The following is a 72,089-nucleotide window of genomic DNA, read 5'->3' as shown; positions in this document are numbered from 1 at the left end:
TGAAATCCAAATCTGAAAAGGCTAAGGTTGAGAAGTCAAAGGCTCTTCAAGCTGAAGAAGAAGAATCTGAAGAAGCATCAGAAGATTCTGATGAAGATGAGCTGACTCTGATCTCCAAGAGACTCAACCGCATCTGGAAGCACAGGCAGAGCAAGTTCAAAGGCTCTGGAAAGGCAAAAGGCAAGTATGAGTCCTCAGGCCAGAAGAAGTCTTCAATCAAGGAAGTCACATGTTTTGAGTGCAAAGAATCTGGGCACTACAAAAGTGATTGTCCAAAGTTGAAGAAAGACAAGAAGCCAAAGAAGCACTTCAAGACCAAGAAGAGTCTGATGGTGACATTCGATGAATCAGAGTCAGAGGATGTTGACTCTGATGGTGAAGTCCAAGGACTCATGGCCATTGTCAAAGACAAAGGAGCAGAGTCAAAGGAAGCTGTTGACTCTGACTCAGAATCAGAAGGAGATCCTAACTCAGACGATGAAAATGAGGTATTCGCTTCCTTCTCTACCTCTGAACTGAAACATGCTTTGTCTGATATCATGGATAAGTATAACTCTTTATTGTCTAAGCATAAAAAGTTGAAAAAGAACTTATCTGCTGTCTCTAAGACTCCTTCTGAACATGAGAAAATTATTTCTGATTTGAAAAATGAAAATCATGCTTTGGTAAATTCTAACTCTGTGCTTAAGAACCAGATTGCTAAGTTAGAAGAAATTGTTGCCTGTGATGCCTCTGATTGTAGAAATGAATCTAAGTATGAAAAGTCTTTTCAAAGATTCCTAGCTAAAAGCGTGGATAGAAGCTTAATGGCTTCAATGATCTATGGCGTAAGCAGAAATGGAATGCATGGCATTGGCTATTCTAAACCAATTAGAAATGAGCCTTCTGTGTCTAAAGCTAAATCCTTGTATGAATGCTTTGTTCCCTCTGGTACCATATTGCCTGATCCTGTACCTGCTAAAATTGCTAAAAACCCTCTTAAAAAGGGATCTTTCTCTATGACTAAATATCATGCAAATATTCCTTTAAAATATTATGTTGAGACACCCAAGGTGATCAGAACCTCTGGGGTAACTAACAAAAGAGGACCCAGAAAGTGGGTACCTAAGGACAAGATTATCTATGTTGCAGATATCCTTGATAGCTCCACTGAAACACCAATCATGGTATCTGGACAGTGGATGCTCGCGTCACATGACGGGAGAAAAGCGTATGTTCCGAGAGCTGAAACTTAAGCCTGGAGGCGAAGTTGGCTTCGGAGGAAATGAAAAGGGTAAAATTGTTGGTACTGGTACTATTTGTGTAGATAGTAGTCCATGCATTGATAATGTTTTATTGGTAGACGGCTTAACACATAACTTATTGTCTATAAGTCAATTAGCTGACAAGGGTTATGATGTTATATTCAATCAAAAGTCCTGCCGGGCTGTAAGTCAGATCGATGGCTCTGTTCTGTTTAACAGCAAGAGGAAGAACAACATTTATAAGATCAGATTATCTGAGTTGGAGGCTCAGAATGTGAAGTGCCTTCTGTCTGTTAATGAAGAGCAGTGGGTATGGCATAGACGGTTAGGGCATGCCAGTATGAGAAAGATTTCTCAGCTGAGCAAGCTAAACCTTGTCAGGGGCTTACCCAATCTGAAGTTCGCTTCAGACGCTCTTTGTGAAGCATGTCAGAAAGGCAAATTCACAAAAGTCCCTTTCAAGGCAAAGAATGTTGTCTCAACCTCAAGGCCGTTGGAACTTCTGCATATCGACCTTTTTGGACCAGTGAAAACTGAGTCTATAGGTGGCAAGAGATATGGGATGGTTATCGTTGATGACTATAGCCGCTGGACATGGGTAAAGTTTCTAACCCGCAAGGATGAGTCTCATGCTGTGTTCTCTACCTTCATTGCTCAAGTACAAAACGAGAAGGCTTGTAGGATTGTGCGTGTCAGAAGTGACCATGGTGGAGAGTTTGAGAATGACAAGTTTGAGAGTCTGTTTGATTCCTATGGAATTGCACATGATTTCTCTTGTCCCAGAACTCCTCAACAAAATGGTGTTGTTGAGAGGAAGAACAGAACTCTTCAGGAGATGGCTAGGACCATGCTCCAAGAAACCGGCATGGCTAAGCACTTTTGGGCAGAGGCAGTAAATACAGCATGTTACATTCAGAACAGAATCTCTGTGAGACCAATTCTGAATAAGACTCCTTATGAATTGTGGAAGAACATAAAACCCAACATTTCTTATTTTCATCCTTTTGGCTGTGTTTGTTATGTTCTCAATACTAAGGATAGATTGCATAAATTTGATGCTAAGTCTTCTAAGTGTCTATTACTTGGTTATTCTGATAGATCTAAAGGTTTTAGATTTTATAATACTGATGCTAAGACTATTGAAGAATCTATTCATGTTAGATTTGATGATGAGCTTGACTCTGACCAGTCAAAGCTAGTTGAAAAGTTTGCAGATTTAAGCATTAATGTTTCTGACAAAGGCAAAGCTCCAGAGGAAGTTGAGCCAGAGGAAGATGAACCAGAGGAAGAAGCTGGTCCCTCTAACTCACAAACTCTGAAGAAGAGCAGAATCACTGCAGCTCACCCTAAGGAATTGATTCTGGGCAACAAAGACGAACCAGTCAGAACCAGATCTGCCTTCAGACCCTCTGAAGAGACCTTGCTGAGTCTGAAAGGATTGGTGTCCTTAATTGAACCCAAGTCCATAGATGAAGCTCTTCAGGACAAGGATTGGATTCTGGCCATGGAAGAAGAACTGAATCAATTTTCCAAGAACGATGTTTGGAGCTTAGTGAAGAAGCCTGAGAATGTTCATGTTATTGGAACGAAATGGGTATTCAGAAACAAGCTAAATGAGAAAGGAAAAGTAGTCAGAAACAAGGCAAGGCTAGTTGCTCAAGGCTACAGCCAGCAGGAAGGAATAGACTACACTGAAACATTTGCTCCGGTAGCAAGACTGGAGGCAATTAGACTGTTGATCTCCTTCTCAGTAAATCACAACATAGTTCTACATCAGATGGACGTAAAGAGTGCCTTCCTAAATGGTTATATCTCATAGGAAGTCTATGTTCATCAACCCCCAGGTTTTGAAGATGAAAAGAAACCAGACCATGTGTTCAAATTAAAGAAATCACTCTACGGTCTGAAGCAAGCTCCCAGAGCATGGTATGAGAGACTTAGCTCATTCCTTCTGGAGAATGAGTTTGTAAGGGGTAAAGTAGATACAACTCTTTTTTGCAAGACTTATAAAGATGATATCTTAATTGTGCAAATTTATGTGGATGATATTATATTTGGTTCTGCTAATCAATCTCTATGCAAAGAATTTTCTGAGATGATGCAGGCTGAATTTGAGATGAGTATGATGGGAGAATTAAAGTACTTTCTGGGAATACAAGTTGATCAAACACCAGAAGGAACATATATCCATCAGAGCAAGTACACTAAAGAACTTCTGAAGAAGTTCAATATGCTGGAATCTACAGTGGCCAAGACTCCAATGCATCCTACATGCATTTTGGAGAAAGAAGATAAAAGTGGTAAAGTATGTCAGAAGCTCTATCGTGGAATGATAGGTTCACTTCTATACTTAACTGCATCTAGGCCAGACATATTATTTAGTGTTCACTTATGTGCTCGTTTCCAATCAGATCCAAGGGAAACCCACTTAACTGCTGTTAAGAGGATCCTAAGGTATCTGAAAGGCACCACTAACCTTGGCTTGATGTATAAGAAAACATCAGAGTATAAGCTTTCAGGTTATTGTGATGCTGATTATGCTGGAGATAGAACAGAGAGAAAAAGTACTTCTGGAAATTGTCAATTTTTGGGAAGCAATCTAGTCTCATGGGCAAGCAAGAGGCAATCAACCATTGCACTATCAACTGCAGAGGCAGAATATATCTCAGCAGCAATATGCAGCACTCAGATGCTCTGGATGAAACATCAGCTGGAGGATTATCAGATCCTTGAGAGCAATATCCCAATTTATTGTGATAACACTGCTGCAATCTCGTTGAGCAAGAATCCTATCTTGCATTCAAGGGCAAAGCACATTGAGGTAAAGTATCACTTCATTAGAGATTATGTGCAGAAGGGCGTACTTCTTCTGAAGTTTGTTGATACTGACCATCAATGGGCAGATATCTTTACAAAGCCCTTAGCAGAGGATAGATTTAATTTTATTCTGAAAAATCTAAACATGGACTTTTGTCCAGAGTGAAGATGGATCAGAACCTCTGACTATGATACTTCTTGATCAGAAGATGTCTAGTCCAGAAGGTAACTCAATCAGAGTGTGTGTGCCCACTGGTACTGACTCTGAAGCTGAGACAACAACACGTGTGTCAGAATTTCTGATGCATAATTCCTCGTGCCCGTGTGACAGTCTGTTATGATTGCGTGTAGATATGCTTATCTCCTGTGTGTGATTGTGTATTTTACTGTTACTATCTATCTTTAATTTTCAACCGTTGATCTTAAAGTGCTTTTTGAATCAACAACGGTTATTTGATAAAACCCACTATACACACACGTTCTCGTTCACTTCCGGTTTTCACTCTCGCACTCTCCGCTTTTCAAAACCGCCTCCTTCTTGATTTCTCTCTCGATCTCTCTTCATCCTTCAAACTTCATCTTCTACCTCAAACCTTCAACCTCTTCAAAATGGTGAGACAAACCAGAAGATCTACTGCAGATGCACCTCAGTTCCCTCACATGGAAGTTGGTTTGGCAACGGGTCAAAGGGGCTCTGAGAACCCGGCACAAGAACAAGTTCAAGTTCAAGAGCAGATTGGTCCAATTGCAGAACGGGGCTATGCCGTTCACTGCGTATTTGCTCCTGAGGAACTCCAAGTCCTGGCAGAATGGAGATTCAACCTCGATAACTTGGCTGCAAATGGGTATGATCTTCGTCCTGAAGTCCAAGCTCAAGGTTGGGGAAACTATTTCAATCGACTTCGAGGACCGGTGTATGAGAAATTGGTAAAGGAATTCTGGAAGCACGCAGACTGCGATGACACTCAGGTGGTCTCTCACATTCTTGGCAGGAAGATCATTATCACTGAGAAGTCATTCGTGAATCTGCTAGGTGCAGATACTGCTTATGGGTATCGTTTCCAACTGACGGAATCGAAGCTGAAACCCAGCACCAAGGACATAGTCAACCAGGCTCTGTACACCACCTTCAAACCGGGCAAGACGAGTTACAAAGTGATGGATCTTCACCCCAAACTCAGAATCTGGCACAAGATCCTGCTCAACTGCATAAACCAGAGACCAAAGGGCAGTTCTCCAAACTACATCAACTTCAACCAGAAGGCGATGCTGTTCTTCATTCAAGACAAGGAGAAGATCTGCCTTCCCTACTTCCTGTTCTCCTACTTAAAGGAATGCATCCGGAAGTCTCGCACCACCGCCTCCATCAAGTCTGCAATCAAATATATCCCTTTTGGGAGGCTGCTCTCAGACTTTCTCATTGAAAGCAACTTGGTGCAAGATTTGATCGATGCTGGTTGCACAGCGGATTTGAGCACAATTGTCAGTGATGTCTTCACTGCAAACTCCTTGAAGAAGATGGGCTTAATCCAGAAGAAGATTGCTCCTGCTCATGAAGACACATCTTCTGAGATCAGAGGAAGAAGAATGCCTCTGAATGACTACCCTCTGTGGACTCAAGCAGACCATCCTGAAGCCATCAGATGCTATGTTGAAGACCTCAGGGCTCAAGGTTTCGAAATTGACCTTGATGATTTCGTCAGCAGACTACCGCCAGCTCCAGAGTTTCCTTCTCCTCCCAAGAGGAAAGCTCAGAGGAAGATGGTTCTGGAAGAATCCTCTGAAGACTCTGATGTCCCTCTGGTCAAGAAGACGAAGAGAAAGCCTGATGATGGTGATGATGATGATAGTGAGGATGGTCCTCCAAAGAAGAAGCAGAAGAAGGTCAGAATCGTGGTGAAGCCTACTCGGGTGGAACCAGCTGCTGAAGTGGTCAGAAGGACTGAACCTCCTGCCAGAGTGACTCGATCATCAGCACATACAAGTAAGCCTGCACTTGCTTCTGATGATGATTTGAATTTATTTGATGCACTCCCTATTTCTGCTTTGCTCCAACACTCCTCAAATCCCCTCACTTCTATTCCTGAATCCCAGCCAGCCGCACAAACCACCTCTCCACCACATTCCCCAAGATCTTCCTTCTTTCAACCTTCTCCTACTGAAGCATCACTCTGGAATCTGCTTCAGAACCCAACCTCTAGGTCAGAAGAACCAACATCTCTCCTTACCATTCCATACGACCCATTATCTTCTGAACCAATCATCCAAGACCAACCTGAGCCCAACCAAACAGAACCACAACCCAGAACGTCTGATCACTCTGCTCCCAGAGCATCAGCACGTCCTGCTGTCAGAACCACGGATATAGACTCTTCAACCGCCTTTACACCTGTATCCTTCCCAACCAATGTTATTGACTCTCCTCCCTCCAATACCTCTGAATCAATTAGAAAATTCATGGAGGTTAGAAAAGAAAAGGTATCTGCCTTGGAAGAGTATTACCTTACCTGTCCAAGCCCTAGGAGATATCCTGGCCCTAGACCTGAACGTCTAGTTGACCCAGATGAACCTATCTTGGCCAATCCTATCCAAGAGGCAGACCCCTTAGTTCAACAAGCTCACCCTGTCCCTGACCAACAAGAGCCCATTCAACCAGACCCTGAACCTGAACAATCAGTGTCTAACCAATCCTCGGTTAGATCACCTCACCCTCTGGTTGAAACTTCAGACCCTCACCTTGAAACCTCTGAACCCAATGCTCCCATGATTAACATTGGTTCTCCACAAGGTGCCTCTGAAGCTCATAGCAGCAATCATCCAGCCTCTCCTGAACCCAATCTCTCCATAATTCCCTATACTCACCTTCAACCCACATCTCTCTCTGAGTGCATCAATATCTTCTATTTATTTTCGCCTAACTCTGATTCTTACATCGTTTTCATTTTCTTTTAAACTTAGACCTTCTCTAAGGGGGAGTACCTTGTACTTCAAGCTAAGTTTTTCACACCCCAAGCTTTTTGCTTATGACAAAAAGGGGGAGTAAACCCAGTTTTTGATGTGTAAGATGTGTTAGTGTGACTTATTTTTCTTTTGGAGATTTTAAGAGTTCCACTTTCATGACCATAGATGTGTCACTGGGCAAATACAAGGAATACATTTCACTTCTTCTGAAGTGATTATAAGTTGACTCTGATACCCAAGACTCTGATACCCAAGACTCTGATACCTTGTCCCTGACTCTGATCACTTATGCGCTCTGATTATTCGTTTTTCATCTATGTCATAAGCTTTTCACTCTGAACTCTTATATTTTTTTAGCTCAGAATCTAGACTTTACTAACGTTTTCATCAAGTATTAGATTCAGGGGGAGCTAAGCTCAGAATCAAGCAGTGACTTGAATTCAGAATGAGCAAGATAAACTATTCACATCAGGATAAGTATTATTCTATATCTCTAAACTCTGAGTGAATTCAGTTTAATGGTTAAGAATTGTTCATCAAAAATCTTAGTTTTGTCATCATCAAAAAGGGGGAGATTGTAAGATCAAGTTTTGATCTAGTAGTACAACTCTATGTTTTGATGATTACAAGTTAACCTTTTGATATGAACAATTGTGGTACTCTAACGTGTTTTTCTGAGTGTGCTATTTACAGGCTCTGACCTCAACTCAATCTCACACAAATCAGAAGCACTGTGTATAAAGAGTGACCCAAGCAACGCTTTCGCATTCACCATGTTCAGTATGAACAGTGGAAAAGCTTCAGAAGTTCTGAAGCTATACAAACTCTGATGTGGACTCAGTCGCTAGAAGCTCTGAAGATCCAGAAGTTCTGATAACCAAGAAACACTGAAGGTTCAGATGTTCTGATGGTGTAGAAGACTCTGAAGATCCAGAAGCTGAATAGTGGAAACTCTGAAGTCCAGAAGCAAGAAACTCTGAAGGCCATGTTCTTCCCTCTGAGTTCAGAATCAGAAGATACAATGGTCAGAGGATCTGTGCTTTCCCTCTGACTCTGATCAACCGGCTTCACAAGTTCCAATATGAAGTATTCCCCTGATCAGAAGTCTCCTAGGTTAAAAGGTCAAGTCGCTATCCAAGTACAAAAGCAAGTGTACCTTCCTGACGACCTACCTAACGTTCTCAGCCACAGCAGAAGCTGGATTTTCTAGAACTGCCCTCCAACGGTAGCATTTCCCATGCAACGCTCAACCCTAATCCTTGGAGTATATATAGAGGCTGAAGATTGAAAGAAGCGGCTAAGAAACTAAGTAGAAGCAATACATACGCGCAAGACATATTCAAAATATTCTAAGCTTTCTTTGTGTGGACTATTAGCTTTTTAGAAGCAAATCTCTTGTAAACATTTCTTTGATAAACAGTTTGTTTAGTTCCTTTAGGAGATCAAGGTTGATCGGATCCTAGAGAAGACTAAGAGAGTGAATCTTAGTGTGAGCTAAGTCAGTGTAATTGTTAGTCACTTGTAGGTTTCAAGTGCAGTTGTAACTCTTACCTGATTAGTGGATTGCCTTCATTCTAAGAAGGAAGAAATCACCTTAACGGGTGGACTGGAGTAGCTTGAGTGATTTATCAAGTGAACCAGGATAAAATCCTTGTGTGCTTTTCTATCTCTTATCTTTAGCACTTAAGTTCTCGAAAGATTTGTCAAAATCTTTAAGGTGGAAGTTTTGTTCTGAAAACGTTATTCAAACCCCCCCCCCCTTTCTACCGTTTTTCATACCTTCAAGCTCTGCTTTGGTCAGACCTGGGTACCATTCCCTCTCTGTATTTTGTCCACTGTCATTAATAAGCAATCTATTTCCTTCTACATTTCTCTGTTTACTCTTTTCTGTAGTGTGTGTGGTTGGTGGTTCCCAACATATACCCAATTTAAGCTCTTTAGGTGTTGATAATAATCTAGGTTCATCACAGATTAAAGATCTATGGTTAAAATGAAAAAGTCTCGTTTCTTTAATTTATTTTTTACTTTGCTAATTAAAGAAAAAAACACATCCATTTTGTCCTTTCACTTCTATTTTATTTTCTAGATAAAACTAGTATTAACTAATCTGTTCGGGTATAGATGCAGTCACTTATTTCTCAATGAATTCAAAAATCAATGCTTTTAGTTTGAATGAATGATGCAGAGCACTCATGAATTTTATGTTGAAATGTTGTTATTCTTCTAGTTTTGAGATTGATCGGTTCTTCTAATTTCTGATGGTGGTCTGTGACCTTGATTGACTTGGTTTGATGACAAAGCCGCGTCGATATGACAAGAGTGTACTTGTAGAAGACACTCCGACGCTCAAGTTAGTGAGAGAGCAAAATAAGAATCTCATAGTCTAAAAAGAACTCTAAGGTCTGCATAATGAGCAAAGAGGAATGTTAATAAATGACTACATCTCTATTTATATGCCAAAAATATACTTTAGTTGTCTCATGTAATTCGTTTGGAAGCCTTTTAGATGGCCTTTTGAGAGCAAGGTTACCCTTGGTGACCTTGCTTGCTTGCTGTCAAACATGTCGTCGTGCAAACGATCGAGCTTAGCTGGGACAAAGTGTTCCTTAAGTAATTCACCTAGTCCGCTCGTACGATACTCACTTAGTTGCAAAAATTGTGGGTCATATGAGATGCTTTCAAGCCTTTTGGGCATGTCGGAACAAGACCTCCCTTCTTGGCATGTCAAGTTCATGTATCAAGCTTCATGAATTCTAGCGAGCAACACTTGCTTGGAGAGTGTTCTTTACCAAGATTGCTATTCTAGGCCGTTTTCTTATTGTTTCTCGGATTCTTCAATTCATTTTGTTGCTATCTTACGTCCTTGCTCCTTTTAAACAATATGTGATATTTTCTTGGATTCTTATGGACTTTGGCAAAGCATATCGATTATATGTAACCACTTGTGAATTGTGCCCCCATGGTCTATAATCCCTATCAACCTAATACAAATATCATCAATCTTGACCAGGATTCTCCTCGAAAATCCTCACGAGAACCTTAAGGGGAAAATGATGGAGACTTTATAACTTGTAGGGGAAATCGGGCCAATAATTTTAAGGCCCACTGACCCAATAGCTTAGGGTTTCAAACCATCCTCACTATAAAAGGGAGGTCATTCATTGTATTATGGATCTTTTTGCTCATTTACGACACAATAGCTTTTATTCATATCCTTTACTAGTTTGTGCTCTGCTAGGGTTTCCTAGAAAGGTCTCTGGTCTTGATTAGGTCAAGCTACAAAACAAAAATCCTTCGTTCCACCTTCAATTGAAAGCTATCTCTCTCTCTCTCTCTCTCTCTCTCTCTCACACACACACACACACACACACACACAAAAGATTCTCAGTTTTCCATCATGTGGATTTCACTTAGATTGAGAAATTGTAGTCTTCTACTTGCAATCTTTGAGTGTAGAAAAGGTTGAAGATTTGATGGTCGAGGAAGGTTTTAACTATGGTCATGTAATTAAGTACCATTGTCCTTCCTCTCTATGAGTAGAAAATCCCCTAGGGCGATAAAATCAACCAAATTTGTGAATTAAATACACATAGATTAAGAGATAGCCTTGTTGCTGCTTCCCAAGAAAATAAAGAACTTATGCATGAAATGAAATCCCTTAAATTACTTAATGAATCCCTTAATCGAGACTTTTCTCATATGAAAAACAGATGCGTCAATGCCTAGGAAGTTGCAGAAACTTCTTCCTTTCGGGTAGAAGAGCATAAACAGAAACTTGTCACCCTCAAAGAGAAAATTAATTTGCATGAGCAGAAGAACAAGATCTTAATAAGTGAAAAAGAAAAGCTCATCAGTTTTTAAGTGGTTGAAGAATAAGAGAATTGAAAGCTCTATAGCAGTGAAAAATAAATTGATCAAGAAATTTTCTTATGCTCTATCTATCAGGTTGAAAATTGTCTTTGAAAATGTTGTTGGCCAATTTTCCATCCTTAAACCTTGTCTAAGAATCCAAGGTTCTGCACTAGATCAAATTTCTCAATTAGGGAAGATTTGCCCTCATGAGGATAAGATCTATACAATCGAAAATAAGGTTGCTCGGTTTTCCTTGTCTTCAGTTGTGGTGTGTGGCCTTGATTAACTTCGCTTGTATGATGGAACTGCGTCAACATGGCAGGGATGTACCTGCATAATACACTATGATACTCAAGTTAGTGAGAGAGAAAAGTGAAAATGTTGGAGTCTAAGAAGAACTCAGAGAATACAAGAATTGATTGATTTATCATTGTCCACAAAGCCGACGCTAAATTTGACTAGTTTGAGTCTGCTAAACCGACACAAAAATCAAAATAAAACTTGACTTAAATTTGGCAATGGCTCAACTGATGCTAATTAGCGTTGAAATTTCATCATTTAGTGCCAGTTGTGATAGACGTTAAAATCACCGACCAACTTAGCATCTGCTCGTATACAAATAACGACGGGTACATGCCGATTACATTGACTTACCATATGAGTGTTGGCCAGAACCTACGTTAACTCTGTATGAGTACGAACTACTTTGTGGCGACAAAGTAACTATCGACCATGTTGGAGCTAATAATCGTAAATTTCTTCGCCAAAACTTTCTTGTAAGACTCTCTCTACAACATTTTACCAAAGCCCTATTCTCTTTCACTTTCCTTCACCCCTCTCCCTGGTCCGCATACCTTTGTCACCTCTTTTCCTGGGATTTCCATGCCTCCTCGTCACCCTCCTCCACTGCCCCTCGCCCCTCGCTCTCTTCCGCCCTTCACCCATCACGTTGCTCTTCTGCCTGTTCCCCCCACTTACCTTCGATTCCCCTCCCTTTCACCCACTTATGATGCCATCTCCACTTACCTTCTGCCTCTCATCACCATCCGTCTCCTTCGCCCCTCAATATCACCATCACCCTCAATACCTCCTCTCCCCTACACCTTCCTCCATTGTTACGAGTTGACCTCATCCCTCCTATGTCGCCATTGTCACCCTCACTCTGTGGCGCTTGCCCTTTCTCTGGAAAATCTACCTACTTTTCCATCTCCACACTCTCACCCTCTCCCTCAGACACAAAATCCGCCTTTATTTGTGTGTTTTATTTGTTGAAGATGAGTTTTGTTTTGCTGAACTTATGCGAATTAAAATATTTTGGTAGATTTTTTTTGTCAATGATATATATATGGAATGGAATATGTTATGAATCGGTTTTCCAAAGTGGAATTCTAGATAAAAAGCAATGACAAGGGCGAAATGGCAAAGATATTTATTTTTCGAAAGCAAAATGTATATATAATTGGAGAGGTAAATTTCATGAGAACAACCTTCTCATAAATATGACAAATCAACAAAACCCAACCAAACAAAACCACCCCAAAGACTACACCTAATGAACGTGTCTCGTTAAAACCTTTATAGGTAAAACTTATTGACAAAAAAACAAAATGGCAAAGATACATTTGCTATTTTAAATTGATTTGTTAGCTTTAGTTTGCTTAAAATATTTTGAATGCTAATTTGTTTGAGTTTTATTTTGCTTCATTGTCTCTATGTTATGACTTGGTTATCCAAAGTGTAACCAAAGATAAACCTTGTACTTAGCAACAACAAAACGAGCTTCCAAAGAGAAATGTACCTGCACTATATGAAAGAGACGTTACCAAATCATAGGGAAATGGACAACACGCAATATATGGCAAGTGACAGTCTCAAAGCTGATAAATAATAATGAAATAAGTTAGCTATGTGTTGCTCATTTACTATTTTTTAGGTCGGGATTGCTTACAAAAGTAGGAAGCACTATATAGGAATATTTTTTGTATGTAAAAACATACTTTCATTTTTTTTTAGCTGAATAACTATTATAAGTATGTGAATGAATTAATATAATAAAAAAAGAACCATACCATATAATTAACACGAATGGATTGAAACTTAGGGCTCGTTTGGTGATCAGGACAAGATATGGTAGGATATGATACGTGAACAGGATACCGAGGTGCACATGATAAAGACATGATATGATCAGGAAAAATGTATCAAATTTATATTTGAATAAAAAGTACATTTAAAAATTGACCACTCTATTAAATTTAATTTTTTATACTTTTTCATGAATGAGCCTATATTTTAAAATAATTTAAATTAATTTAAATTTTATTGATTCTCCTATTTTATTGTTTTGAAGATATCCTATATTTTAAATAAAATGATGCAATTAACCAATTGGTTTTCACTTAGTTGTGACACATGATAATTAACAATAAAAGTTAACTAAATTAAGAATATTATCATTTCAAAAGTACTTTATATTTAAATTATAAATTATTATATAAATAGATAAATAATTTTAAATAATAGGAGATGAAAATAAAAAATTAGTCTATTACTATTAAAAAATAAATATTTGTAACCAACTGATTTTCACTTATTTGTGACACGTGATAAATAAGAAAAGTTAACTAAATTAAAAATATTATTATTTCAAAAGTAATTTATATTTAAATTATAATATAAGTAGATAAATAAAATTTAAATAATAGGAGATGAAAATATTAAATTAGTCTATTACTATTAATAAATCAATATTTGTAAGTGAGTAGTCTATTTTACTATTATGAATAATAATTCTATTTATTTTTTATTTTAGTTAAATTAATATTTTTATATTTATTAATTAATATTACTATAAATTATAAATTATATAATATTAAAATAAATTAATTTGGAGTTAGGATACTGAAAGAATATATAATTGGTATCCTATGCTGTTCTATCCTAGCTCCCCCCTCAGGATAATTTTTGCACATGATGGACATGATATAATAGGAGACAGGATAGTGTTATCCTATCCTGCTGGCGCAACAAACAACAGATAACAACAGGATATGATTATTATCCTGTCATATTCTATTATGTCTTGACCACCAAACGTGCCTTTAATGTATTGATCTAGAAGTAAGGAATAGAAAAAGATTCTCAAAATGGTATCAAATACATCTTCAGGGAAGACAAACTTTGACAACAACATCCTTGAAAATGGAATTGATACTATTATAAGATTACTTTTTATATTTTGATCCATGTAGATCATTTTGTTAAGTTTTTCAATGTGTAAGTTTTAAATTATGTTGTGCAATTATTTCAATTTTTTACAATTATTTCCTCGTTAGTGTTGGTTGTACCCAATAGTATCTCATAAAGTATAGAGTCAATTTATACGACCAACGCTAACGAAATTACGGTAGCATAAAAAACTTGTGAAATGTGTAGTGTAACATCCCGCACTCTCATCAATGAGATAACGAATTTACACTCAAGGATTTAATGCTAGTTTCAGGAATTTGCTAAGTATATATGTGTGTGCACGCGTGTGGTGTGTCATGTGTGTGCATGTTAGGCATCGAATTGCGCGTAGTTGAGTGGAAGGTGATCCAATAAGGGAACAATAGACAATAAGTACCAAGGACATTATCATCACAAACCCATTAGGAACCTAGAACCTGAAATAGAAGTAATCTTATCAACTCTCTTGACAATGAGAAGCACTGACTCAGAGTGATCGTAACTTAAGCTGAGTCGGAAGACTAAGAACCTGAAGACTAATATCACATGGTCCTGACCATTGAGAGGAGAAATACAGTCTGATAACTCCGCACTATGCTTGATTAATTGCGCAAAGTGACATGTCTGTTCCATTCTGAAGACGTAATTAAAGTCGATTTGAATGTACGACCAACCGACGCGACTTGTCATTATGCCTGATTGATTAAGTCAATATTCATCAATAGTAACTAACCCTAACCAACCTTAAACCCACTCTTATCACCTCTGCAGCATACCAACTCGTGGTTCTCCATCCCATCATCCTTAATCACCAAGCTAAACTCCATGCAAGAAACTCCATTGGTGATGCATTAAGCTTAAGAGGAAAGATTATTTTGAGAATTAATACAACTTCAGGCTATAAAATGTCACCCTCTGAAGCCCTTGGATACTCATAACCTAAGCTAGAAGGTGAAGAGTAATAGAGGCAGAGAGGAGAGCCCTTAATTCTCTCAAACCCGAGCCACCATCATCACAACTTCACTTCTTCGATTCTTCTTTTTCCTTTGGTGTTTGTGCTTAATTTTTCCATTGAGTCCCTGGGAGGTAGAGGAAGCTATCCGGGACACTTTGGTGAAGATCTAGGAAAGAAAATCTTGAAAATGATGAAGATTTGATGATTTCGGTGAGTCTGCCCACAATCAGGTGAGAAGATTGATCTGCAACTGGTTTTTTCGGCCACCTCATACCACTTCAGTACCACCCGCCACCATTATTCTCTTCCTCTCAGGAGAAGAGGGCCTAATACTCAGGAGCACTTTGGCGAGCCAACAACCATGAGCGTCGTAGAAACTTCATCTTCTCTTGCGAGCCTTCAACTGTACAAGTCTAAAACTTGCTTTTTTTCTCGTTTTTTGATTCTAAAATCTATCCTTAAGCTTATTAAGAGGATTTTAGGATGGATTACGGTAGTTTTAAGCCGTGGAAGCTTCAAAACCGAGAGTCACAAGATTAAGTTTTCTCACTCAGGTTTCCTCTCGAGATGGAACTCTAGTTGGGCTATTGGAAAATACTGTCACTACCACTAGAGGAGAGTGGGAATACAGAGACACCAATGATGGTCTTGTTCAGAGACGAATATACCCGAGATGTATAATGTAGTACATCTCTCATGTCAGTTCCGGTAGAATCCCTAAGGTCGCGGTTGACATGAAGTTTAAGGCAAAGTGTTGAGTCGTGTATTTCTGTCAGAAAGCTAATGAGTGATCATGTTTGGTAAAGAGTAGACTGTCAATAATTTCCATGTTCCCGAGATGACTTTTCAAAGAATGTGAAGCTCAGGCTTCGGCCCCTAAAACACAAATTGCATATATTGACTTTAAAAGGTCGGACAAGGGTCCCTCTTCTTCAGTGAAGCAATGGGGGGAATGTATGAATGACAGTCGGAGTAATAAGGCGGTAAACACTCATAATGCATCATTTCCCATGTGTTTGTTAACATATTTGTGATGATGGTATGTTGGTTTGATTTTTAACGTATGACTTGTGTGTTATGTATTGGGTGCAAAGTTGTGTTTGACTCACCCTTGCACCTTCTTTTACACATAGGAGATTGCATGAACCGAGATGGAACATCCTCCGGTAGTCACCATTCACACTGACTTCCGGGCGGGTTCGGGCTAGCATTTTGATCCTGCCTCTGGTTTCTGTTTGTACACTGGCCTCACTATTTTCTGGTATCGAGTATCTGTTGCAGAACATTTGGGACATCTAGTGACTATCCCCATGATGTTCTCTCTACTAGCCCTGGTAAGCTTGACGTGTACAGTCGTCATCATCACGAGCATCGCCTCCACTTGCACCATCTCGAGGCTCAGATCGTGGTTATGATTGGGAGCCAAATCCGGAAATTCCTATCCATGTGATTGGTCCTCTTCGTCAGGCTACAAAGGAGCTAAAGTTTTGTGATTCGATAGGATTTCCTCCCCCACGGAGGTCAGGTTTGTGCTTCTGGGCCACAGCAAGGAAGAAGGTTAGGCCACCCAACTATTCACGTCGAGTTAGCTAGTGGCAGTTCCAAGCCCGGAAGGGAGGAGAACGATGAGATGGAAGAAGAACCTGAGGAGGAGGAGACAAACCTTTGAGAAAGAATGATATCGTAGACAGTCTGATGTAGCTATGTGATATTTCTTTTATGTTTATGTAACTCTTTATTTTCCGCTGTGTTTAAGTTTGTTGTGACTTACATGCACTTCTGATGACTAGGGAGGGCAATCAACCCTCATGTTTAATTATTTCTTGTGAACAATGTGTACCACGATGTGTATAACGTTTGTGCTTGTATAATAAGATGTGATCTTTTCCTTCGTTGATGAGTCATAATCTTTAGACGTAAGGTCTTCTGGTAAAGGGATGGTAGGGAACTTTGATGCAATTTTCTGCTAAAGAGGACCCTATGGTTGGCTGAGAGATAGTGAGAGTGAAAAAAAGGGTCTGCGTCACCCACTTGCTGAGATGATAGGAGATGGGTACAGTCGTCACTCACGAGAGGGTGATGCGACAGTGGTGTTATGGTCCGCGTTACCCACTTCCTGAGGTGACAGGAGTTGGGTGCAGTCGTCACTGACGAGAGGATCATGCGACGCTAACACAAAGTGGCAACCTCCAGCCCAGCTCTACGATTTAGCTTCGACCTTTTTAACGTTTGTCATGACGCTCAAAAGCGACGCTAAAATGGCCATTGCATCGATTTTTTGCTCATTAGTGTTAGTTTTCGATCGACACAAATGAGTGTTTTTCTTGTAGTTAGAGTAGTGTATAATGAGAAAAAAAATATGTTAACAAATGAGTTTACTTGTTTTTCAGCCTCAGAGTCGATCATAACCTATAAAAAATATGTCAAAATCGACCAATTTTTCAGTCAAAATTACTATGGAATATATAGACCACTTTTAATATTTATACAATATTTTTTTACAACAAATAAACAGCTCAGATTGAGAATAAATTTACTACAAAACTGAACACTTAATAGATATATGTAGTAAAGCCCAAAAATCACTGGATTAAAATCCTCTATTTTAAATGTTGTTTCATTTTCTATTCCATCAATGAAATTGTGTCACGTCAATTAAAGACAACCACGTCAATTAAAAACACTCATGTAAAGATATAAAACCAGTGCCAACATCCTCCTCCTCCTCGAGTTCGTCCTTGCCTTTCAAGTTGTGGAAGGTGTTTTGGAAAATTAGTGCTCTCCCGCGTTGCAAGAAGTTAGCTTGGAGAGTTTGTTCCTGGTTTCTTCCAGTGAGGGATGCGCTTGCACGATGTGGTATTGATGTTGAAGCATCTTTGGATGGAGTGTTCGGTCAGCCGTGCCTTCTGGTTTGCTCACCCTTTGTCCCTGAGGCTTGAGACTTATGCTTCACTTTCATATTTCCTGCACCAGTTCCTCCTTGTTGCAGATGTTGTGGTTGTGGGCTATGACAAACAAGTTCTTATGTTTTATGGGAGGCCTGCAACAAGGTGGTGTTCGATAGAAGACGGTTCTCCTATGAGGCTGCCCTCCAACTTACTGCTATGTTGGAGCTTGTTAGGGATTCAGTGGGTACACCTACTTGTCCTGTAGCAAAGCTGTGCTAGCGGTGGAAGAGGTCGTCGATGGAGTAGTCAAGCGAAATTCCAATGCCTCCCTTGGATCGCGGAATGAGTTTGGCTCAGGTATGGTTGCCCGAGATCACGAGGGGCTTCCGCTAGCTTGTGCTTCAGATTTTTTAGGTTTAGCACCTGTGCCAGTTGTGGCGGATGCTTTGGAATATCGATGGGAGATTATGTTGACCACAAAACTTGGTTTTCACACCATTTGCTTTGAGACGAATTGCCTTCAATTGTTCCAGCGTTGGAAGAAACCCCTGATGGTGGTTCTTATTTGTCTTCTATTATTAGCAATTGTACTTTGTTGTGTCGTTGTTTTGATTCGATGTCTTTTAGCTTTGTGCGTCGTTCATGCAAACTATTGTATATTATTTTGCCAGGAATGCCCCCTCTTTCGCCGAGTTAGTGTGGATAGAGTAGATACCCCCTCAAGCTGTTTCTGTTGTAACTGCGGACATTTTGACTTTTGTCTCGTTCATGCTTAATAGTTAGTATAATGCAGATTTCCTTTTAAAAAGAAAAAGAAATAAATGTCATATTCATGCATTCTTTAATTGACTTGACACAATTTCATTGATTGAAACAGGAAATGAGACATGATTTAGTGACAGACAATTTTAATCCAAAATCACCCACCATCACTCCACATTTGTAACCCTACTCCCTCAGACTATGAACACTTCCAGTTAATTGCCCTTATGTTATTTCAGGAATTTAATTTTAGGAGTGATTCCTTGGAGAGTGATTAGTCTCGCAGTTTGGTGCGTTAACAAGGCCATTTTTGTTTTTCAGTTTGAGCACCTCAATGTGGGTTTGGGTTGTGTTGAACAATGTGCCACTATATTTGGATGAATTCAACCCACATTCACCTTAACTCACTTTGTGTCAAAAACCCACTTTCACTCAACTCTACTCAATCATCACTTTTACATTAGATGAAAGTTGGTTGGTACATTGTTATTAAACTTTTATAGTAATTATACACATATGAAAGTGTTTTTGATCAATATTATCCAAACAAGATTAATTTATCAAACTTACATTTAAAATAAAAGTATCCAAACATAAATCACATTACAACAAACTCACATTCATCAAAACTCTGTTTGGCAAACCACATTAACTCAACAAATTTTGTTTAACAAACTGAAATTCAAACACACACTTCAACGATAGGCTATGTAAACTAATCAATCTTTTAAATAGCATTGGTAGGATTAGAAAGAAGATTAAGTGCTGTAATATCCATTACATTTTTTTGGGAGGAAATGCTTTTGCTGATAGTTTAGGAAAGTAATGTTATAGTAGGGTGGTACCGTTATGGGCAGTTTTTGGACTTTTGCATAGATACCTCCCAGTGTAATTCTCATTTTCAATGGATGAATTCTGGCTGTTTCCAAAACGAATATTGCCTGTGTCTAAAATAAATACGGTGTTTCACTTGATATTATCATCTAATATGTGATAATTATATCAGAATATCGTTTGTATGATTATGGTCCCCCACACGTCACAACCTAAGCTAATGTAGAAACAAAAGCAAACCATGTGATAACGGTACCACTGTGCTTAGTTTCCACACCGCAAAGTATAAAATCCCATGAGGAAGACAAAACGAAGTAGAAAGAAACAGAGAAGCAAAAGTCGTCACTCATCAGACATTGGCATTTCTCCCAGCACACGCTGTCTGTGTCACCTTCTCTCCTCTTTTGACATGTGTGATGAACTCCTAGCCAAATCCTTAACCACTTTCAGTGGCTAACATTAGGCCAGTTAAGCTTTGGGTTAGATTCCTTATGGGAATGACTAGCACTTGAGCTTCAAGACCCATCACAACTTGGACCCGATGCTTTTGGGACCATTTTTATGTTTTATCATGTCTTAATTTCACCGGCAACAGAATGAACCTTTAAAGTGAAGTTAAACACAAAGGGATTACCTATACAACTTAGACCTTTCCAATGCCATCAGCTTGTAGAATACTAAAGTGGCATCCATGAGCATTTTCATACAATGGATAACTTTTTTGACTGAAGAGCCTATTACTATATCAGTAACAATGATCTTTTAAGCAGTTTCTGAATGTATTTCAAAGTGCCAACATCTTCCTTTTACATAGACTAGTTTGTGTTTGATAGTAGATATATGTTTATAAGCTGCCTGTCTTTTAGGGTGAGTACTGTAGCATCCGATTATGATGCCCCATCTCAATAACTCTAATTACTATTTGTATTAGAACTAACGTTTGTGTTGGAATAATAATATAAAATCATTCATGTAGCTCTTATCCAATAACTTAAGTTTTTGGGATAAGTGGTTGTTAAATATGGTATCAGGGCCTATTATAGATTTATTTGCTGTGGAGACTTCTCATATTTGAGCTACTCGTTGATGTTCATTCCACGCTCCAGATGTTCAACCTTGGACGTGAGCTTGAGATGGTGTGTTAGAAGTCTCACATTGCCTAGATATATGGTCAAACAAGTTTTTGTAAAGGTAGAACAACTCTCAACTCTTGAGCTAGCTTTTGGACTGACACTTTCAAATACATTGTAAGCTACACTCAATATCCACCGTTGACAACAATGACTAATTTCCTTGCCACGGTTGCTCCCACAAAGTGATATATGGTCCCTAAAAAAATGTGCTCCATTTCTATGACAACAATCAAAATCTCAGCTTCATAGTTAAAAGATATGGTGATCAAACTACCACGCCACAACTTCAACTTATGTTTGCATTATGTTTTGAATTTGACATAAAATAAAATAATACTACAATGTGAAATTCTTCACTAAAGACATGCGAAGTCGAATAAGAGAAGGTGGAGAAAAAGAGAATAAATAAATTGGATGAATAGAGAATTTTCAGGGACTAAAAAGAATGTGAAATTCCACGTAGACCGCCTGCATGGACTGATGATTGGTAAAAAGTTCCACATAAGCACTAATATGACATCATAAAGACATTTTTGAAACAATTTTTTTTGTTAGGGATGAAAAACTACAGAATTTTTTTTTATAAGGATCATTTTAGATTATAGTATATGTAAGAGACAAAAACATATTTAACCCTATTAAAGTACAAAATAGGTAGATAGAAAAAAATATGCTAATCTCAATAATAGTCCAAGTCTCACAAAATAAAAGAACATATTAAAAAGTAAATGAAGAAAAAACTTACAAGAACTACAAACAAAAGAAGCATAGAAAAAAAAGAAGAAGAAAAGAAGAAAGAGAAAGAAGAGCACGGAAGAGTAGAGTGATGTGGTTAAAGTGGCGTCCAACACTACTATAAATAGGTTATTGACGATTTTTGTCGTCGCTTTTGTCATTAGTAACCTATATAAAGATAAATTTATAGAAGACTTTGTTAAAGTTCAAATGCTGCTTACATCACCTATCATGTTTTGAATGATAACAATTTTCAGAGAACCTAAATGAAATACCTCAAACACTCAAGGTGATTATCTTTTCAAGGAAATATCTTTCACGAAATCACATCTCCATCATCTGATGACAAAGTACAAGACTACAAGGGAAGCTAAATCAAGTCAAGGTACAAAAAAGGTCAAAGCTACACGGCAGACACGAGCTCAGTAAAGCCAAATATGTTAATCGTCTGACCAATAGAAGAAAGAGAAAGAGCTTCAAGACAGACTACCTAAGCAAAGAAGGAGTGTAATCTACTACATCGTCTGAACGAGAACATAATAGAAGACGAGAAGAGTCAAGGTGTCAAGAACAGAAGGTCAAAAAGATGAGAAGAGACAAATCATCATAAATAGAAGACGAATAAGAATCAAAGCGTCAAGATAAACTATACAAGGAAGATCATTGCTAGTAGATCGTCTAAGAAGACTGCAGCCAATGAAGATCAGCATCGTCTGTCTCAAGTACTAAAGGAAGTGCATTGTCATAAGAAGGAGCGGCATATTCAAATTTTAATCCGCTAACAATCAAGAAGAGAAAGCTAGTGCAAGAAATCACGTGACATATCACAAAGCACATTCATCTAGGAAATGATTACAACGTTGTCAACATAAGTTTCCTCTATCTCTCTTGCAAGGACTGGATATAGATACGCATTTTAGCAACCGGTCTCCATTAAAGAAGTACAAGGCATTAAATGCACCATACGATAAGACTGCTTGATTCAACAGCTAGTTTTTAAGTTGCTCTACACGCTCCAACGGCTCTCAACACGTCCATGGAGAACTTGAAGTATAAAAGGATGACTTTGAGATATTCATACTTGAGAAAATAAGCGATAACTTTTTGTCTTAATTATTTTCTTCAAAGTACTCAAGAGTTAAATCATTTCATCGTCCAAGAGAAGAAGAACCCAGGAGTCAAATCTTCTATCAACCCTTCTCTAGAGTTAGAACAAAAAGTAAATCTTAGAGTCAAATCTCATCCAAAGACTTTGTAGTTCATTGTTCTGTAAAAGTCTACAATTCCTCTTGTAAGAAGAGAACCCTGTACCTGTAGAACCAGACGATCTAGAAAAGATAACAGGGGAAGTCCTTATAAACTCACTAGGAGGAGTCCTTATAAACTCATTGAGAGAAGTCCTATTGAATACTTGTTGCAGGAGAAGTCTTTAATACTTGTTAGTGGAAATCTTTGTTAAGCCAATGACTGGACGTAGCCCCATTGTTTTTGGGTGGACCAGGATATATCGTTGTGTGCTCACTGTCTATTTCTTTACCGCATTTATATTCACTGCATCAAACGATTGTGAAAACTATTTCTAAACTTATATTCGTTTAAAAACTCGAGCTTTAAAGGGAACATTATTCAAACCCTCTCTTTCTTGTGTTACTTTTCCGATATCAGACTTTAGCCGTTGGTAATTGGGCAGTGCAATAAATGCATTGCTTCACCGAGTTACATATAGACAATGAAGTTACCGACGGATTTGTCTGTCAATAAGAACTTTTTGTAAATTTTCCCGTAATTTATGCTTCCCCAGACACGCATGCAGGTTAAGGGCGATGGGGATAGCTGCCCCAGCTGCCCCCCACATGATTTTCAAAATATAGGCTAATAGTATGGTTAGGTTTTTTCCTCAAAATACATATCCTAATCAAATGTTTCAATGTACTTTCCAGTTCTTAACCCTTGCTTTTTTTTGGGTACACAGTTCCTATAACCCTTGTTAATGACTATAAGTTATTAAATTAACATTAAAAGGATAAATATTCATTAACACTAAGTGAGAGATAAGAATAGAAGAGGGAGAAATGAGAGATATAAAAGATAATGTTATAGGAAAAGAAGAGAGATGTAGGAAAAGAAATTGAGTCGACATGATAGAAAACAACTGAAAACGTAACATGTTACAAATATGTTATATTTTTCAAGTTACATATGTATGTGTGTATAATGCCTCCACAACCTGTCACGCCTTCCCGCCAAACATTCCCATGCACTTACTGATGTTTTTAGATGTCAGTATGTTTTTTCTAACAACAGACAATACAGACAATTCCATTGTCGTTAACTAGTGATATTTTCGACGGGATTACAACTTTTGGTAAGTATTATTGTAGTGTTAAACACGTGTGTGCCACATAAGTGATACGCAATCCGCAAGTATACGGTACTCCGAAGTATTATATAAGATTGTCAAAGCACGGAGATTGAGGAAGAACCAATTCATTTAAGCAAGAGTTGTTTAGAACAAGGAAAAGTAAAAACAATTTATAATTTGATTGGGGGTAAAGAACTTGGAATTCTTAATAGAAGAAGAAATAATGTTTAAGAGCTTGCACTTGGGTTAGCTTCACCAAAACAAGTTATGCTTTAATATAAATGAGAGTATATGGAATGCAAATGGAATTCATTCTATTTTTTATCTAGCCTAATTCTCTAAGTGTTGATTCCTCAGGTCAAATAGAGATTTCAATCAGATTTCATTAGTCTGATTCCTCACCACCTATGAGTAACTCAATTGAAGATTAAGTTCTTTTAGTTCAGGTCAACTACTAGACCTCACCCTTATTCCTAAGGTGCAAGTGCTCTAATAAGTATCATCTCAGGTCCTTTATTCTAAACCAAACTTTCATTTGTGCAAAGAATAAGTAAAGTAACTTGCATGCATTCAAGCTAATATTATAATGAACATGAGCTCTTAGATGAAAACCTTATTCCATATAACTCAGAAGTTAAAGCATAAACAAGTTAGGGATCCACATCCCAAATGCTAAAAGAAAACTTAGCCAAGCATGGCTAAGGAACACATAATTCCTAACTTGAGAAGAAGCCTTAAAGAAGCTCCAAAACACTTTACACAAGCTATTTGTTCCGAAAAATCAAGATACAAAACTAAAATAACAAAGTCCTATTTAAAGGCAAAAACAGACGACCAGGCACGCAGGGGCGGACCCACATAGAGCTGAGGGGGTTCAGTTGAACCCCCTAAAAAAAATATTCCTACTTACCCCCTTATAATGATTTTTTTTGAACCCCCTGAAATTTTATAATTGCACCCAGGCCCCAGCCACCCAGACCCCACTCAGTCACTCACTCGGTCACTCCTTTCTCTCTCTCTCTCTCTCTCTCACGCACTCATTCTCTGGTTCACCTCACCTCACTCACGATTCACGAACGCACCACCACCAATTCACCACAGCACCACCGGCCGCACAACGCACCACCACGGCACCACCGGCACCGACACCTTCCATCTCTGCTGCTGTTGAAGGTTAGTTAGGTACTTAGGTTTAGGTATTGGAAAACCCCAAAATTGAAAACCCCTTGATCTGTAGTTTATTGCCTTGATCTGAAGTTGCTGATACTTAATCTTCAACCTTTGTTTCTGAATTCTGATGGCCCTGTTCGGTTGTTCCTTCCTCTGCTCTGTATTCCCTTTTGCTGCTTTGTTCCCTTTTATCTTGCTGTTTTGTTTGAAATCAAAGTGGGAATGTGGAATCAGATTTTGAAATCAGTCAGATAAGGGCCTGGCAATGGTTGTTCCAACCATTATTATGCATTAGAGCATTGTGATAGCAGACCCCAATCATTACACTGGATGAGTAGGTGGTGTATCTGGCTCCTGTTTATTCGCTTATTGCTGCTGTGGGGTGTGTGGAAGGTTGATTACACCACAAATTTAGGGTTGTGTGGATTGTTGATTGGTGCCTTGGAATGCTTGCTAGTTGCAACTTGCAAGGGATACTGATCTATGATTTGTGCTGCTTATCACACGCTGGCTATCTCCTAGGAGCTCGTTGGTCTTTATTTATTTTTATCCCTTTTTCCTCCTTGTAATCTCTCTGGTTTGGGCTTTGTTTTTGCCCTGTTTCTCATTCCTGCTTTTCTGTTCTTCTTGGTTCTTTTCTATTCGTAATTTACCACGGGTGGTACCCCTTGTGCCCTTCAATACAAGTATTTGGCTTACCCGAAAAAAACTAGTCTTACTGTTTTATTTTATATCGTTGTCCTACATGTGTTGAAGCATCTCTAATTTGTTCCTTGGTTTCCCCAAATAGGTAGGCAGTGCAGCAGCTTATTTGCTTTGTTCTCTTGGCTTCTTCAGTTCTTGTTATTACCTGGCTCAATTTAAGGTAAGTCTCCAAACTGTTTGAGGGATTGAGTGAGTGAATAGAAAATAGAACTATACAGGTCAATGATTGTTAATACTAAGAAATCTCACTATTTATAAGTGCAAAGCTTGTGTTCTACTTGATGGATTGAATCGAGGTTTGCCTAAGTTGGGAATTGGACGGAGTCGGGGTGGTAAGGATGGAAATGAAGGTCGAAAGAGCATTGAGAGCAAACAATGTGGGACTCTGGATTTCTAATTTGCCATATAGGCTTCATATGAACTCTGTATTTTGATTAATTGAACATATCCTTTGAATTGTAGTTGATAAATCCATTAGCTATTTGGTTTATCTCATCTTAATTTGGTTGATAGAGTTCCATGAGTTGACCAGCTGAGGATATTTGTCAAGTGGAGAAACAATATATATTGATTGGAAACTCTCCTATAGTTTGATGTAGAGAGCTCAGAGGACTGCAAAACTACTACAAGATTAGATACTTTACCTGTTGTTAATCAAATCATCTTCATCACTTAATGTATGTTTTTGTAACTTTGTCCTTAAACATTGGTCACTGTTGATTGCTTATACAAACTGGCATTTGTGTAAATGCACGTTAGTTGATCTTTAAAATTCTTTTTAAGCCAAAGATTTAAATATTTTCCCCCAAAAGAAATAAGGGATCAGAATTGTCAAGAGTTCAATAAGGGACTGCAAGATGTGGATTGAAACATTTTATTTATATATGAGATCATCTACGGTTTGTTTAAATTGGTAGATTATCTTAATCCTTTTCTAGAGTAATTATGCAAAGCTTTATTATTGTTCATTTGAAAATTTTGAACCCCCTGACCCCGGGGTCCTGGATCCACCACTGCAGGCACGCATGTTCATGCCACAATTACACGCACATGCGCGCATAAAAGCCAAGCCCCTGGCCTAGCACGCATGTGTGTGCCATATAGTGCACACACATGTGTGCAACCCCTCTCAGAATGCCAAGGCCCTGACTTGGCACGCACATGCGTGCATACTCCGCTGCGGGAGAAACTTCAATTCTTCCGCTCATTTTCCCTTCATTAATGCTTGCAAATCCTCCCAACAGCTCATTTAGCCTTCATTGCTCACTTCTGAAACTCTTTTGTTCTTAAACTTCATCAACCCTTGCAATTCCTCATCAGTTAGATTCCCTGGACAAGAGAATTCCTCCTTCAAGTGCCATTAATAAGGGTTGCATCATAACTTGTCTTCAAGCCTTATTGATCGCATGCTTTAGGGCTTAAGACTTACCTTGTACATCTAAACAGAATTTGTGAAATATGATTTAGTAGTTACATCCGCCATAATGAGTTTATAACAAGTTTACCTCAACACTTATCAGTAAAGAACTTCAAATTTGGCATGTTACATCCACATATAGCTAATCTTCTCACCAAACCTCTATCCTCTCCACGACACAACTTTCTCAAAATCATGATCGCTGTTGTTGATCTCTTGGCCATCTTGCAAGGCATGTACTTTGTTATCTATCAATTTTATATCTTCAATTTTAAAATTTAAATTTTAAATTATTGTAGTTGTAACAAGTTACAACCTTCTATCTTGTTATTTTTTAGTCTTTTAGCTGTAACAACCTTCTTATTAGTTTCCTTTCATGTATTGTACATATTGGACTTGTATTGTACTCCTTCAAATTAAGTGAAAGTATAGCTTCAATCTCTTTTCTATATATCCTTCAACACTATTGAACAAGGATAGCAGGCCAAGATTGTGGAGGATTTTTCAAACCTCTTACACTTTCATAAATCACTTGAATCATGATTTTTCTCTTTTTTTTATCATTTTCTTAACTTGACATGCGGACAAAGTTGCCAAAGTAAAAGCAATAAAGTAGATAACTATAAAGGTTATCACTTATCAGAATTATATGTACATATTTATTCATCTTTCGCACGCACATTTCTAATTCCAAAGTCAGTTGAAGATCTCTACCAAGATAGGGATGCAGATTCTCATCTGTTGTAAAAGTGTTTCTTAATACTTCCCACATTAGCAAGATAAACAAACAAAATTGTACCAGAAACTTTTTTCTCTCAAATGTGATGGCAAAGCTTGAATAATGCCTCACCTACCACATATTTATTTCCTATTGACATTCAAGCAGAGGAGGAAGGTGATTCTATTCCTGGTCATAGTTTGGCCTCGGATATCTTCAACAGGGTTTTAAATTGTAGTACGCAACTGCAATTGCAACCCGCGACCGCAACCACAACTGCAATTTAAAACTCTGATCACTTGTGACTCTATTGCTCCTCTATCCCTTCCTCTTCCCCCCTCTTTCATAGTTTGATATGAAAATTCTTGCTTTTGCCGAGTGCTTTAAGTCATTCTCTCTGCAAAATTGAAGTGTTCAAATTTCTATGTTAGTACCACAAAATTGTTAATCAAACAATCAAGGGAATATAGAATATGCTTAATTGACATATATATGTTGAAATTGTACATACCAATAGATCTTTTGCAATGGAGAACAGCTTCATAAATTGAACTATCAGAATCACAGGACTTGCGCCAGTCATCTGCAGAATAAGCTACGCTAATTCGCGGCGATGATTCAGAATAGTGTCTCCTATTCTTCACTGACTGAGTTCTTTTAACCATAGCTTCAGGATTTGAACCTGATTTGTTCTGACCCCTCAATCTTTTGCACAAAGGCCTTAAGAAATTTAGATACTTCTGAAACATTCTCCTTGATAATGTTTTGCACCTTTTCAAAGAAGGACATCTAGAAGGACCTGAAGGAACCACTTTTTTTGGTACATGTGATGAAGAAGAAGAAGAAGATGAAGAAGAAGGTAGGCTTGGATTTTCATCTGAAGCATTATATGCTTCTATAGATTCAACAAAAAGAGGCATGAGGTAACCATTGGAAAAGAGCTCATCTGCATCAACAAGAGGGGAGTTTTGTGAGATTTGAAAGTCAAATTTGAAGTCATGGGAGTTTCTGAAGAATCTCTTGGAGGGTGGCATTCTTGGGTCCATCTCAATGTAAGAGGAAAATGTTTCATCAGAAGCATCAAGATCAGAAGTTCTGAAAGAGCTATCTAGGCTTTCTAGTGAGGGCTTCAGGTTCACTAACCAACTATAGGAGAAACTTTCAATAGAAAGAGGATGGGAAGTTTCCATGGCTTCTACTCTGAAGGTGTAGAAGAAGGAATCTTTGAAGTAATTGACAATTTGGACGATGTTAAAGCTTAGGAAAGCCTCTACTCTTATGAAGCATATCTTTTAATTTCTATGTATATATATAATCCTCAAGATAGCATCTCTCTCCAACAATTGGGTATGTGGCTGTCTGGCAAGAGACAATGAAATTTAATTATTGGAATTGAGGAAAGAATAAAAGAAGCAGAAATGTGAGCCCCACTAGACCATGATGTGTTGTTGCATCTAGTTTATAACCTCACCCTTTCTTTTGAATCATTTGCTACTTTAAATTTTTACAAGGGAGTGGATTTGTTTGTTTCTAGAACTTGGTTAATTTAGCATATCACATTCTATTTAATGAAAAGGATAAAGCTAGTGGTTCATGCATCTAATTCGGATGTGGTTGTGTTGTGTTTGATACTAGTTGAGTGTAATGTAAATGGATGGACTTGTAAATGAACTTTCATTTCAATTTAATTCATAAGAAGAATTTAGTTGATTTTTTACTTTAAATTGGGTGTTAGTGCGTGTTTGTACTAGTGTCAACTGATACTCAAATACAAAAGAATCTCAAGCAGTGTTAGCCTTGTACTTAAGAAATTAAAAGAGTAAAATATGATTTGGCCATGTAAATAGGGAATTGTTTGAGTTTAGTCTCTTATTGACGTATGAATTCCCTACGATTAGAGAAAAGTTTGAATTTGGTCATCGCTTGAATCTAAGTTCAGGAGAAATACTCATGGCTGGCAAGTGTTCATATATTGGATTTTTATCTCAATTCGTAAGAGTTCTATTAAATTATTTTTTTTAATTGAGTGTTTATTTATGTTTGCACGGCTACCAAAAAATAAAAATAAAAAATCAGCAAAATAAGCATAGCTAGACTTGTGCTTTAGAAATTAGAATGTTGTCTTTAACCTTTAATTTAGTAAATCAAAGGCAGCTAAGCAAGGGGAATCTTAGTAACTACACATACTTAATGAGGAGAAGAATAATAGTTAGTTCAAATCCTCCCAATTTGTCTTGTCATAAACCGATTTTGGAAAGGAATATAAGCCTGTTTTCTTGATTTTGCTTGCTCTGTTTGGTTGTTGTCTTCTTGTGTTGGGTTTTGTTAACAATTGGATGGATATGCCAATTTGAAAGGATGATTTCATCACTTTGATGATCACATCTTAACTGCTGCACAATAAGGTTGAATATGAATGACAAAATATCCCATTGTACTGTATTTATTATGTGCATGTAACCTAAATGAGATTAATAGGCATACTTTATTTGACCATTATTATATGCATGAGATGCTTTAGACAATATCATTTACTGATTTACATCTGGGAACAAAAAAGCCGTGTTCCATATAGAATTGTAAAGTCAAGGTTAGAGTCTTATTCAAGACACGTGAAAGGTGAAACTGAACATACTCAAGAAATTATGGTACAAGTAAGCCTAAAGCCTGGTCAATCATTGCCTAATTGGGCAAGTCTCTCCAACACCATGAGGATGTTTTCACCTCTAAATTAAATTTAACTAGCTAGATTTTTCGCCTCTTGAAAGCAACAAAATCTAACTTTTACGCTTAGTTAATAAAATCATGGTAAATTTTACATAAAATTATCAAATATGTTGTTAAGTGTAAATCAACTAGCGTGAGGTTGTTCTAGTTTAAACAAGTTATTCAAAATACTTGGTAGAATGGTAGAGAGAGTTTTATCATTTTTAGTTTTTTTTATAGACAAATGTTAGTGGTTAGTTGTTACTCCCTCCGGTCCTATTTATAAGCAACAAAAAAAAAATTCACATAGTTTAAGAAATGTAGTAAAACTAGATAAAATGCATTAAATTTGTCTTGAATCAAAATAAACTTCCAAAATTACCCTTTGTTATTCGTGTTGGAAAGTGGGAAAGAGAGAGAATAATTAATGAGACACATTCTACAAGTTAGAATTAATAAGGGCATCATTGGAAAAAAATAATTAATATAGCTCAAACTTTCATTTGGTTCTTATAAAAAAGACCAAGATTTTTCTTCTCTTTCATGCTTATAAATAGGACCGGAGGGAGTAGTAATTACAAATGTTCCTCCTCAAGGTTCGAACCCTGGACCTCCATCTTTTTTTTTTGTCAAACCTGGACCTCCATCTCCAAACACCTATTTCTACCCTTAGCTTAACCAAATGAGCTACCCCTCCCACCTTTTTATCAGTTTTAGTGATTCTACTCGATTTAATTAAAGATGATCATCTTAGATACATAGACACATGCGATTTAAATAAAAATAAATAAACATGTCGGTATAGATTTCAAATCAAATTTACAATCTTGAATAAAATTTTGTCATGTTTCAACCCCTTCAAACCTATATCTAAAACATCTTATAAAACTATTCTTTGAAAGAAAAGTTTCCCTTGACTAAGTACATAAACATTTCATATTAAGCAAAAAAAATGGTATTCTAATTTACCGACAAATCCTAGCATGTATATATATACTTGGTAGATACAATTGTATTCGAGGTTGTATGATAAAACATTTTATACAATGGTATTCTAATTTATTCCTCTCTTTTCTCCTCCCATATTTGTTATTAGGGTTTAGGATGTATGAGTTGGTTGGGTTTCTTAGCCATCCTAGCATGTATATATATACTTGGTAGATACAATTGTATTCGAGGTTGTATGATAAAAAAATTTATACAATGGTATTCTAATTTGTTCCTCTCTTTTCTCCTCCCATATTTGTTATTAGGGTTTAGGATGTATGAGTTGGTTGGGTTTCTTAGCCCTCCCCCCCCCCCCTTTCTCCTTCTCCCTCCCTCATCCTATCCCGTCTCCCACTCTATGCCCTTTCTCAGCGAAATCAAAGTTATCATGGAAATAGCGTCTTCAGCATGAGGAGTTCATTTGCATTTTCTCCCAAGTCGTGTGACTTGCAAATTGATTCGATCAGGCTCGCCCATGGTTCGCCTTTGGAAAGCTGCAGGCGTTGTCTGCTTCACCCTAGAGTCAGCCGAGGGTGATAAGCTTCTAGATAGCGTCAACGACGGAATTGGCGCTCTTCAAGACGTAGGAGCTGACAATGTTGATGAGAATACTCGATGTTGTATTTACATTTTTGTCAACCATTTAATCCTAATTAACCATCCATTTAAAAAAGTATTTCAAATTTCAGATCTAATGGTGTTTAATCAATAGTCCGCCAGTGGACCACCCTATATAAACCCTGTCAAAGGTATCAAAGGACTTTGGACATGTGTCATACTAGTGTTGTTGTTGTGATTAAAAATCAACAATATAAACTCTCCATATTTATAGTAATTCTCTACTTCTTTCTTCTTCACACTACTCAATGTGAGGATGAGTATCAATTTCTCTATTTTTTTCTTCTTCACACTACTTGATGTGAGACTTGAATGAATACTCACTTTATCATCACAAGTTATTCCTAAAAATATATTTTTCTCAAAGTTTTCTTGTTATTATAATTTCTCCTCATAAAAAATGCAAATTTGAATTATAGAACCCATGTGGTAAAACGTTATATCACTTGCAACATAAGAACAAATGTGGAAAAGACGACGAATATGTTCTAATCTTAAACCCATACACTAGCTAATAGATAAATTTACAAGATTATTCCAATACCATACCACAAGAGTTCTGGACAAAGTAGCTGTATTTTTGTCCTTGAACCTGTTCAATAGATATCTTAATCTTAAATAAATATATATAAGCAAAAAAAATATCAGGAGATTTCAATGGTAAGGAAATTTCAGGCCTTTTCATCCACTACAACCCTTGTGTGGTGCTGCAAATTAACAAATCTTGTATAATTTGAAAAGTTAACAAAACTGTGTCCTTTTCATCATTGGAATGAACTAGTTAGTTTTTTTGACAAGCAATTTCCTGAAAATTCAAAATAGCAGACAAGGGTCCCTTGGTTGTCGGGTAAAGAAGGAGACATCAACAATGGCTTTTGTAGGGACAAGAGCCGCTTAGCAAGGATTAGCAAAGTGACTTCAAAGTTGAAACCAATTGGTCCCCTCTCTTATGTCCCCGTTTAAGACAATAAGTATTGAATGCTAAATCCAACATTCATTAATGCTGTCTAATTCTGAAAAGAATGTTACACCACTCATGATTCATGCAAGTACAAAAGAACCTAAGTACGACACTGAATTTAATTACCTGCAAGAATATATGCAGATAAACTTCACAGTGGAGAATCAATTAATCCAGCTAACTTTCCTAGAACAGTTTTTAAACGAGTCTCTACCACTGGGGCCACAGTGCAATGGCAATCCATATATTGTAGGAGATTATATATACGGCTTGAGTGAAGCAATGGTATTTTAGTCTCACAAATATCTTTAATTAACTGTTCAGATAGAATGGTTTTTAATCGACTGGCCGTCACACATTGTGCTATGATTCTGGCTACTGGGATAGTTATTGTGTTTACATAACTTAGTATAACTCATCATGATTCACCTCAAAATACTACGTATACCATGTTCTTTTGTGCCAGATCGCACCCTCCCTTGACTATTCCACTATTATCTCACTACAAGAAATCAGACAAACTGCGGTGGTTGGATGCGGTTCGCAGTATGCCTTTTGCTGCATGTTGGCCAACCATTGCGGTTACTAGCATCGGGTTACATTCTCCGGAGGTTGTTTGATAACCGCCGCTAAAAGTAAATAACACTTAGTGGCATTGAGTCTAAGATGAGGTGATTTGTCCATCATCAGCGGTTTACACCGCCGGAAAGTAACACTTATTATAGAGCAGGTTTAAACTGCCGCAAAATATTAACAACAGAAATAGGCTAGCTTAACATTTCAGGGCATTTGAAACTGCTGATGTTCTTGTAAGCTCCTAAGCCACCCAACTAGAGGACATCGCAGCCGACCAAAAGGCATGCATAGAAGCATCACCATAAGGCCAGGTTGAATAACTCAGGAAAAACATCCTGACCAGTCAGTGTCTTCCCGAACACCTGAGATCAAGACATAATGAGCTAAGGTAGGACGACCAAAGACCATCTGCCTGCTCGAGAGTCCAACTTAAAGGACTTCCTTCATGCCTGTAGAGACAAGTACTAAGAGATCTTGCTTATAAATACAGTTTCTATCATGCATTTATATAAATAGAATTTATTCTTAGCATTTTCACTTGAGTTCTTACACTTGCATTTTCACATAAATACAGTCTATAAGATTCTCTCCCGACACTTGCATTAACTTGAGCGTCAAAATGTCTTCTCTGCAGGCACCCCACCCTCATTCACAATGGAACCAAGAGCTTTATCGTGAGCTCAAGGACAAGAACCACTTCATTATGCGATCCACCGTCACTGCCTAGATAGGTTCTACTTTGACTCTTAGGACAAACAACTAACATCAATTGTGGGGAGTCAAACAAAAAGATTTCATTCAACTATGAGTTCATACTCCTACGTTGTGAATAATCCACACCTCATTCAAGGAGAACCAAAGGATTTCAGAGCAGGAACTCGCCCTTCGCGTTGGGCAAGATGGATAAGATCTGTCTATGTTGTTTTTACTAAAGAGGTTCAGGTCTAAGAAAGGAAACAAGGATTAGTAGAAACAACTAGACGTGGATTCGTTCCCATAAGATGTGAGTCCGAGAGAACGTGTGAATACCTTCTTTGAACAAGGGGAGGCCTAGGGAATCATGGTCTTGGATGGTACACATGCACTTGTTTGCATAGATTTACTGTCCAAACTAAAGGGGGATGAATTCTCTCCCAGAATTTAATGTTGGAAGTTAGGATGAATTCTCTCGAGAGTTCTTACAAGTGTTCTTCGGACAAGATAAAGGAAACGATGGGAATGTACAGTCCAAAGTGTTCCAAAATGCTTTCAAGTTATGGAATCTGAATCCACAATGAGAAACTTGGTTGACTTCAAAACAGAGTTTGTAGGATCCAAGGGAATTGAGTTTTTCCAAAGGGATGCATCTAAGTGAAGATGTCGTCGAGGAAAGAGAAAACCTATGAGACGATCAAAGCCTCAAAATGGATAAAAAAGAGGTCTCAGTAAATAATGAAGAATGATAAGTAAGGTATGTAGCTAGCCACCAACGACGACGAGAGGAGGAATCACAAAGAGAGTCACCATCACGTCGGTGAGAAATTTAACTCTTAACAAGAAAACGGGAATTAATCAAACTTTTAACAACCATAACATAACATGATCAAAGAAGAGAAGAGAGGGATCAGAAGGAGAAGTGAGTTACTTGGCCACGAACAACAACAAAGATAGTTACCAACACAATGACGGTGAGAAAAAAATGCGGAGAGTGCCACCAACAATGGGAATTAATAAATGTCACAAGTATAACATACTTAGAGAAGAGAAGAGAGAGATCAGAAGGATACATGAGGTACCTGGCCACCAACAAAAGTAGAGAGGGTCACCGTGATAATGAGGTGAGAGTCGAGAGAGAAACCCAAAATTAGGAGAGTGAGACACTTGCACAGTGAGAGTGAGAGTGACACGTAGATGTGAAATTTAAGACTTTTTTTTATAAGCTAAAATTAAGGTTGTTATGTTGGAATTCCAAGTAATTTGCATTAAGAGAGAATAAATTGGAGGGATTGTGAACAATTTAGACGTGAAAATTAGTGGATTTGCTGAAATTTTAGGAGGGATAGTGAAAATTAGGACACTTTGCGACAGTAATCGTCGCAAGTGACACAAATAAAACACTTGAAATAAGATATGTTGTCATGAAATGACAAATCACCGCTAAAATTAGAGCACTCTACGGCAGTTCACTAAACCAACTGCAGATGACACAAAATAAAAAAATAAAATACTGAAAATTAGCCTAACTAGCGCTAATTATCTCACAACTTATTCTAAAATTAGGAAAGCGAGGACGATTACCCAAACCACCACAAATTACCTATTGGCAGCAGTTTTGAGGAAACCACTGCAGAATAATCGTCATCGGTTTACTTGTAGACTTGTAGTTTCTTGAGAAAAACTTTTCCACGTGATAGTTGTTGTCTCTCTTAATTGATCAATAAATGATCGCTTACAGTAGGTAATAAATGTAATATCATGACAGCTTATAATGAATATTGAAATTAGTCATTTACGATGGAACTATTTTAGTATTGCATTTTGAAAAGGGAAATAATAACGATAAGTGGAAGCAATAACTTGAAGAATATACTATATCTTCCGTTCCTATTTAACTGTCAACGAAGAGAAGAAACACACATATTAAGGAGTGCAATTAATTTTGTTTTTTCATAAGAGTATTATTTGATTTCCTATTTCACCCTTTAAAATGTATATTATCTTTTCTCATTTATTGTTCCTGCAAAGGCATTTCTTGGAAAAACATCATTTAATGCTCTCTTGAAACTCTAAGTGAACAAATATATAAGAACAAATTTTTTTCTTCAAAATGGACAGTTAATAAGGAACGGAAGAAGTACATCCATGCGGTTATCTTGGAATTTTTAGTCTCTAACATTTATTTTGTTAACAAAGTAAATCGAAAATTATTAATTATTCTTTTTGTTGTTCATCAGGTTGTGCATCGTGCCACATAACACCCCTCCTTTGAAAATTGACCTTGCATGATAAAGATCATAGTACGCACTAGCTAATTAATTAATCTTTAATTAGATATAATTGATTATTATATTTACTTTAAAATAAAAAAAGAAAAGGATGACATTAAAATTAAAAAATAATCACGTGACCCTTCTTGCACTGTTGGAACCTGCCGCACGCTCCTTGTCCTCCCCAAACCCTATTGAGAAGATAATTCCTTCAACCAAGTTACCAAGCCATTGATCGTTTCCCACTTCCCTAACACCAAGCTCCATCGCCTCTCCTCCTCTTGCAGCCACTTCTCTGCCTCAAAAATTGATGCCTAGACTAAGCTTTACATTATGATTATGTCTCCCATGAAATACTGATATAGGTAGGGAATAATTGTGGAATCAAGATGAAAACCACATTTCAAGTTGAGGTGTGCAATACGTAATCAAGTTGTTAACAACTTGTCAATACTCAATTGTGTGTTTTAATTTACTGAGACAGATCTTATGAATATCATAATCCCATAATTGGCTGCGAAGAAGCATGAGGAAGAAACAGGGAGGTAGATCTTGTTTTCATAGCGGCTGTGAGGAAGAAACAGTGAAAGAAAATGAAATGAGGAAAAGTTGAAAAAGTTCACGCAAGGAAGAAATGTGGAGATTGGTCACGTGATTATTTTTTAATTTTAATCTCATCCGTTAGATTTTAATAAAATTGAGGGACAAGATTTGGAGTAAGTATTTTAACTTATACTTACTCCCGGAGTAAATTGAGCCATCCTTAAAAAAGAATAATAATAATTCTAACATTTGTCAGCGCCGAACATTTTTAAGAACCAATTTCACCATTTACTTATGTATTCCCTATATAACGGAGGAATTTATTATACACCTCTAAAAACTTGTGCATGGTTGCACATTTGCTTTTTAACATGCAATAGCAAGTTTAGTAGGTTTTTTTTTTAAAAATAAAAAAACATATATATTAGTAAACTAATTAATGAAGGATTAGGTTAATTATTAATTCAGCAATTAAAACCCAAACAATTGTCCCCAAATCCTTTCCATCTTCCTCCCCTCTCACACATGTTCACGCAAATAACATCATCATCTTCAACCAATACATTAAATCAACAATTTTTTTTTAAGAAGCTCACTTTTTGATTCACGCACAACACAGGTCTTGCTGGGTTTGAAGGGAAGGGATTTGGGGGATATGGAGCAACAAGTTCAGATCTAGTTGTCTCATAATAACATCAATAGATAACCAACATGCATAAAGATAACAACCAAGAGGATTTCATTGTCTGACTCACAATTTCTTCTTCTCTACTTGTCGTGGGAAATCCTTTCAATTTATGAAAATTCATTCCCTTGTGCCAGAAAACCGAATCAGGTACTGGTTTATGGAATACACAAATGACTGGATAAAAGGAGGGAGTTTCATTCCAAAACCAGAACCCAATCGAAACCCACCCCCACCCCTAGAACCCCACCGCAACCCACCCCCAAAATACCAAAAACCAACCCACACCGACCCAAAACCCACAACAACCTAGAGATGAAGAAGAAGAAGAAGCATACTTCAACCTCCAAATCCAAACCCCTGAACAAACCCTCATACCAGTCCAAGACTTTGGCTATGCATCTCCCTGCAACCAGATCTGAGATGGGTGAAGAGCAGCGAGCCTGCAGTGGTGGCGGCGGCGTGCGATGGGCGTCAGCAACACGGTGGTCCATCACATGTGCTCTATGGGTCGATCTTCATCCTTTATGTTTCAGGGTTTGATCTGGAACAAGAAAACATGAAATCAGGGTTTATGGGTCAATCTTCATCCCCTCGGTGACGGCGTGATCTGGAACGAGAGAGTGAGAGACCACCTCGGTGACGACGGGAGATCTGGAGATGGAGGGGATGGCTTTTGCAGAGATGGTGGGGATGAGTTTTGGGGTTTGGATCTGGTGAAGAAGGGAGAGAGAAGAGGAACAGATTAAGGAAAAAAAAACATTTTGAAAATATTTATTAAAGATAAATGTTTAATTAAGAAAATATGAATTTTGATTTTTTTTTTTAAAACCTGTTATAGCGGGTCAAAAGTGCTTGGTGCAACCTTACACAAGTTTTTAGATGACCATAATAAATTTTTCCCTATATAACCCCTTGTTACATTTTGTCTCCCTAAAATACTCTTCCCAATTTTTTTTGTCAATAACTTGGCACACTAAACCATATATCTTCAGCCAGTTCCCCTTCGGCCTTGTTCACTTTGGGCCTTCGAGAATAAACCAACACGGGTTGCTTCCCTTTTGGGCCCATGCTCATCTTCCACCCGGAAATTTGTGGAAGTCTTCATAGCAGAGTTCTTCATTTTAAATGTGGAGATCAAACTTTGAGTTTATTTGAACAAAAAAAACCTTTGAGTTTCAAAGTTCATCTAGACATGTCTTTTTTTGCTATCTTGTTTATGTGACTTTCTTCAAATAAAAATATAAGAAAATTGGACTTTCATATTAAAAAAGCTTGTTTACAAGTATCAGGAAACATGATTTAGGTTCTGAATTTAAGCCATGTCCTTTCATACATTGGGCCTATCACATAAAAATCAATACAATCCGTTAACCCGACCCAACCAAATCTTCATGCAAATTGTTAATAACATTTTTTTTTCCAACATTTTCTCATCAATTAATTGAAATTAACATGGAGTAGGCGAAAAATATGGGTCTTATCTACGTGCATTTTAACAAAAGAATTTGACAAAGAGCGTTAAAAATGAGTATTTCTAGCACACCTTAATATTAATTTTCAAGTTCAGTTTGTGTGGTTTACCCCGCACGTGTGTATCAACTCCTAAACGACTAAGATCTCACAAGAAACAACATTATGTTTATAAGTTACACCGTTTTCAAGGTTATGTAAGTGATCCTAAGCAAAATAATTTAAGTTAAACCACCTTAATTGAAAATAGATCAATAACATTTAAGATAATGTGACAATAAATTTCATATTCACAAATGTACAATGCCAAAAGAAAAAATTAGCTTTACAATTTTTGGTGGTTCCAAACTACTTGAATCTTAACCTGGTGTATTATTTATGACAAGAGTAACGTGTCATTTAGCATGTTATTTTGTTTATTTCAAATATCTCGTCACATTTTTATAAGCAAATGTTTGTTGTTAGTAAATTAATTTCTCCTTAAGGTTCGAACCTTAAATCTTTAAAACTTTACCTCATTCAACATTTAACATTTATGTCTTATAATTCCAACCACTTAAGCAAATCGTCGCCATGACAACATTTAACGTATTGCATCAGAACATCCTAATCAACAACAATATCAGCGACCAATGTTTAAATTACACTATTGATTTGTTCGATGCGAACGAGGCCTCCCTCCTTTTCTTCTCAGAAGCTCCGCCAACCATAGCGGCGATTTCCCCAACCAACCTTCATTTTCATTTCACCATTTCACTCCCTCATTCTTATAGCTCACACCCTCTTCTCCTCCTTCTTCTTCCAAGCCACTCTCTCTCATTCTCACACACAAACAATGGCTCAGGTTGTTGCCACTCGATCCATTCAGAGCACCACTCTCTTGAACCCCGCTTCTGGATCTGCACATGACAGGGCTCAGAAGCTCTTAAAACCTGCAACTTTTTCTTCCAAGGTGTTCTCCTCAGAAGGGAACAAGGGATATCGAGTTGGCTTCAGAAGCTCTCAGATCAGTGCCAGGAAATCGGCACCTGTTGAGGTTGTCCCTGTTTCACCTGAAGATGATCCAAAGGTTCGTGGTTTTCGTGTCTTTGGTTGAAATTTCACCATTTTCGTTTCTGGGTTGTTGAGAAAATGACCAAAAAGTGTGGGCATTTGAGGTTTTGGGGATGACCCAGAAGCTGAAAATGATGGAAAATGCAATTGGTTGTGAGTTTTTTTGTGGATATTGTTGTGACCCTTTTTGTGTTGTGATGGTTAGATTGAGCAGCATTTGCAGCATTTGCGTGGGGTGGAGCCACTTGGTGACAGTTCGGTTGGAATGTGGTCGAAACCGGCGTTTAGGCGCAAGACAAAGATAGTGTGCACTATTGGACCTTCTACTGATACCAAGGAAATGATTTGGAAGCTAGCTGAAGCTGGGATGAATGTTGCTCGTCTCAATATGTCTCATGGTGACCATGCTTCTCATCAGAAAGTTATTGACTTGGTTAAAGAGTATAATGCACAACACAAGGACAATGTCATTGCAATTATGCTTGATACTAAGGTTTGTTCTTCCCTCAACTTCCTTTTCCCCCTTGTTTGGGGACAGTGCTAGCTACATTGCTCATAATGTATTTGCATTATCACAATTTGTATGTATTGGTCTTAAACTCGATAGTTTCCTTTCCTCAATGATGATTTAATGGAATACTACTATTTGATTGCAATTGGCAAATAACTGTGTATAAGAGTTTTAAACTTTTCTTTAAAAGTAGTCAGCAGAAGACATACTAGATAAATTGAAATTTTGGCTTTTTTTCTTGTTCGACTGGTAGTAGTTCCCTCTTTCTTACTTATAAAAGGTCTTATCAATGATTTTGGATATGATAACTACATTCAGGAAATGAGACCACATGTATCATTGTTATTTGCTGTCATGGAGGGCGCTGCGATGAAATGGAATCCACTTTTCATCTTAGATCTTGGGACATTTCATTGTTGCCACCCTCCATGATGATTGTGAAAGCTGTTTTATAATGCTCCTCTTCAGTGGGTTGACCAAATTTTCTTGGTGAATAGCAGTTCGATTAGTATGCTATAGTATAGCTGGTATGACTGGTTAATATTTTATGGCTCCTTTGTAACTAAGTGTGTCTAAGTGTTTTGAGAAAATATGTTCTGATTTCATCTTTTGGATTAAGAAAAGTGTAAGGCAAAGTTAAAAGTAGAAATGTTGAAGATGAATTGTTGTTCAGCTTTTGTTTTAAACCACAATATTAAAACACAACAGGTGTTGGGAAGTATTTAAGGAGAGTATTAGACTATGGGTCTTTGAAGTCTTTCATATATTGGGAAGGTGATAGCAACCTTAGGAGAACCACACCATAGAAGCTACTCATTGTAGTTGGAGAGCACAAGATCTCATAAACCCCACACTAGAATCCTATACTTTGAGTATGGGGCTGAAGTCCCATGCCTTGCAATTGGATCCTTACATCCCACCGAGCATCACTGCCCTAGCGCCCAAGCTGACTAGCTGTGCACTTACCCTTTGACTAGTCCCGGAAAAACACTGCAAGAAGTCACCACCTGCGCTGCTCATTTGCGGTTGAGAGACATGGCGGAAGGTTTTGATAATAATTGATAAGAATCTTGAGAAAACTATCCCACAAAAGCTAGTCATAGTTGGAAAGCCCAAGGCCTTAAAAACCCTACACTAGAATCTCATACTTCTAATGTGGGACCCAAGCTCCATACCTTGGAATTGGGTCCTAAGAGAAGGAAAAGAAAAAAAAAAACTAGCAATGAATGAGATCATGTAGAAAATTAATATTTGGGAGAATATTCGCTCTCTTCTATTCTTTTTTCCGGTTCTCTCAACATCAGTTCTTAGGGCAGATTTTATGGATTAAAAAACTAGAAAGCTTTTATTGGAATGGAGAGTATATTTTCCACTTTTTCATTTCCGATATGATAAATACTTTTACTTGCAATGAAAACTTCTCATTTTTTATATTCTTAAAGTCAGCCTTTATAGTAACAAAAATATTTTTTTCCCTTTTTTGAAGGTTCTGTATAAACTTTTGATTGTAATAGGTTTTAAACCCAATAAGCTAATCCGAACATACATGGGGATTCAATGTGATGCTTATAACATAATTTCTCTTGGAAAATCTTCTTTTCAACTCAAGAGTTTATTTGGTGTTATCTGATTTGTTTTGTTCTTTCTTTTCAGGGTCCTGAGGTTAGGAGTGGGGATTTGCCACAACCAATCGCATTATCAACTGGGCAAGAATTCACTTTTACTATTAAGAGAGGTGTTGGAACTGCAGATTGTGTTAGTGTGAACTATGATGATTTTGTCAATGACGTGGAAGAGGGGGACATGATTCTTGTTGATGGTATGGTTATCTACAGAGCAATTAAAATGTTCAAATTACGTACAATTTTGTGCTATGCTCATTGATTGATAAGTTTGCACTACATTGTAGTAATTTATTCTGTGTTTATATGTAACTTTTGTCCAAGAGTGCTCCTGATTCCTGAATGTGGCAAAATCCTTAGTCTCTACAAAATTAATGCATTGCAGCGATAGGTCTTGCAAGACCACCTTTTGATTAAAATATGTTATGACTATCTTTGAATTTTATTCTGTTTACAATTAAGGTACATGGAGTGCTTTCTGATATAAGAAACATATTTAGGTTTAAGGATAAAAGCCTTTTGGGTGAAAAGAAAGTGTTGCTAACTCTATGATGCATGCTATAAGAAAATAGTGCTTCGATAGACTTCTGACTCTTTATGCTTGTAGGTGGCATGATGTCTCTGCTGGTTAAGTCTAAGACAGATGATTCGGTGAAATGTGAAGTTGTTGATGGAGGGGACCTCAAGTCAAGACGACATTTGAATGTTAGAGGAAAAAGTGCAACACTGCCTTCAATCACTGGTCAGGGTTCAGATTAGTTAATGTTGATCACTTTTAGTGTGCCTTTGTATGAGCGTACATGGTTAGGGCTGAACTACGGTAATTTCCTTTGATTTTATGGTTGATTTTATGATCTTCACATTGATTTGTTGCAGAGAAGGATTGGGATGATATCAAATTCGGTGTGGATAACAAAGTCGATTTCTATGCTGTTTCTTTTGTTAAGGATGCTGAAGTTGTTCATGAACTGAAGAACTATTTGAAAAGTAAAATATATATAAAACCTAAAGAAATACTTTCAGATATTTATCTGATTAGTTTGTTGCATATTTAGATTATGAAATATGATAAATTTCTCATTCAATACTGCAGGCTGTGACGCTGATATACACGTCATTGTTAAAATTGAAAGTGCAGACTCAATACCAAACTTGCATTCAATTATCACCGCATCTGATGGGGTGCTGGCCTAATCCTTGCAGTATTTCTTTATGGCTGCTGCATGATTGTGTTGATGATTTAGAATATTTTGTGAATACAGAATTCTTCTTTACCCTTGAACGTATTTTCTTAATGGTTATCAATCATAAGTTATGATAGAGTGTGTGTAGTACTTATCTGCTGATTGTTGATGTTGACCTGACTACTTTTTGCCTTCCTATTCAGGCTATGGTTGCCAGAGGTGATCTTGGTGCAGAGCTCCCTATTGAAGAGGTTCCGCTTTTGCAGGTAAACTCCTTTTCAGAATCAGTAATGATAATTATCAATTCGTGTCATTTACATAACTGGATGCCAAGTTGAGCTCATCTTGACTTCATGAGTGCCTATTATTATAGGAAGAGATAATAAGGTTGTGCCGTAGCATGGGAAAGGCTGTCATTGTGGCAACAAATATGCTGGAAAGCATGATTGTTCACCCTACTCCAACCAGAGCAGAAGTATCAGATATAGCAATTGCTGTTCGAGAAGGTTCTGATGGAATAATGTTGTCTGGGGAAACTGCTCATGGAAAGTAAGTGCATAGCTTTCAAGGGCCAAATTACTTTGGCAGTCTAGTTTAGGGAGTTGGTGTCTGTTAAGGCCTAGGAACTATTTTTCCTTTCAGTTCTATCCTGTTTTTTTCTTTTTGTATTGTCTTCTCCTAGTTGGCAAAATAACCCAAGTGTTAAATAGTTATTTCTATATATCTCTGATTTGAAATATTTGAAGTTAATCACTCAGTTAACTATACGCCAAAAATATGAAAAGAAAAGCAAAGTTGATTGCTAAAAAATTGAAGGGCTACTACCTTTAAGGGAGTTTAGGATATCAGTGATGTGCCTTATTGGGTGTAGGTAATTGTGTTTTCATGCACTTAGAATTAATATTTCGTCACTGTAATTTAGTAGTAGTGTACTAGTGACTTTGTGGACAAATCTGGGCTTTAAATGATAATGTTTCCAAGTTTCTACTGAAGCTGAAGATGCTGTGAAAGTAATTCAATTGTCCGTTTCTATTATCTACTTTCAAGTTTATCTAACCAAATGAACTACTCAATTTGTTATAATGTAGGTTCCCGCTAAAAGCTGTGAAAGTAATGCATACAGTAGCATTACGGACCGAAGCCACTATATCAGGTGGTCAAATGCCACCTAATATCGGTCAAGTGTTCAAGGTTTCTAGTTGATCTATTCTGTTGCCATGTTTCTTTTTTTACTCCTTTGAATATTAGAACTAAAATTTGTATATCTTTTTTATTTGGTGGTACTAAGCAGAACCACATGAGCGAGATGTTTGCATACCATGCAACCATGATGTCTAACACTCTTGGAACCTCGACTGTTGTCTTCACTAGAACGGGTTTCATGGCTATCCTTCTTAGTCACTATCGTCCTTCTGGCACCATATTTGCATTTACAGATGAGTGAGTTTCATTTTATCCCTTTCTCTAATTTATAGGGATATTTTCCCTTTTTGTTCAAAAATTAACTTGAAGTTTCTCAGTTTTGTTGTTGAATTAATGTGCATAGTTACATACAAAATTCCTACCACCTTATCAAATGTTAATCTTTAAATAAATCATGATTGTTCTACTTTTTCAGAAGCTGTTAAATGTAACCATTCACCCCGGTGCATTGATTCTTTGGTTAGCATATATATCTGAAAAATGAGAATCGGTTTGCATGTATCTTCTTTTTATACTATGGTAGGTTTTTTTTTGACCAAATTTTTCTGTTCATGCAGGAAGAGGGTACAGCAGAGGTTGGCTTTGTACCAAGGAGTCTGTCCTGTATACATGGAATTCTGTGATGATTCTGAAGCGACTTTCAGAAGAGCCTTGGATTTGCTGAAGGTAATGTTTAGAGGACATATACAGTGATTGAGTTATTCTGGGTTCAAAACACTTCTGACATGACAATTGTTGGTTTGAACTGATTTTAATATCCTCACAGTTTCGCTTTTACAATTCAAGATCTGTGTCTGGGTCTATTCAAGCAATGAAATGCTTTATATACCTTTGAACTACTTGCAGCTGGTGTATATGACAATGCTTCATATTAAATTACCTGTGGAAATGTCTACTGATTCTATTAACTAACCTTCACTAATGCAAACATATTTTTATGTTATGCAACTAGTAAGTAGGGACAATTGAATCTTCGATTCCTTTTGAAAGGCTTCTTCCTATTAAAAAATGAAAACCTCCTTCTAAATGGATTGTTAAACTTCGATCCAAAATTTCTATGCATTAATTGTTTGAATTTGTGGCTAGAAAATGAAATTCATCAACTTTTAAAAAACTGTGCTCTCCATCTTCTGAGATTTACATTCCCCTATTTCTTTTGTTTCTTCACATTATGGTTTCCATTTGCAGGGGCAAGGAATGGTGAAGGAAGGTGAAGAAGTGGCACTTGTACAAAGTGGCAGGCAACCCATATGGAGGTTCCAATCCACTCATAATATCCAGGTCAGGAAAGTGTGAACAAAATGAATTGATAGCGATGAAATTTGGAAGAGCGTCTTCTAATTGCCTCATTGCGGGTTGGCCAGTCTTGATCCCCCCCCCCCCCACTTTTTGCTTTGTTTTCTTCCTAGGTTTTTTTTTTCATGGGTATTACTTTTTCCTCTGTAATTTTGTTACGGAAATGCTGGACATTGAGAATTATGTCAAGACGAAGAGCAACGAATGATTTTCATTGATCATTCATTCCGTATATGAAGGTCAACTCCCCATGTATTCTGTCCAATACCCAATAACTGTCAAACACCTAGGATTTCGTTGATTTCGCAAGTGCTTTATGTCGTAACATGTCGCACTACTCATCTTGCTATGTTTTTAAATTTGTCACTAACAACTTGTAGTCCATGTTACTGAAATTTTGATGACGAGTTATAATGAAAAATGATTTCATCCGATAAGAGCTGAATTGGGACCCTGAACTATCTCATGTTACAAACCAACTTATCAGGTCTCCTAATGTGCCTTTGAGCTCTATTTGCATTGTAATGCTTCAATTTCTTGATTATTTTTTGCTTTTCTGCTTTAAACTGAATTGACTTTGCAAGGGAAAGAATAGTATAAGTAGTAAAGAAAGTCTTCATTTAAAAAAAAAAAACAAAACTGTTTTAGAATTGAGCCATAAACTTGACACATCAATCTTAGAAATTGACCACTGCCAAATACTTGGAGGAAAGGTATACTTTCATGGTCGAGGTTTCAAGTCGTGCATTGCATGGATGGATTTCTGTTACCTTTAAAATTGTGGGTTGACATATTTCCTTCAATGGCTAAAGGAAAAGAATTGGCTTACATCCTAAATTCATTTGAGAGAAAAATTATAGATATTATATATGATGTAATAGGAAAATAAAAAGAGATAAAAAGAAAATAGATGAAAGTGGGTTGTGACTTGTGATGTGAATCTTATATCAGTCTTGACTATCGGGTTGTAAGTTTGACAACTCAAAAGCATGACTTAGAGTAGTAGAATCCAAACCTTCATTCTGAGTATGGTTAATATGCAACAACCGGACTAATTTGTAGTCTTAAAAATGGGATTAGGGTGCAAGTTCTATTCATGCATGTGGAGTGGATTGATGAGAAACAGGTGATGGTGGTTGACAAAAGAGGGGATTAGAGGTGTGGTATAAATGGGCTAGCGAATGCTATTCAGGAGAGGCCGAAGAGAATAATCCAAAAACCCAAATGGCTAGAAAATTACATTTAAATTAGGTTTAATTGCACTTTTCGTTCCTCATCTAATACGATTGTGCAAAAGTGATACTCGGTGTTTAAAACGAGCTCTTTTAGTCCCATTGGGTTTTGACTTGAGTGCCTGAGCAGTTTAGTCTGTTGTCCAAAACCAAATAAAACTCGCTGCTGACGTGGTCTCAATAATTGACGTGGCAACTTATGTGGACTTTACATGTAGATAAATAATTATAAAACAAATGAATTAAAAAATAAAAATAATTAAACCAAAAAATTCAATACCTCTTCTTCTACTAACATCATCAACATCGTCATCATGTCCATCTTCTGCTTTATACTCCTTACGGACATTATCATTATTTTTTTATATGCAAAGGATTTATTCATTGTCAAAGAATAAAAGACTGAGAAAGAAAAAGAAAATATGAAACGACTCAATTGCTACACGATGGGACAAGTGAATGGAGATTAAGGGCATGTTTGGTGCGACGTATAGTATAAGACCTGATAGTATAAGACCAGATAGTATTAGGCCTGATAGTATAAGCCATGATAACTTTCTTATACTATCCAGCGTTTGGCCATACTCTGTATAATTTACCATATCGTTTAAATTAATGTAATTTTATGTTTAATGAAGTATTGAATAATGATATATAATAAAAATCAAATATGGAGGTGATTATAGCGGTGGTGGCGGTGATGATGGAAGTGGTGGTAGGTTGGTGGTGGTGGTGGAAATGGTGGTAGGTTAGTATTGGTGGCGGTGGTGGTGGTGGTGACAATGGAGATATGTTGGTGGCGGTGGTGGCAGCAATGGTGGTTGTGGTGGTGGCGGTGATAGGGTGGTGGTGATGGTGGTAAGGCGGTGGCGGCTACGGTGAAGGGTGAAGGCAATGGTGGTGGTGGTGGCGATAGGGTGGTGGTTGTGGTGTTGGTGGTGGCGGTGGTGGCAATAGAGTGGTGGCGATAGGGTGGTGGTTGTGGTGTCGGTGGTGGTGGTGGCGGTGGCGGAAACACCGGCGGTGGCGGTGGTGGTGATCGGGTGGTGGCGGTGGTGGCAGCGATGGTGGTTGTGGTGTTGGCGACGATAGGGTTGGTGGTGGTGGTAAAGCGGTGGCGGCTTAGTAGGGTGGCGGCGACGGTGGAGGGTGGAGGCAATGGTGGTAGTGGTGGCGATAGGTGGTGGTTGTGGTGTCGGTGGTGGCAATAGAGTGGTGGCGGCGATTATGGTGGTGGTGGTGATAGGGTTGTGGTGGCAGCGATTATGGTGGTGGCGGCGGTGGTGGTGGCGGCAACACCAGTGGTGACGGTAGGGCGGTGGTGGCGGCAACACCGGTGGCGGAGGTGGTGCCAATGGTGGTGTAAGTTGGCAGCAATGGATGGTGGTGGTGATGGTGACTTATACGTCACAACTTTATCATGCCTTATCCATCACTCACATGATGGATTAAATAATACGTCATTTTAACGTATAAGGGGACTATGATGGATAACTTATACAATACAATGTGTTCACCAAACAATGGATAAACTCATAATGTATTGTATAAGCTTATACTATCATGTCTAATACGGCGTGCCAAACGAGCCCTAAAACATATCACACAAGAATTCAAGTCCACCCGTATTAGCAATCCACCAAGGTATACCCCCACCCCATTCCCCATACATATATATATATATAATATATATATATATATTTCGGAGCTAAGACGAAAATGTTAAATAAATTTTCTTTTGACAAGAATAGTAAAGAGACTTAATATATTATATAAATTGTAAATTTTATATATTAATTTTTTAGTTTTTTTAAAACCAGATTCAACTTCTATTTAGCATTTTCTCTTACAAAGAATAAGAAAAAAATAATTTAAATGAAATAATAAATAAATATAAATAAAATAATAAAAAAATTAGATAAAAAATATGAAGAATAGAACCTGGAACGCAAGGAATGAAACAATGAAATATTTTGCAACATTTTAATATAAATATATTTTTTTAGGTACATCGGAACAATAAATTGCACCCTTCAAGGATCGATAATAAACATTCCTCTCCCCAACCCATATATCCCTCGGCTCTTACCACTTGAGTTATCATTTGGGGATATATAAGAGTCTTCTTTGATATTTCATTTTAAGATAGAAACAATGAAAAATTTGAAAGAAGAAATAATAAATGGAGAAAACTTGTACAATACTGTTTATAATTTTGAGTAAACAGTTATGAGTAAAAATAAATTATTTTTTAATTTTGAGAATATAAAAACAACAGATACTTTATTTTAAAGTTTTCTGAAAAATGTAAATTTTTTAATACAAAACACGTACTACTACTAATAACCACCAAAGTTACACTTTCCACACTGCATTGCCCACATTGCAATTAATTTAGCGTAATTTTTCATTGTTTTATTACCTCTCATGTCTCACTAGTTTATACCACATAGATACTGATTTTGTTTTTTGCCTAAGACAATGGCCTATATGGCCTTGCCTATACACCACCAAGGGTGTATCCAAGATTTTTTTTTTTGTTGGGGTTCGAACTAAAAAAGGGTTGTCACTAAATATTTTATAAATTTTACATATTAAAAATATTAAATACAATTTTTAGTTCTTTCATATTACTAAATTTATTTATTATTATATCAATGATGATTTTTTTCAGCAATTTCTCTCCCAATATATACATTTAAAAAATGTATTTTCAATATTGTTGCGAAGCAGAGATTTAATAACGCGTTATATGGATGTTGTTGAGACAGGAATTGTCAAATATCAACAAATAGAAATATTACTGCTTTTCTAGTTTCAACATAAGTCTGGTAAAATATGGTTACACTAGACATAAGGGTGTTCATAACAAGTCCACCCAATAAAAATCGATAAACCGATCCAAAAAAACCCAAAGTCTAAATTGAAAAATTGAACGGTTCCAAAAAAAAAACTAGATTGGATAGGATTTTTGATTTGATTTTCAAAATCTAACAAATCCACTACTGAATATTTATAAGTATTTGTCATTTATTTATATTATCATATTATTAACAGTTACATATTTATAATTTGCATAATTGTATATTGATGTTGGTTTGCTGGAGATATTTTACTTATGATGCACTTTTACAATATTCGTGTAATGGTGTTGTTGTTAAACATATCTTGCCTCTGTAACATAACAAAACTCTTGAAATGGTTCTTGTTTGATGTTTTTATTTTCTATATCATTATTTAATTTATTTCAACATTCTTTCTTTCTGGTCCTCCATATTGGTTGCACGAGATGGCTCAACGATTGGCCTTCGTAACTATTTGATCAATTTCATTCTTTTTCATGATAGCATAACTGTTGGATGAACCTTTGGCTGCATTGATAAGTTCATCAGCCAAGCATTCAGCAATTGTTTTAATATTTCTGAAAGCATCTTCACGTGCACTAGTTGTCAGAAGATAATGGCCTGATTAACGCGGCGAAGCGGTGAGATATCGACTGCTTGACGCCTTACAACTCCAACAGAACCAATTCGAGTTGCATTTTTACGTGGACCACTGTTGATGACACTTGAAAGCATCAACAATAACCGAATTGGGTTCAGATCAGTCACCAAATGAATGATTTTGTTAGAACAGCAACACGAATACAGATCAGAGTAGAGAAAAACACACAAAGCTTTGTTCACGCAATTCGGCCAAATTGCCTACCTCTGCGACTATAGAGCAGCTATAGTTCCGTTTATTGATTCGAACCTGAATACAATCACTCAGCAATTGCAATTTCTCTCAATTGCACTAGTGCCTCTTGTGTCTCTTGTGTTTTAGGGTTACATTGTTATCCTATTTATAGTGGATTCTATTGATCTCTATTTTACAATAAAATCCTAATAAATCCTATAACAATCCCTTAAAACCTTTTACAATCACCATTAAATCAAATCCTAATAAACTAAAGATTTTAGCCCAAAATACAATGAGCCAAATCTCAACAATCTCCACCTTGACGAATTCCGGACTCCCCCTATGAAGATCTGCTGCTTTAGTTTCATGATTCTGATTTCTGGGATTGTGAGCCTCCTCTGCTTAACATTGGAGAACATGCAACAAGTTCAAGCAATGCTTAAACTTGTCACTGGTGACTGGCTTGGTCAACATGTCTGCTGCATTCTCTGATGTGTGAACCTTCTGAAGTAATATCTGTCTGGACGCCAACAACTCCCTGATCATGTGGAACCTCACATCAATATGCTTGGTTCTAGCATGATACACCTGATTGTTCGCCAAATAGATAGCACTCTGACTATCACAATGCAACTGAACTCCACCTTGCTCAACACTCAACTCTTTCACTAACCCTGTAAGCCACAATTCTTCCTTGGCAGCTTCAGCTACTGCCATGTATTCTGCCTCAGTTGTAGACATGGCTACTATGGATTGAACTGATGACTTCCAACATATAGGTCCCCCTGCAAGAGTAAAGACATATCCTGTTGTAGACCTTCTATCATCTAGATCACCTGCATAGTCAGAGTCCACATATCCCACAACTGATGGAACAATACCTTGCTCCCTGCTGAACATGATACTGCGATCCGTTGTACCCTTCAAGTACCTTAGGATCCACTTGACTGCTTCCCAATGCTGCTTCCCTGGCTTGGACATGAACTTGTACACTTGACTAACTGCTTGTGCCAAATCCGGTCTAGTGCAAACCATAGCATACATCAAACAACCAACTGCACTGGCATAAGGAATCTTAGACATACCTTCAATCTCTAAGTCTATCTTCGGACATTGTTCCAAAGAAAGCTTAAAATGATTCGCCAATGGTGTACTCACAGGATTTGCCTTACTCATGTCAAATCTGCTCAAAACACCTTCAACATAGCTCTTCTGAGACAACCATAATTTCTTAGCGCCTCTGTCCCTGTGAATTTCCATCCCTAGAATCTTCTTTGCAGCACCCAGATCCTTCATGTCAAACTCCTTACCCAACTTGGTCTTCAACTCATTTACATCATGTAAATGGTTGGCAGCAACCAGCATATCATCAACATAAAGTAACAGGAAAATAAAAGAGCCATCATCAAGGCTCCTCACATAAACACAACAATCATAGTCACACCTTCTATAGCCAATCCGGAGCATGTATGAATCAAAGCGCTTGTACCACTGCCTTGGAGACTGCTTCAAGCCATACAAAGACCTCTTCAATTTGCAAACAAGTCTGCCATCTCCAATTTCACTGAATCCTTCTGGCTGCTCCATGTAGATTTGCTCCTCTAGATTACCATGGAGGAAAGCTGTTTTCACATCCATCTGCTCTAAGTGCATATCCCTGCTGGCTACCAAAGCTAATACTGCTCTGATAGAAGTGTGTCTAACCACCGGACTGAAAATCTCATCATAATCAATCCCTTTTTGTTGTGAATACACCTTTGCAACTAGGCGAGCCTTGAACTTTTCCCCTTCTTTTTCTGTTACTGCTGGCTTTTTCTTGTACACCCACTTGCAACCAATAGCTCTCTTTCCATGTGGCAACTGAACAAGATCCCATGTCTCATTCTTTTTCAAGGACTCCATCTCCTCCACCATTGCACCCATCCACTTATCTTTCTCCTGGCTAGCCATAGCCTCATGATAAGTAGACGGGTCTCCTGAGCTGGTAAGAAGGGCATATGCTGCTAAGTCTTCAAACCCATATCTCACTGGAGGTGTAATACGACGAGGCTCCCTATCACGCACAAGTGTATAGTCTTGTACTCCACCTGAATCTGAGCTTGGTTCACGCTGCTGTTGGGCTACAATCTGCCTAGGACTCACCGGTGTCTCCTCAATGTCCACCTGAATCTTGTCCTGACTGGAATTCTCTACCTCAGTATCGGGCACAACCGTCACATCTGACTATTTCTACATTGACTGCTCATCAAATACAACATCTCTGCTGACAACCACCTTCTTCTTGACTGGATCCCACAACTTGTACCCCTTCACACCTTTATTATAGACAATAAAGGTGCACTGTTTTGACTTTGGGTCAAGTTTAGACCGATCCTTACTGAAAATATGCACATATGTTGGACACCCAAAAATCCTCAAATTACTGAGATCAATGGGGTTACCTTTCCACACCTCCTCTGCAACTTTTCCATCCAAAGAAGCTCGTGGTGACCTGTTGACTAGATAGCACGCCATATTGATTGCTGCTGCCCAGAATCCTTTTGAAAGACTAGCATTCAACCGAAGGCACCTTTCCTTCTCTGTCAGAGTCCAGTTCATCCTCTCTGCAACACCATTCTGCTGTGGTGTCTTCCTCACAGAAAAGTGCCTCTGAATTCCATTCTCCTCACAGAAATGCATGAAGTTCTTGTCAGTGTATTCAGTTCCATTATCAGACCGCAAATACTTTATTTTTCTCCCTGTCTGATTCTCAACCTCTGCCTTCCACAATTTGAACTTGGCAAAGACTTCAGATTTATATTTCAGAAAATAAACCCAGACCTTACGAGAAAAATCATCAGTAAATGTAACAAAGTACCTGAAATCTCCAACGGAGGGCTCTTTTGTAGGCCCCCAGACATCAGAATGGACATAGTCTAAGATTCCCTTGGTCTTGTGTTGTCCGGTTTTGAAACAAACTCTACACTGTTTCCCAAGAACACAATACTTGCACAATCCAATTGTGCAACTGCGAACACCCTTAGCAGATTCCTCTTATGTAGTTCCATCATCCCACGTTCACTGAGATGACCCAAGCGCATGTGCCACAGTTTGGTTGCATCATCATCAGTTTCAAGAGATGCCACATCACCCATAACTGTGCTCCCCAACAACTTATAAATGTTGCCTGCAGTCCTCTTTGCTCTCATCACTGTCATTGCACCCTTGCTAACCCTTAAAGATGTCTCTATTTTCCTCAGACTTGAATGAATACCCATTCTCATGAAGAGTTCCTAGAGAAATCAAGTTCTTCGTCACCTCTGGAACATAACGCACCTGACTCAACGTGCGCACGCCACCATCATCCAAAGCAATTTTAACTTGTCTCATTCCCTTGATGATACAAGGTTTATCATCACCTAAATAGACATAACCAAAATCACCTGATTTAAATGAGTTGAACCACTCCCGGTGCGGCGTCATATGATAGGAGCATCCAGAATCAAGAACCCATGCATCAGTGCACTTTACAGATGAAACACAAAGCAAATCCTCCTCACTGCAAGAACCATCAGACTGAACTACATTTGCTGAACTGCTGCTGTTGCCTGACTTTCCTGACCTGTTTGGACAGTCCGTCTTCCAATGCCCAATTTGCTTGCAACCATAACATTCTGCTGTTTTTCTGTCCTTGGACTTGGATCTCTTCTTCTTTCCAGAATCCACTGCTTTACCCTTGCCTCTTCCGCGATCTTGACCTCCCTTCACAAACAGACCTTCCCCTGAACTTCCTCCATCTTCTTCGACACTCTGGCGACGTTGTGCATGTTGCAAAAGTGTTGAAGAAATAGAATCCAACGTGATTGAGTCCTTCCTGTAGGTGAGAGTGGTCACCAAGTGATCATAAGAGCCTGGTAAAGAGCACAACAAAATAATAGCCTTATCCTCATCGTCCACTGTCACACCAAGCCGTGTCAGATCGGCAAGGATGTTGTTGAAAGCGTAGACATGAGCCTGCAAATCGCCTCCTTCCTGCATCTGCAGGATGTAGAGACGCTGCTTCGCAAACAAATTGTTCATGAGTGTCTTGGACATGTAAAGACTTTCCAATTTATCCCAGACATCCTTCGGAGTTGTGAGATCCAAGATATGATTCATCACGTCATCAGAAACGCAAAGTCTTATCAAACCTGCAGCCTTCTCCTTCATCTCGTTCCAATCAACAGTTGCGATGTCCGCCGGTTTCTCATCGCGCAACGCCTTCTGTAAACTTTGCTGAGCCAACAAATCCTTAACCCTCCTTTGCCATAGTCCGAAATTGCAGGTTCCATCGAACCGTATCACTTCAAACTTCGCACCTCTAGGGTTAGTCGTCATCTGATACCAATTGTTAGAACAGCAACACGAATACAGATCAGAGTAGAGAGAAACACACAAAGCTTTGTTCACGCAGTTCGGCCAAATTGCCTACCTCTGCGACTATAGAGCAGCTATAGTTCCGTTTATTGATTCGAACCTGAATACAATCACTCAACAATTGCAATTTCTCTCAATTGCACTTGTGCCTCTTGTGTCTCTTGTGTTTTAGGGTTACATTGTTATCCTATTTATAGTGGATTCTATTGATCTCTATTTTACAATAAAATCCTAATAAATCCTATAACAATCCCTTAAAACCTTTTACAATCACCATTAAATCAAATCCTAATAAACTAAAGATTTTAGCCCAAAATACAATGAGTCAAATCTCAACAGATTTTCATAGCATGCTTGATAATTATCCTAAGTCCTAAGCCATAAGTTTCTTGCCATTGTTTCTTCCGTGCATCCTGAGGGAGTTGGGGAGCTGTGAGCCTCTCAATAGTGGGGCACTCAGCTTTCCTTAACTGCTTCACAGAGTACCTATATACCAGGTACCAGCAGTGTGGGGAACATATGTGGCATGCTTGGATGCCACCACTCCAATATAATCAGCCAAAGAAATGTCACATTAACCTAAACATCGTAGAACACTTTCAAAAAAAAATCTGAAAATCGTAGAAGCTTAATCGGTAGTTGGACTGGGCGAGACCCCAGGGTCCCTCGCCCAGGGGCGCTGGCTTAAGGCGAGGAGCGCATCAGGGACTTGGGCCTTCGTCCTGGAGGCCCAGCTGGCCCATTAGGATGATTTAGAGGCGCTAGGCCCAACTTCCCCAACTATAAATAGGGGAGGAGTACCAATTGTAAATGACGCTTAGCTCATTGGAGAAATAACAAGCTGGAAATTCAGTTACTTTCTCTCTCTAAGCAGTTACGCTCCGATTCTCTCTGGGAATCTCACATCACGTTCCTTGCACCTTAGGTACTATACCTCATCTCAATGTTCATGATGGAACATTTGGCGCCGTCTGTGGGGAACGGTAGATTTTGATTCCCGGACTACGTGGATTGCAATTGAATTTGGAGAAGTTCTATTCTCTGTGTGAATTTCTCCAGTTTTCAGTTTTTCGCTTGAAGTTCTTTAGTTCACCAATCAGGATCGATGGAAACACGTCGTCGACGACGCGACGAAGATCAGGAGCGGCGGCGCGGTTCGCCTCCACGTCAGTTGAGAGGCAGGCCACGACGCGAGCAAGTTCGCTGTGAAGAAACCAATTAGTTAACTCCTCCTCCTCCACCACCACCACCTCCACCTCTTTCTCCAACGCCTCAGTTACCTTCTCCGCCGACTTCACCGGAGCAACAGAGATCACCAGCGCACTCACCCGGAGCTTCGGGAGAGGAGAGTGCGGCACCTCAGGCACCGATTTCTGGCCAAGACTGGAGGCGTTTGATCCGTAGTGTTGATGATATACGACAGCGGAACGATTACTTGCAAGAACAGCTAGAGTATTATCGTTCCGAGCAACAGGATGAAGGGGAACGCGAGGCGGAAGCCGTGGCTGAATTCGAACCGTTCTTAGCGGCAGTAAGGGAGGTTGCCATACCAGATAACATGAAGAATATTGTCCTTGAGACATATAGCGGGAAAGCTGATCCCAAAGAGCACATGCTATATTTCAACACAAAAATGGTGATTAGTGTCGCTTCCGACGCTGTGAAGTGCAGGATGTTCCCAGCTACGTTCAAAGGCACAGTCATGGCGTGGTTTATCACGCTACCCCGAGGATCCATCACTAATTTCCGTGACTTCTCATCAAAATTCCTCGTCCAGTTTTCCACCAGTAAAACCAAGCAGGTGACAATTGATGATCTCTACAACGTCCGCCAATCTGAGGGCGAGACTCTGAAGCAGTATGTAAAACGATTCAGCGCAGCATCAGTCAAAATTGAGGAGTCAGAACCGCACACCTGTGCGCGTGCCTTCAAGAACGGGTTACAGCCGTGGAAGCTGAACAGAAAGTTGAGCCGCAAGCCGGCTCGGTCCATGGCGAAGATCCGAACGCGAGCAAACACCTACATTCTGGATGAGAAATATGATGCTTTCAAGCGAAGGCGCGCGAAAAAGGAGAAAGACGGCGAACCAGGGGACGCTTCGCCGGAAGAAAAGCGGAATAAGGAGATGGGAGAGGGCAGCAGAAAGCGAGACAGGAAGGTGAGGACAGGGGAAAAGATTGCGAAGGAGCCATTGTACCCTAAGAGAGAAAATTTTGAGCGCCGCAGACCGTGGCATCAAGCTGACCCTCGCCGACGAGAGGAGTCAGGTAAGAGCCTTAATGGACATCTGACGGAGTTGGTTCGAGATGTCAAGACAACTCACGCGGTTGAGGAGGGTGAGAAAGAGGCCGACCCGCCCCGAGTGGCGTTGGATAAAACAAAGTGGTGCGCGTACCACCGCTCGGCAGGCCACGACACGACGAGGGAGATTGCTTTACCCTGAATAACGAGATTGAGAGGCTCATTCGAGCGGGACGATCGCAGATGAACGATCGTGGCGATCAGTGGAATGGAGAGCGACAGCAAGGGAACCGGTACAAAGGGGGTTGTCAGCAGGATGACCGCAGGCTGGACGACCGCCGACGCACGCCAACCGCTGACAAGAAGGAAACACTAGCAACAAGGAAGAAGGGGGCGGAGGAAACCTTTAATAAAGACCTTGAGCCGCCAGTTGGGACAATAAACACAATCGCGGGTGGCTTCGGCGGGGGAAGAGATACAGCGTCGGCGAGGCGAAGGCACGTGAGAGCAGTGCAACAGTACGAAACTCCATTCAGTTTCCAGCATCCAGATATTGTGATATCGTCGGCAGATTTCGAAGGGATCAGGAAACACAAAGACGATCCTGTGGTCGTGATGATAAGGATCAACAGTTTTAACGTGCAGCGGATTCTTTTGGAGCAAGGGAGCTCCGCTGACATCATCTATGGGGATGCTTTTGATCAATTAGGATTGACAGAAAAAGATTTGATGCCCTATACAGGAACGTTAGTAGGCTTCTCGGGCGAGCAAGTCTGGGTACGCGGATATGTAGATCTGGACACAGTCTTTGGTATCGACGATAACGCTAAGCTACTCCGTGTAAGGTATCTTGTATTGCAGGTTGTGGCATCCTACAACGTCATCATTGGAAGGAACACACTCAATCGCCTCTGTGCAGTAATTTCGACGGCACACCTGGCGGTGAAATATCCTCTGATAAGTGGAAAAGTGGAAAAGATTGTAGTTGATCAAAGGAGGGCGAGAGAATGTTACAACAACTGTCTCAGCTTGTATGGAAAGAAAGGAGCTGGCGAGGGACACAGGTGCCATGAGGTTGAGGTCATCCAAGGTAATCAAGGCAGGCAAGGGGGATCGAAGCAGGGGGTTGACAGGAAGATAGCAAGATCAGGGAGCAACACAGGACAGGTCGGGGTAGATGGCAGGACGGGTAAGGATGGACAATTCACGGACGCTCATGCAGAGGAGCGTTGGGCAAGTGTGATCGCAGACTTAGAAGCGTATAAATTCAGAAGGGGGTGTTGGCGATCGAGCCCAGGCTCACGGTTAGTCAGGAGAGACGCTTAGAGAAGCTGGTAGAGGACAACTTTGACCTCTTCAGCTGGAGCTCAAAAGACCCAGCATTCTGGGAACTGCCAATGTTCAGGAAACCGAATCTATTGAGTTCAGGGCGAGATGAGGAAAAGGGAAAGGGAATTACGATTCAAGAAATGGACCAGCGAATCGTCTAGCAGGGCACGGGCGAGAAAAGAGATGATAAGGCGCGCGAGTGGTCTAAGGACAAAAAGAAGGCGAGGAGAAGGAAACCAGTGAGTCGTCGCCCGGGTAAGGAAAAAAGAGAGTCAAAATATTGGAAGCCTGTGGGTTCGATAGTTTTCAAGCCAGAGACGTCCAAGCACGACAGGCAGAAGGGCAAGATGGGAGAAGTTCCTCACCACCACGAGGCGGGCATAGAAAGAAACCAAAACGATGAATGGCTAGCGAGCACGTCTGGCTCGAAAGATGTGGTGATGGGGATGATACTTTGACCCGAGAGGCTGAAGAGCGAGCGTGTGGAAAGCAGGAACGAGGACACAGCAACAAAACCAAAATTAGGACCAAAAATAAAGATGCACTCTTTTTCTCCGCCTCGGGAGTTTTTAATGAGGCATCCCTCCTATGTAAATTTGAATTACGAATCAAATACAAAAGGATATTCTTGAGTAATACTCCTAGCTGGACTACAATATGACGGTCGCTCGGTGGGAAAAATTCCCCGAAGGTGGCGATCCCAACACGACCTTGATGTTTGGGGATCACTCCGGGAAAGTCCGGCGCGAACCGCTGCTACCCAGATATCAACTCAACTAACATGTCACGTTCGCCCAGTGGGAAAAATTCCCTGAAGGTGGCAATCCCAACACGACCTTGATGCCTGCGGATTGCTCCGGAAAGTTTGGCGCGAATCGCTGACCTCTCGTTGGCAATGTGTGCGGGAAAGCTTCTTGTCCAAGGGCAAGCAGTTTATCCCAAAAGTTTCCCCGAAATATGGGCAAGCGAGACCTCCCCGAAATATGGGCGAGAACAAAAACTAGGCATAAGTCTAGGTAAACCTATATGGCCATTGGGTCCCTAGCACCGTAAGCCCTCGTCGGGATAAAACCGGCGGGGCCGCACCTGCGCTTACGGGAAATATTGGTGCAAGGAGAAAGCCTCAACCCAAGGCTGAGCTAAAGTCCTAGTTTCACTTGCACACATTCAAAATCGCTACACGAGCACAAAATCCCGAAGGGCACGAGGGCGCGAACGAGGAGAGAAATAAACAAACGAAATCGCAGCAAATTTTCATTAAATAACGTCGGACGATATTAATTACAAAAAACAAAAAAAAAAAGGAAGGTAAGAAAAGTCAATACAAAATATTCACACTACACTAACGTTTTCTACTTCTCCTGCGATTTCAGAAGCCGCAAAATATGCGGCATTAGAGCCCGGGGGATTGTCCGGGCCGACCAATCCCTGGGGGGTGACCTTCTAGAAAGCTCCCGTCCCGCTGAGGTCAATCCCCTGATAAAGATATTGGACTTGAGCTTTGGCGAGGAAGAAACCGCGGCCACGCTCTTCCACGGCCTCAGCAGCAGCCCTGGCCGCCAGCCGCGCCCGAAGAGTTATGACCTCAGAATCCGCACGGTATTCCGCATCCGCGACGGCTTTGGCTTTTGTTTCTAATTCAGATCTCACCTCGGTGAGAGATTCGTTCATCAACCCCAACTCACTTTGAAGGAACGCGATCTCTTTGTCTTGACGAGGCAGGCAGCCCTGCCCGCGGCAATCGCCTCAGCCTTGGCCTTCAATTCCTGCTGCAAGTCGTCCCGCTCGCCCTCCAGCTCCTCCATTCTCTCTTCACAAGTGGACAAGTCCTCCTCACGACAGCTCATCTCGATACCCAAGTTGTTCAGTTTAGTCATTTGGGCCGCAACCTGGGTCAGCAACTTGTCGCGCTCGCCGTGCGCTTCGAGTGTGGCATGGCGGTAACCCTCAGCCCTCTGGCGGAGCTCTTCAACTTCAGCAATTGTGGCTGAATCCTGCGACAACCTGGAAAAAAGGCACCCCGCACGCAAAAGGCACGACATGGCTTCTCGCGCCACCCCATCAAGGTCAGATGGCTAGTGGCGGGGGAAGAATGGCGAAGCGAAAGCGAAGCAGTGGGAGTTTGGCCTTCACTGCCGTCACTCATGGTGGGAATGGGGAAGACCCTAGGTGGGATTGCCTCAGCTTGGCGACATGAACGGACATGGGAGAGGGTTGTTTGGGGAGCACCCGAGGGAACGTCTTCAGAAGCATGTTGATCGGCGATGACTCCTTCAGGAAAGGGCAAGTACCCCGCATCACCCATAGGGTCTGGCTTTTCCCCGCCCGCCAGATCTTGGCGAGGGGCAGATGTTTCTCCAGCCCTGGGTCTCTTGGTTTTCCTCTTCTTCTTTTTTGACTTTAGAGGTGAGGGGGTCGCGACCCTCGTTTCTTCATTTGTGCCAGGGGCGACCCTTTTGGATTTTCGGGGTTTTCTAGTTGGGGAAGGTTGGACCGCATCGCCGGTGGACATCGGAGTCGGCTCGTCAATCTCCACCGGAAGGATGGGGTCAGGTATTGAATCGCCAGGCCCCGGGGAAATGACGTTTGGGGCCACCACGGCCGTTTTAGAAGGGGTAGCACCGGATTTTCTGGTCCGTTTCTTTTGAGGGGAGGTGGCGACCTCAGCATCAGCATCCGCTACAACACGTTTCCTCTTAACCCCGTTAGTATTAAAAACGGGAGGAAACTCAAGTGATTCAGCAGCTAGGGCGCGCTTGAGCGCGACTTCGGTAAAGTTCATTCCCCCTAGAAATGAGCGGAGGGTGTTCTTGCGAGCGGTTTCAAGCAACTGAGAGCACTCAAGGATGCGGAGCCCAGCGAAAAAGCCAAGGATGGCTTTATCTCCATCACTCAACGATGTATCAGATGGTTGCGGGACATCGCGAGGACTCTCGGTCCAATAGAAAGGGAACAGAGCGGTCCCGTCCCGGCGGGTGAAAGCTTTAGGGTAGGTAGAATGTACGAGTATGCGGAAGTACCGGCGCCCAAGTCCCTTCTTGATGTTGCTCTTGTAAGGGTAGAGGCGCTGCCGGCCCGTACGAGATTTCAGAGAGATCCAACCAGGAGTCGGGGTCTTCAAGGATTTTGGCTCCACGCCGTAGAAGTAGAAAAAATGGGAGACTTTGGCTTCAAGACCAACGGCGTCGCAGAGAATCCCAAAGCACCGAATGAAGGCCCAAGCGTTCAAATGAAGTTGGCTTGGGGCTACATTGATTTCCCTCATAACCTGGCAGAGGAAAGGGGAGAAGGGTAGTTTGATCCCCAGGTCGAGGAAGAGGTACTCGTAAACGTAAAAGAAGTGGGGTTGCTTCACGCCTTGTTCGATCGTGCGGTGCTGCCAGGGGCGGCGGATTTCCAAGCCCTGCCCGGTGATGAGGACATCTTCGAGGGACTTCTCGTGGCAGAGTCCGCCGGCCTGGCGGACCGTCTCGGCGATAGACTTGTCAGTGAACGGCTCAGAAGGTTGGCAAATGGCCTCCTGAGTGGGGTCTTGAGTTATGGACTGGGGTAAGGTGGCGAAAATTTTGTGCCTGAAAGTGTTCTTTTCATCTTCAGTAAGAGAAAAGCCCCCGGAGGAGGGAGGGTTAACGGGAGAAGGAGATGCGGGAGCGGCGCTGCGGGATCGAGAGGATCCTTTGGTTCGGCGTTGGGGAGTCATTTTTTGCTAGAAGGAAGAAGGTGCTAGTTTCTCAATTTCAGCAGATTGTAGGAATTCTAGAGGTGGTGAATGAGTAAGGGAAGGAGATTTTAAAAGTTGGGATAAGTAGCGGTTGGGCAATCGTGCCTCATCATGGAAAAAGTGGAATGATCACTCAAGGGAGTGCGGGGCAAATATCGAGACACGAAGGTAGCGCATTAAATGAAAAGTTACAACAGTTGAAGCTTATTGGTTTGAATTCAAATTGTCAGGATTTACCACGATTCGAAGGGACGTTTCAAAGGTAGTGGTTGAGATTCCCTGGATTTGCTGACCTTTATGTCACTTCAGGGCGCAGCGCGTGGCGCAGGCCCGACACATGTCAAAAGTTACGGTTCAGGGCACGTGCGCGACTATGGCGGGGCGAGCAAATCCAGCATCATCGCCGCAAGCTCGCTTGTGGACTCAAGCCGCCAAGGGAACGTGACGAGGCGTTCAAAATTTTAAATTTTTAGGCTTTAGGTTACCAAGCCATGCTGGCAATTGCTCTTTACTTCGGTGCCTTATGTTTAGCATTAGTTAGTTTCTTACGTCCATCGCCTTGTCTCACGTCCATCGCCTTGTCTCTTTTGTTTAAAGACACACTTATCTCTCATGCTTCGAGCTCGGTGTCTTGTGGGCGAGACCCCAGGGTCCCTCGCCCAAGGGCGCTGGCTTAAGGCGAGGAGCGCATCAGGGACTTGGGCCTTTGTCCCGGAGGCCCAGCTGGCCCATTAGGATGATTTAGAGGCGCTAGGCCCAACTTCCCCAACTATAAATAGGGGAGGAGTACCAATTGTAAAGGACGCTTAGTTCATTGGAGAAATAACAAGCTGAAAATTCAGTTATTTTCTCTCTCTAAGTAGTTACGCTCTCTTGCACATTAGGTACTATACCTCATCTCAATGTTCATGATGGAACAGTAGTAGCTTGACATCGATATGGGAGGGATCTGCAACAATCATAGGCTCCGTGATAATTTATATCATATAGGAAGTCTCTTTTTGATTTTTGTCTAAGGAAAATCACTTAAATATTTTTACCTTAAATGGATAGACTCTAAAATGTCTATATACGAGTTGAGTGTATTCAGCTAACTTCAGTTTTCTGATCGCTTCAGTATTCAATAGTTAATATCTATATAAATTCTGATTTCTCCAATACAAACTGGTCATTGAGTTGTCTCTATTTAAAGTTCACAAAATATATGACGTGAATTATTATTAGGGTTGATTTCTTCATGGCAAATTAGTAACAATAAAAGTCCATTCCACCCACATGCAAACATGACTTTTATTTGAAGGGAAATCACTTGCATACATACATGCATGCTTGTCATCAAACAAGCGCACGTACGCCGCACACTTATTTCAATACATATATAGATTGCCTAATGCCATGCAAGTCAGCATCTGAACATAGGTCACAGCTCAAGTCAGTATTTCCAGGCAGGGCATTTCTTTTCCTCAACTCAATTTTGGACTGAACTCTATTAATTAGCACTCTCCAGGCCAATGCAGCAGCATTAGAAGGAGCTTTAGCAGACCAGATCCAATTAAACACTTACTTCTCTTCACTCTGGAGATTACCGTGCAAGAATTCATACGCGGAACTTACTGTGTAGTTTCCAGAACCTTCCTTGGTCCATACCCAGGAATCCTGGACACATATATTCTTGGAGTAAAGTCTGCAATAAGTCTTAGAATCTCCCAAACTCTTTCCTCTTCTCTATCAAACAACACCCTATGCCATTTAAAGGACCACTGCCACGAGTCATGTTGCCAAACCCCCATTTCTTGAACTTTACATTCCTTCTGATCAAATAGTAAGTATAATCTTGGAAAGGCCTCTTTGAGAACACCAACACCAAGCCAATCTTCATTCCAGAAGTCCACAGAACCTCCGTCCCCCAACCTTCAGTATAAAGCATTTTTAAACCAGTCCTCAGGCCCTTGCTGAAAACAAACAGCATGAATATCTTTCTACCAATAAGAATCATGATCACGTACCAAACCTTTATATTTGGCTGAAAGGATTTTACACCATAAGCTCTCCTCCTCTTTCAACATCCTCCACCGCCATTTACCTAGAAGTGCCCAGTTGAACAGTTTCCAGTCTTTGATACCCAATCCATCTTCATTCATGGGTCTGCAGATTTTTGTCCATTGAACCCAAGCTATTTTCTTGCTTTCATTAGAACCTCCCCATAAGAATCTCAGTAATATACTTTTGCATTTAGAAGAAATCCCCTGTGGCATTTTAAAAAAAAGACAAATAGAAAAGAGGAATAGAAGTTAACACCGATTTAATCAAGCATACCCTACCTCCGAAAGACAGTGAACGTTGTTTCCACCTTGAGAGACGCTTGTTAAGTTTGTTAATAACAGGTTCCCAAAATACCAACCTCCTCGGATTACCCCCCGCTGGCATACCAAGATAGGTAAAAGGAATTTGCATCTGACTACAATGAAGCATTGAAGAAAAGCCTCTAAGACATCTGCTCTCTACACCAATCCCCACTACCTTGCTTTTTGAAAAATTGACTTTTAGTCCAGATACCATTTCAAAACACCTTAGAATGCATTTTGTAGTGAATAAATTCTGCATTGAAGCCTCCCCAAAGAACACAGTATCGTCAGCAAACTGTAAGAGCCCCACTTCAACATCCTCGTCACCTCTGAATTTGAAGGGGCAGAATTTCCCAAGCCTTACAGTTTGACGAAAAAGCCCACTAAGCCCTTCAGCAACAATAAGAAATAAGAACGGGGCAAGAGGGTGCCCTTGTCGAATTCCTCTCCCCATTGGAAACTCCTTAGTCGGGCTACCATTCACTAAAACCGATATACAGGAGGACTCCAAACACCCTTTTATCCATCGCTTCCATTTCTCCCCGAAACTCATCTGATCCATCATATAAAATAGAAAGTCCCAATTAACCGAGTCGTAAGCTTTTTCAAAGTCCACCTTCAAAACAAAGGTAGATTGATTTCTTCTTTTCGCCTCGTGAATAATTTCATTAGCTATAAGAACGCTGTCCAACATGTTCCTTTCACCGACAAAGGCAAATTGACAATCATCAATGATGTGGTTCATAGTTCCCTTCAGTCTGTTTGCTAGCATTTTTGTCGTCACCTTGTACACACAATTCACCAAAGAGATAGGACGGAACTCATTGAGTCCACGTGGTGAATCAGATTTAGGGATAAGTGTTATAAAGGAAGCATTCAAACCTCTCGGCCACTGCCCATTTGAGTGGAATTCATCTGCAACTCTTTTGAAGTCGTTTTTCATAAGTTCCCAGAAGAATTTGATGAACCTAAAGTTTATTCCATCCGGTCCGGGGCTCTTGTCTCTTGCACAATTCCAAACTGCCTCTCTCAATTCATCCATAGAGAAAGGGGCCTCCAACGAAGTAGAAACCCCCAATGGAAGAGATTTGAACGGAATACCATCAAGATTAGGAGTAGCACAATTTACCTTTCTGAATTTATGGGCGAAGAATTCTTTAACACCCTCCTTTACAACCCGCGTCTCCTCACGCTACACACCATCAACGTTCAGCCTGAGCAGCACATTCGACCTTCTTCTGAAATTCACTAAAGAATGGAAATACCTTGTATTGGCATCCCCATCCTTTACCCATGTTGTTCTTGACTTTTGATGAGCTAAGGATTCTAACCTTCGAGCATTTTGCCAGAATTCTACCTCAAGTGATCTTCTATGTTCCATTTCCGCTGCCTGCAGATCATTCTCTTCAACCATTTTCTCCAATTCATTCAGTTTCTCGACCACTTCCTTCTTCCTCTTATTCAGATTTCCAAAGACTTCATGATTCCATATCTTCAGTTTATCCTTTAGTAATTTCAATTTTTCCTTCAGTACATAGGCCCCCCACCCCTCCACATGCAAGTTCTGCCACACATCATGCACAAATTCAGTTTCACTTCGCTTATTGTATCAACCGTTGTAAAAAATGTTTACTAATTACTTTTCACATCATACATATTCCCAACTGATGTGAAAACTCTCATAAAAGTTTACTATAATTTCAATATTACCACCGCATTATCTTTCACATTAGATATTTCATCCACCGTTGTGAAAACCCTAATGTGAAAAATATTTTTTCTAATAGTGACGAGTTGAGTGTATTCAGCTAACTTCAGTTTTCTGATCGCTTCAGTATTCAATTGTTAATCTCTATATAATTTCTCCAATATAAATTAACTGGTCATTAAACAATGAGTTGTCTCTATTTAAAGTTCACAAATTATAAGACCTCAATTATTATTAGGGTTGATTTCTTCATGGCAAATTAGTAACAATAAAAGTCCATTCCACCCACATATGCAAACATATATAACTTTTATTTGAAGGGAAATCACTTGCATACATACATGCATGCTTGTAATCAAACAAACGGACGTACGCCGCACACTTATTTCAATACATATATAGATTGCCTAATGAAATGCAAGTCAAACTGTGTGCTTATATGGCACTAATTAAGTCAAACATGTGAATCTTCATGTAGTCTGCAGAAACCCTTGATGCAGAGGCAGACCGTACAAACTAGTTGATACCTTTGGGACGCTGTCTTTTATCTCTGCAGAGTAGCCAGAAATTTTATCATAATACCTGTCCCAAATCATGACTCCACCATAGTTGGAAGCTTCCTTGGCGGCCGGTAAAACTTTAGATATGAGATCTTCAGGTGGTATGTAACCAGCTGATACTGCTTTCTCAGAAGCCGGAAGACCAAGGAATATTAAGCTGTTGGGAACATTTGATGTCCATTCTTCCCACGCCTTCAAAAGATTGGTGGCATCTCCATTGGAGTAGATGCAAGGGTTCCCGTAGAAGAACTCAACCCAGATGTAATCTACAAGGCCGGTTTGGATTACAGAATCAAGGAAGTAATCTGGGTACACACACTGTGGTGAAACAGATATGTAAATGTTTCTCTCTGTTGTGGATGCTTTAATGGCATGAACAAGCGTATCCCATTTCAGGTTTGAACTATCTGGGACGTCCATGATATCAATGCCATCCAAGGACACATTTCCTAGTGGCCCAGGCTTGCCACTGAAGAAGTGGTTCAAGAGATAGTCTGCAAGTTCTTTTTCAACATTAACATCATCCTTTAACGTGGAAGAGGATGATGGTGATGGTGACGGTGATGGTGACGGTGTCGGTGATGGTGGTGATAGTGGCGGTGGTGGTGGTGGCGGCGCTGGGGTAACTGAATCGTCCGCCAAAATGGAAAGGATGACTTTGACGTTTTTTTGTTGGCAGTATTCAATGTCTTTCTGTAGTGCGGAGCAAAGGTGCTGCTGATCGGAGCCACAATGGTTTCTCAAGTTTAGTGTTGGGGTGTTACCACTGTTGTAGACAATGAGGCCTTCAATGATCACGATACCATAGTTTCCGGTCTCACATGCTTCAAGCAAGGTGCCCTCTTCGTTGGATGCTTGACCCCAGTACACTGAAACAAGGCCTCCGCCACCATCATCAGCAGCAATGGAGGGGTAGGTTATGGAAGAGAGGGTTACAAGGGCCAACAAGAGGAAGAGATTTGATAGTTGTTTTGCGGTAGCCATGGTTGGTTAATTATGCCGGAGGTGATGAACCAATTTATAGTGGTGCTATACCAAGCTAGCTAGGGGACTTGGCTTGCCATTTGTTCCTTCATTTATTTTCTAATGTATGAGTGGAATAAAGTTTGGCAACAACGTGTTTTTAATGCTGGGATATAAAATAATGATTTGTTAACATAAAAAACATCACCCACAATATATAATATATAAGAGAGAAAGGAGAGATATAAAATGGTGTGATACAAATAGAAAGAAATAGATAAGAAGAAAAGTTGAGTGAAAATGGAGTATAAATGAATATTTTTTTAGTACTCGAATTATATTATCTTCACTACAATATTTTTTTTTTGCTTTTCACAACAACATAAAAGTGTAGTAATAGACACAAAAAATGTTACATAAACTTTACGCAACAATTTTCAATTGTCTCGTGATGTTCGAGGTTTCCTAGCTATCTAGGGAACTTGGCTTGGCTATTTGTTCCTTCAATTCATTTATTTTTTGACGAATAATGATTCATTCACACTTCACTTTCTCTCTAATCTCATTTCCACGTTTTTTATTTTTACATCTCTAAATTTTCTGTCACATCATATATTATTTCACTCATCTCTTTTCTCTCCTTATTCATTTGAGGTGGAGGAGGAAAAGAAGTGAACAAAACATATTTCTTTTCTAACGTATGAGTGAATTAAAGTTTCAATAATGCATGATACGTTCACACTCCACTTTTTTTACCATCTCATTTCCACTTATTTTGTTCTTCCCAACTCTCATTTTTTTCTATGTGATAGGAATAGTATTAGTGAATGAGAGATTGTGTGATAGGAATAGAAGAGAAAGATGGAAATATAATGTTAGTGAAAATAAAATGAATGAGAAAATTGAGTGTAAATGACTCAGTAATCCGAATTATATGTAAACGGTTATCTTCACATTCATTCCACCTACCCCTAATGAAAGAGATAAAATAGAAGATAAAGAAATGAGCTATTTGAAAAAAGATACACATAAAAAATTGGTTAAAATGGGATAACCACTTGAAGGAGAGTTGAACATTTGTTCGCTACTTAGCTAGCTGGTTGATAGCGCTATATTTCGAATTCTAGTAGATAATTTACGATAAGATTGAGGTAGTTTTCTCAAAATCATGTTCTTCAATTGTTTATCTTATGTTTCACTTGAATTATTTAAGTGAAATCCAATTTAAAAGTTAAATTATTGGAATTGTTTCGGCTTAATTGTACTTTTCGTCCCTGATCTATACCCATTGTGCAATTTTGGTCCTTTTTATTTAAAATGAGCAATTTTGGTACATTAAAGATCAATTCGTGACAATTGGATCCTTCTGTTAGATTCCGTTAAATTTCAAACAAATTTTTCATACGTGGCGCTCATTCATGACGTGGCCCTCACACATTTTACCACTTAGATGTCACTAGGACTCCACGTAATACAAAATAAAATTAATTATATTTCAAAAATCAAAAAATCAAAATTTATTAAACTTTTTTTTTTTTGAAATAAAATTTATTTAACTTTAATCCTAATCAAATTATTAATCTGTAATCAACCTCCATCTTCATCCATCTTCATCTGCAATTAATCAACAACAAAAAAAACAAGAAAAATCTGGAAACAAATTCGAAGTAGCAACAACTTCATAGACAACAACAAGCTATAAAAATTCCAGGAACAAAAATCAACTATACTTCAACAAAATACATACATGAGGAAGTACATAAAAAGAAATAGAGAAAAGAGAGAAAGAATAAAAACCAAGAAGAGAAAAGAGGGATAACAGACAAAGACTGGGCAAAGGAGAGCAAATTAGAAGAGAGCCAAGGCAGGAACTTAAGGCATAGGGTTGGTGGAGCAAGTAGGAGGAACCGTTCATCACCACAAATTCCAATCTAAAATTGCATAATATTCAAACCCATAACATAAATTCTGGAACCAGAACATAAATTCTGGAACCAGAACATAAATTCCAACCAAATGAAATCCCATAACATAAGGTTCCCTTCCATAGCCAAACAAAACTGAAATCCCCACACCATCAAAGTTTGCATCAAGTTTCTCTCCTTGTTGTGCGTCCACCCTTTCCCCGCTTCTCCTTCTCTGTTCGATCTAGCTTTCTCTCGATCTGGAGAAGCACCGGCGTTTTCTCTCTATTTGGAGATGCACTATCGATTCTCTCGATTTGGTTTTGTCTCTCTACGTGTGTGAAGATGAAGGGGAGGACGATGAAGATGATCAAAGGTGGAGGAAAATGTTGGTTGTGGATGGTGGAGGTTCAAGGGAGTTGAGAGTGACGGTGGCGGGGGAAAATTGGGATTAGGGTTCAATAGGTTTAATTTCATTCTTTATTTAGTTTGTTTTATTTTTTAATTTTTTGTAATTTATTTGCTGATGTGTCAAACATGGTGATGTAATTAGAAAAAAAAATCTAAATAAGAATATTCTGTTTAAAATTGGATGGAAGCTAACGGTGGACCTAATTGTCACATCCTAATATTTGATGTACTAAAATTGCTCCTTTTAAATAAAGGGGACCAAAATTGCACAAGGGGTATATATCAGGGACGAAAAGTGCAATTAAGCCAATTGTTTTTTTAGATGATGTTTGATATCGGCACATATGAGTTAGCATGAGAAATGTAAAAACATTGTGATGACAAGCTTTTAATTACTTTTGCAATTGTCTTTTATTTGTCTTATATGTAAAGTTACAATTGTTTATATAATTTGAACTTGTGATTAATTTGATTGAAATAGAAATCTTACGTTTGAGCATTATGTTCTAATATCATTAGCTTTAATTAACGTGTTTGTTGTGATTGTCAATGCAAACGTGTTACGTATGAGCTCCCGATCAAGCAAAACTTTATTACCTTTAATTTGAATATACTACTCCTTCCGTTCCTAAATAACTGACACTATTTCTAACTGAATTTTATTCCTAATTATCTGTCACTTTAAAAAGTTCAAGAGAGCATTAATTATACTTTACCAATGGTACCCTTCATTTATTGGTGATAGGTAAATTGAAAAGATTGAATTAATAAGAGAGACAATGAGTATAGTAGTAAGTTAGATTGTAATTTTAATAAAACAAGAACATTAATTGTTACTCCCTCCGTTCCTTATTAACTGTCTACTTTGAAGAAAAAATTGTGTTCATATATATCTGTCCACTTAGAGTTTCAAGAGAGCATTAATTGATGTTTTTCCAAGAAATGCTCTTACAGAAACAATAAATGAAGAAAGATAAAAGGCTTAATTGCACTTTTGGTCCCCCAACTTTAGCCTTCCTGCGAAAATCATCCCTAAACTTTAAAATTATCAAAAAACGTCCCTAACGTTTACACCCGGTTGCAAAATTGGTTTTCCGTCCAATTCCATCCAATATTTAACGAATTCTAGGATAAAAAATAAGAAAATAAAAAAAAAAACCTAGAAATTGATGAATGTTCATCTTCTTTAAAGAACCTTCATCATCATCTTCATATTCTTCTCTAGAAAACCCAGAAGCAAACCAAAAGATCATCAACCCCACCCCAAACATCAATTTCAGATCTCAAATCAACCATCAATTGAAGATGATCACAAACACTAGAACCAGTTTCTCCAAATCTGCATTTCCCTTTACTCCATTTACCCATTTCAAACCCAGAAAAATTTCAGATTAAACCCAAAACACAACACAACATGACTCTTCCTTCATCATC

The 72,089-nt window shown here is 39.1% G+C and overlaps 3 protein-coding genes and 1 pseudogene across 4 annotated transcripts; 2 read left to right on the top strand and 2 right to left on the bottom strand.

The window, feature by feature from the left end:
- Positions 1 to 27,662: 27,662 nt before the first annotated feature.
- LOC130738220 (probable membrane-associated kinase regulator 6) lies at positions 27,663 to 29,073 on the bottom strand. The gene is made up of 2 exons (XM_057590156.1): positions 28,293 to 29,073; positions 27,663 to 28,178 (listed from the first exon to the last, which is right to left on the bottom strand). The coding sequence occupies exons 1-2, from the start codon at positions 28,969 to 28,971 to the stop codon at positions 28,165 to 28,167; spliced, it is 693 nt and encodes a 230-aa protein (XP_057446139.1). The 5' UTR covers positions 28,972 to 29,073; the 3' UTR covers positions 27,663 to 28,164.
- Positions 29,074 to 39,925: 10,852 nt separating this feature from the next.
- Positions 39,926 to 46,602, top strand: LOC130738219 (plastidial pyruvate kinase 2-like). 2 transcript variants are annotated; one of them, XM_057590154.1, is made up of 12 exons: positions 39,926 to 40,365; positions 40,555 to 40,842; positions 42,514 to 42,679; positions 43,090 to 43,224; positions 43,359 to 43,469; positions 43,576 to 43,664; positions 43,870 to 43,932; positions 44,040 to 44,215; positions 44,755 to 44,857; positions 44,955 to 45,106; positions 45,427 to 45,535; positions 46,058 to 46,602. In XM_057590154.1, the coding sequence occupies exons 1-12, from the start codon at positions 40,132 to 40,134 to the stop codon at positions 46,163 to 46,165; spliced, it is 1,734 nt and encodes a 577-aa protein (XP_057446137.1). In that variant the 5' UTR covers positions 39,926 to 40,131; the 3' UTR covers positions 46,166 to 46,602. The 2 variants fall into 2 exon arrangements, with proteins under 2 accessions (XP_057446137.1, XP_057446138.1); XM_057590155.1 differs by having other exon boundaries at positions 39,928 to 40,365; positions 44,958 to 45,106.
- Positions 46,603 to 50,691: 4,089 nt separating this feature from the next.
- Positions 50,692 to 56,047, bottom strand: LOC130736567 (40S ribosomal protein S5-like; annotated as a pseudogene).
- Positions 56,048 to 57,106: 1,059 nt separating this feature from the next.
- Positions 57,107 to 57,916, top strand: LOC130736565 (uncharacterized). The gene has a single exon (XM_057588381.1). The coding sequence runs from the start codon at positions 57,107 to 57,109 to the stop codon at positions 57,914 to 57,916; it is 810 nt and encodes a 269-aa protein (XP_057444364.1).
- Positions 57,917 to 72,089: the final 14,173 nt, after the last annotated feature.

Source organism: Lotus japonicus, chromosome 2, assembly GCF_012489685.1.
Source record: "Lotus japonicus ecotype B-129 chromosome 2, LjGifu_v1.2".
Classification (NCBI taxonomy): Eukaryota; Viridiplantae; Streptophyta; class Magnoliopsida; order Fabales; family Fabaceae; genus Lotus; species Lotus japonicus.
The sequence above is the reverse complement of the archived record's forward strand: the minus strand, read 5'-3'. Positions and strand labels throughout refer to the sequence as shown.

Coding starts and splice junctions, on each gene's coding strand:
- LOC130738220 (XM_057590156.1), bottom strand. CDS start 28,971: ATGGAAACTTCCCATCCTCTTTCTATTGAAAGTTTCTCCTATAGTTGG.
- LOC130738219 (XM_057590154.1), top strand. CDS start 40,132: ATGGCTCAGGTTGTTGCCACTCGATCCATTCAGAGCACCACTCTCTTG. Junction 40,366..40,554: donor CACCTGAAGATGATCCAAAG/GTTCGTGGTTTT, acceptor TGTGATGGTTAG/ATTGAGCAGCATTTGCAGCA. Junction 42,680..43,089: donor GGACATGATTCTTGTTGATG/GTATGGTTATCT, acceptor TTATGCTTGTAG/GTGGCATGATGTCTCTGCTG.
- LOC130736565 (XM_057588381.1), top strand. CDS start 57,107: ATGGTGATTAGTGTCGCTTCCGACGCTGTGAAGTGCAGGATGTTCCCA.